The following is a 72,089-nucleotide window of genomic DNA, read 5'->3' on the forward strand; positions in this document are numbered from 1 at the left end:
CGTACTCGTGGGTCATACAAAACTTGTTCATAATGTATCACATCAGTGTTGGTAGTGCTAATCAATTTATGCCGAAAATTGTGTTCATCTTCGTATCAAGCAATGTACCAGGCAAACCTACATATGAAAGTGGCTTCTTGTTGCGAACCTAATGCAGATCTACTTCTCTTCAATGCTGATCGCAAATACACAAGTGCACAAAATATGTGTAAAGAGTAAATTATATTAAGCAACATCAATCCATTCTGAAAGGACCTGGTATGAATGTAGCAAAAAATAGGTCTGAACAGGGGCAAACAGGTCTGGGTTAGATAGGACGGGATTAAACGGGTCAGGATTAAACAGGATTTAAACGGGTCAGGATTAAACAGGATTTAAACGGGTCAGGTTTAAACAGGATTTAAACGGGTCAGGTTTAAACAGGAACAAACGGGATTTAAACAGGTCAGGACTGAACAGGATCAAACGGGGTCCCGTTCCATAACCCTATTTGATGAAACCCGTTTGAAAACAAATAGGATTTTCTAGTAGGGTAATTATATACAGAAAGAATAACATACGCGAGTAAGCACTCAACACATAAATAATCACACATTTAGGAAAACCTTCAACTTGTCAACAAAAACATGAGGGTTAATGGCAGTTACAATGTCCCTCGGTAGTTTATTCCAATGATATATTGTCAAAAGCAATGGTGAATGTCGGTACAGATTATTGAGAGCAAAAAGGGGTTGCACATTAAATGGGGGATCAAAACGCTGAAAATTGCTGTGAGCTGCATTGATCTAAGATACGCGGAACGGGGATCTACTATGATAAATGGCGTGAAAATGTGATAACAATGTTATTAGTATTAGTATTATCCCGCGATTTCGAGCTTATCAGCGCAACACCCTAACCATTAGGCAAACACCGTGGGTCTAGGTATTCTTATCTTAATTTTTTTCACTACCGGCTGTTTGTTATGCAAGTGTGGGATAATATTCGGCACAAAGAAAACTAAGATGCCACGGATAGGTGTACATGGTTAGGTGTACATGGTGATAATTACGTAAAGCACCCACAAATCATTCCCCCATCCCGCTCTTATGTGTAGGGTAGCAAACCGATTAAGCTAAACTGGGTAGGAATGTAATGTTTAATGTTTAATGGCACAAGGGCCCACGTATGACCAAAGAGCATCATGCTAGTGTTAATAAAGTCGCAGTGGCCTGATGGGTTCTGCGAAGGTAATCTGACGTGGCTGTAAAGGCGCCTTAAAGGGCTAACGTAAATTACATGAAATCTACGTGTATTAAAGTTATGGGGAACACTGTTGACGTGTGCTATGAATATTAAAATGCATTGAGAAAGAATGACGCAATATCTAAAATATGTGATCGTCTAGAGATATAAAATTGTCTAGAGCACTACTGCCTCACCGGGGCCCTTGAAACCCAAGGGTATAGAGGGATTGGCTATATAAGAAATTTATCGTCGCGGCACCCTTTGGAAGGAGGACGCGCTACGAAATGAACGGGCTTGTAACATTTAGCACAACTTCTTTCATGAAAGCGAGGACTGCTTTAGTCTTAAAGAGGGGTTGTTCACCAATGAACATAGACGAGTGCAGAGGGACGCAATGGCGGCATGCAAAAGGAAAATGTTTTCTCCTGTCTCTTTCGGCTTCCCGGTACTCCATGAAGACGTGGAGGACGGTCAGCCGGTCTCCACATCTACGACAGGTTGGAGGTTCATTACCGGTCAAGGGAAAGTTATGAGTGCTAAATGAGTGTCCTATTATTAGCCTATCAAATAGGACATCTGTTCTTCGTGTTTTCGTAGTTCGGTGCCAGAAACCTAACTTCGGCTTAATTAAGTGAAGCTTATTATTCGTTTCAGTGTCCCACAATCGTTGCCAGTGGCTTCGCAGTTTGTTTCTTAGGCTAAACTGGTTAACCTCCCTGTCTTCCCTTCTCCACTTTTTCCTTCCTTCCTTCACAAATCATGCAGGATTCTGAATACCACTGCCTGGACATGGAATGAAGGCGAAGCTCATACACTGATATTTTGTGCCCTCCAACATCTTCTGATGAATATGATTATTATACTGCATAGTTTTTGTCGGCGCAGTAACAGTATTCTAACAACGCAGCCAAGTCCTTGACGTCTGCCATATCGTCCTTTCTAATGACTTTTTCGGGCGTCAGTGACCCTGGAGCAGTACTGACGGAAACGTACTCTGACGAACTTCTCGAACAACGCTTTTATTTTATTAGGATTTGTTTTCTTGTGTGCTCCCATCAATCGTGTGCTCGCATGATTCTAGCATATGTCGACACTTTCTGTTTACAACTTGCGAAAAGCCCCGATGCGTCGCTCTCGCTACATGGCTTTCTTATGACGTTTCTGCTGGCATGTAAGGATGCGCTTGCGGTATAGCGGGCCACACGATGTTTAAACGTCATCCTTTTTTCTGCATAGTCGGGGCCGTCTTAGTTTGTAGGTGCGCTCACAGATGCCTGTGTTATGTTTGGTTGTTTTTGCACCCCAAGACCACCTGGAAGATATAATCAAGCCCGTTAGAAGTATTCAGATGCGAGGGGCTGTCATAATGGATGTTACCATGGCCAATGACCGAGCTCTACTTTATGTAGCAATAGTAAACATCATAACGGCTTCGCTGGCTACACATTGCTTGAAAACACGTATATTTATTCGAGTTTACTAATAGATTTAAATAATATGCTTAAAACGTTATTTAATCACCATTGCTCTGTACTATAATTCTGTAGAGTTTCTGTAAATTTATGCTCTATGTGGGGCCATCGAAGTTCCTCACCTAAAGTGATAAAACATTACAAAATCCTGAATAATCAGATAGCGTGCTGCTGTCAGCACAGTGACGCGTGGAAGAAGCACTTGGCAAATTCGTTCGAATTTACTGAGATACAGGGCAAGTTAAATCGCCGGAACTAAGACAAAATCTGATGCGGGCACGAAGGACCTATATTTAGCCAGAAAGGCTAGCAATTGCTTCTTTGTTTTACTGATGCCACCGTGTATATTGTGTGAATGCAGGGAGTCTACCTCTCATTTCCCGGTATAAACTCCGTCACCAGATTTTCCTGCATTTCCCCGTACATACGTCAGCCGCATTCTTGCTCTTCATTGACAGCATTTGATAGTGCAAGTGGCATAGAAACGAAAAAGAAGTTCAGATACCTTCACATCTCGCACTTATATCTCCCCGAACAATGTCCCCTCTTCGTCATTAGGAGAGGATCAAGAGCCTGCATTTTTACGTCAACATATTGTCACAAGCTGTCATGAACCACGCCTGCCGCGCAAACAACCAGATGAAAGAAAGAAGAGAACGACGTGAGCCAAGCTGCCGCGAGACCGGTCTTCAACAACCGCGCCTATCAACCAGATTCATCTGGTCCTGCATTAAAACACCTCGTGTGTAACAATATTTTAACTCAGCTGCTTTAAAGGATAACGTGTTCTCGTAAGCAAAGCTATGTTCTTTTCAAATGAAATGTAGACCAGTCATGCAGGAATATTTTTTCAGCGTGGTGCTATTTTATAAAATGAAAGACGTTTCCAGTATCGCATTGGAGCCTTGTCCTTCATTTTATAAACTTTCGGGGTCATCATCCGCTTTTAAATATTGTCATGTATATTCCCGACCAGACGGGTTTCCCTCTAATTCTTGATTTCACTTACGTTTCTCAAATTCACCTAGGTGTGCTCGGAGTGTACTGCTAAGTCTACGTTTCTCAACTGTTTTTATACATGCCGTGGAAACGTAATTTCCCACTTTGAACAGCGCATCGGTGACTATGATAGTGATTTTTGAGGTTTACAGAACTCGCTTCAGATGTGTAGTAGGAACCATATCTTAGCGGCAAAGTAAAATAAAGTTCCAAAATACCTGAGTTGAGGGTTGTGTACACATATTTACATACCGTCAATGTAATATCAAAATTAACCACACTGGTTTCAATAGCGGTTGGTACCACTGCTTTTGAGAGCCATATGTGTTCTGAGATGAAAACCATTGTGCTCCTGTGCGCCAGAGCGATAGAAGCCACCAGAAAACAACATCCTTTGACACTTTTTGTTTAAAATTTTCGGAAAGACTCGGTGCGTTGCTTTCACTCCGTGACGTTGTTATGACGTTTCTGCTGGCATGTAAGGATGCGTTTGCGGTATAGCAGCACACAAGATTTTTAAACGTTATCGTTTTTGCTGCGTAATCGGTGGCGTCATAGTGCGTAGGTTGCACGGAACGCTCGTGTTTCATGCAACGGGGCAAAGTTAAAGATCCTCTGGTAGTAAAAATAAATGCGGAGGGCCTCATTGTGTTGGGCCTCATAATGAAATCGTGGTATTGGCACGTCGAACCCCTGAACGTAATTGATATCGGTTTACCGCACGCAAAAAAAGGGATACCTCCTCAACTGAAACAAGAGACGTACGTTCCGAAATATTGTTGTGCCATTGTTGTGAAATAATGGCTGCCACTTCATTAAGATGTGCGCATTTTCCAGACATCTCAGTGCTCTTCCGATGAACCTTAGCACCAGTGGATATCCTACCATTATATGAAGGCGACCGTATATAGAGGAAGAAGAATTAGGCGGCACGATTTCTTGCAAAAATGGTTGAGGTTCGCCCACGCAAGTGTTGTTTCCCTGGACCACTAGAGATCATTTAACACTACCTTTCAGCATGCATTGATGTGAAGTCCACTTGGAATGATAGTGGAAGAAAGGCCGAAACAAGGGAGTGTAAGCAGAAACGGGTTAATAATGATTTTTGATTAAAACCTAGTTTTTATTACGAAAAAGATATGCACTCACAATATCAGCAAATTCTTGGCAGTTAGGTAATTGCTCCTAGAAGGGGTAAAGTTCGTAGCTAAGCACCAGGTCACTGGTGAATGGCGTCGCCACTGCGGCTGCATTTCGACGGAGTCTAAATGCGAAAACACCCGTGTACTAAAATTTATGTGCACACTAATCAACATCAGGTGGCCCAAAATATACCTGTCGTCTGCAAGTACGGTGCGCTTAGTAATGCAGCGTTTATGCAATTGCGCTCAATATATCGCTCCTGCAAGTAGGAGAAGGCAGAATTCTGGCCTCGCTCCACCGTCAAGCCGATTGGGCGGAGCATTGAAGGTGAATCCACTTTGCATTATCTCTCTTGTTTCCACAGCGATGCCATCAACTGCTAGATGTCATAGGTTAGGTTTTATAGCGACTTGAGTTCTTAGGGTATTCAGGCACTGCACGGCGATCTATCTATCTATCTATCTATCTATCTATCTATCTATCTATCTATCTATCTATCTATCTATCTATCTATCTATCTATCTATCTATCTATCTATCTATCTATCTATCTATCTATCTATCTATCTATTTATCTATCTATCTATCTATCTATCTATCTATCTATCTATCTATCTATCTATCTATCTATCTATCTATCTATCTATCTATCTATCTATCTATCTATCTATCTATCGGTGGTGTTTCTACTGCGATACACCTTGAAACTTTGAACCACAGCCGCAGCTGCAAAGTGTGGTCGCCCTCGGAAACACGCCTCAGAAGACGAAGCAAGGGAACACAAAAAGACGGCGACATGAGTCACAACAGACCTAGCATTGGGCATGAAATAAAATTTACCGTTCAGCATCGAAATGGCCGCATGTTTCTAGCGTGAGACAAACGTGTACGCAAACACACCCCCCGATTCAGCAGAAAGAACTTTAAGAGTGAAATTAAATAAATCATGGGCTTTGACATTCCAAAACCACGATTTAATAATGAGGCACGCCGTTGTGGGGGACTTCCAGAAATGTGGGCAACCTGGTTGTTACCGCATTTCGTCGCCATCGAAATGCGGCCATAGCCGTCGGGATTCGATCCCCCGACCTCGGGCTTAGGAGCGCAACACGATAACCGCTACGCAGCCATGGCACCTGACAAAGTACTTAAATGCACGTCGAAAACATGAATCGAAAACATTTCGCCTAAGCGTTAACATTCCCGGACGTACGCACTCATATGTGACTATGTTGATTTTTTTATTACTTGTTTCATTTTGACTAACATTCGCAACATTAATATATTTATGATGATCTTGCTATGTTGAGTGGCTAGGAAATGACGCACAATGTGTGTGTTCCAGAAGCTATGTGCCTATGCGTCTTGAATTATGTTTGCTTTGTGTGTTTTGCCACGTACACTGATGCTATAATCAGCCTATGGCATCCATCAAAGCCTGAAAAACAGCAAAAATAAGGGGTCGGCAGGAGATGAAATTCAAGTTGATGAGGAAAACGAGAAAAAGGTGAAAGCAGGAGTCAACGTTTCTATAAGCGGACTTCTCTTCTTCAAGGAGAGATATGCTTCCCTTGCCTTAGTATATGTAGGCGCGGTTCTTCTAAAGCGGAGAGGTCGTAAGGCGGGAGGGGGCGGGAACCAGCGAAGGTGTGTTAGGGGCGAGGGTGTAGGATTCAGAATAAAGAAGTGCTCTGCACGAGGCCGGTGACACGGCCGTCTATCAATCACGTGTTAACAGCCGCGCGTCAGGCTAGACGTCATGCCGCGGACACGCCATCTAGGCGTGTCCACGGCATGCACAGCACTCCTCTGTTACCTGTTTCACTGGTGGTCGTGGACTTTCGTGTTTCGGAAAGAGATAATAGGAAGAGCGGCAGAAACTGGTGCTCGTGAAAAAAAAATAAAGATTTTTTCTAATTGCTGCCAATGTTCAGTACGTAAACGTGAGAACAATAAAGGCGGCACCAACTGTAACATTCTATAGGGAAGCCTCTTTTTACCGTATTTAATGAATAGCGCATACATCTTTATGATTTATGAATTTGAAGCTGAATAGTGTTTCCGTGAAACATGTGTAGCGTGTAGCCAACGTGGCAATTTACCCACAAATAAACGAACAAACTAAGACATTTCACAGAGAGAGCCAGTTGAATAAACATTCAAGTGTGCTAGAAGAGTTTTGAAAGTTGCTTGAATACTTGGTGGTGTCGCGGTTGGGAAATCTGAGAACTATGGCCTATACAACTGCATACCTCAGCGTGAAATAGAGATATTTCTTTATCGCCACTTTCCTTTTGTGTTTGTTTCTCTTGTTCAGCAGACTGTTTGACGTACACAACGTCAGTTTACCGTTGACTTTCTTAAACAATGGCCGTCACACACTTTTCATCTATTTTCTCGTACAAGCGTAAGCAGCACTCGTTGAACGTCGGTGTCTATATTTGCTCATTCGAAAGGCGTAGACACGAATTAAAGTTTAACTGCTTTTACTTTCGTATTATTTTCTTCACACACCTGCTCACCTTTTTGACGCCAAGCCATGCTCACGCGTACACATTTTAAAAGCATTAACGTCAAAATACTTTGGCAAATGAACCAATGGAAATGGTACGCTGTAACTTCAAAAATTTTAAATGTTTTCTTATGAAATGCAAACCAATGAAGCTCAAGCAATTCTGCCACATGAACCTGTGCTCATCAGTTCTTCAAAATTTATGTTTCTCGATTTCTCCTCATTAGTTTGCGGTGTTTGGGGGATCCTTCTTTCTTCCGCCATTTTGTAATATCGAAGTCGAAACATTTGTCCACATATTCCGAGTAGGTCCTCGTTGATAGGTATTTGTGAGACTATAAAAAACTATAGAGACACTCTCCGATTTAACACAATACATTACAAACCATGTAAAATAAGAGCCACAGCCGCGTTTTATTTCTGTATATTTTGATAGCGTACTGTTGTGTAAAAAAGGCATAGCAGTTTCATCGCCGTCGGTTCCACTATTTTGGGCAGCATATGGGTTCCGAGAGGACAACAACCATTTTCCATTGCACGAGAATGAGGTGATGCACAGTAAACATAAAATATGAACGCACACTTTAAATCCCAAATTTCGCAATACGTCAAAGTAGCGTCATCTTCTTATCTCAAAGAAGTTGAAACCCAACAAAAAATTTTCCTTTGCCTTTTAACACAGCAAGACTACGCAAAAAATTATATCGCATCTAGGCCAATTGCCTTACATTTGTATAAACGACTTTATTTAATTCTACACTGATCCATTCGAAATGTCTGTCCGTTAGTCAACGTCTGCTTACAGGTTCGTAAATGTATGTGATGCCCTAGTCCGGACCTCACTAGCACAAATCTGTTTCCACTTAGATATAACTGCTGTTTCTGATGCTGCTTTCATAATACCTTAATTGTGTAGACGTTGAAAATGTTTACCGCTTGCCTTTGTTTCAGCTTTTAAAAGCAACAGCCTTGAGGAGTGTCAATATTTGTGTAAAAATTTATTCAAATTCAAAAAGTATAAAAGAACCGTGACGAAATTTTACAGTAGTTTCATGCACAGATGTAACTTATAGTTCCTATAAAATAATGCCTTCCGGTTAGTGTGACCATTAAAGGGGTCTCGAAATACTGAAGGCGGCCATCATTAAAACCCCAGGCAAGCGTCACGTGAGACGTGGCTGTTTTCTACTCACCATCTGCTGTGACAGCGAGTGGGTAGGCACGGTTTCCATTGGTCCGTGCTAACGCCACAGCAGGCTGAAATTCACGCGTATTCATCACGCGCATATGGAGAATGTTGGCCTTTCCGCCACCTCTCCATCACTCCGATAACGATGGTCTCGCTGTCATCAATTTCAGCAGAAGGATATCTCACTAATTCAACCTGCAAATGCAGAATTTTGATTGTATATAGGCTGCTCCCTAAGTTATTGTCACGATTTCTGTAGGTGTAACGCTCGTAATTTCTTCGTGAATTCGTACCGTGTGATTGCAGGCAGCAGCAAAACAAGGGCAGTACATCATTAGGTACGGAAGTCAGACATGCACGCCTTGTTGAGCCTTGTTTTGCATGAGCCGTGTTTTATATATGATCAAGTTGAACACACCATTATAATGTTGACAGCATGTGTGTCATGCAAACCTTTATTAGAAAACAGGCAGATGTTGAGCCATAGGTATCATTATAGAAATTCAGCGCCTCTGACTCGATAATGAAACAAGCTTCTTTTTTTGTATATTGCAATATTTGAATTCCGTCAACATTTCTAGAAATCCCATAAAAATTTTGAAACTACAATAAATTTGCCTTTGGTGAATCAAAATAACACCACTTTTTTAGCAAGCCTTGTTTCCTCTAGGTCTTTTAAGAGATACTGCACTATACGTATTGTACTTCTCATCTAACCGTATTCTTAGGTGAATCAGTAAATATTTTTTAGCGGACATTAGTTTCGTATTCTCATAACTTGCGCTGACTTTTGTGGGTAATCATTCTGGGGCACATTCTTATTTGTATTTTTGTTCTGGTTTGTTCCTTTTTATACCAGTAGAAATAAATACGCCTGCAGTGAAAAACCAGAAATGAAGTCCTCTAAACCATTCATCGAGGTCCCTCGCAGAAAAATCTTCCCAACTTTGAAATCGACGTGAATGCAGAAATATTTGAGCAAAATTCAAAAGGAATCCGCCATAGACTTCATTATCCATATTTACTTATTTATTTTTATTTACAGGTACTGCCAGTCCTTACACAGTGCTATAGCGGGAGGGGAATACGAACATTTAGCAATCAAATATTTTGTGCGTGAAAAATGTTACATTGAAACACAAAAAGGGACAATAAATTAGGATTATGAACACCAGGAGGTAACAGCATAAACCGTTGAAGATAACAAAGACAGAAAGTAAAGTACATTACTTACAAACTAGGATTTCTCCAATGTGTTTTGTGAAGAAATCAATTGATGAGGATGAAACGGCTTCTTCCGACGAGGAGTTCCATTTTTGATAGCTCTTGGAAAAAAGCTATACTTGAAACAATCGGTATGAATAACAGGGGGACGAATAAACATTGAATGACGATGTCTAGTGGTTTCACCGGAAAGAATTTCAAAACAGTCTGTGTACCAAATATAAACATGATGATGAATTATTAGCTAAATATCTTTAAGTCTTTCATAGATAGTTCTAGCCTGTAAGGTCAGTAGGTCAGCCTGTACACAAAGCTGAGAAGGGGAGTCCGTCCGCCGATATTTATTGAATATGAATCTGGCTGCCAGACGCTGTATTCTTTCGATTTTTGATATATTTATAGCAGTGCAAGGGTCCGAGACAACCTTCGAATATTCAATTATAGGTCTAATTAATGTTTTATAAGCTAGAAGTTTTGTTTCTTGAGTTGCGAATGGCAAATTACGCCTCAGACACCAGAGTGACTTGTTGGCCTTGGTACACTCAAAATATATATGGTGGTTACAGCGACGATCACTTGCGAAAATCATGCCAAGATGCTTATGCTGATCAACTCTTTTAAGTTCATGATTATCAATAAAATAAGAGTAGTTTAAGTAATTTAACTTTCTAGAGACTGTCATAAGTACAGTTTTTAACGGGTTTAGTACCATTTGCCATTCATCACACCGTTTCTTTATCTTCTGTAAATTTCCGGGTCATTTAGCTTGGTCTCCTCATGTATCAATTTTATTGTATATAATGCAGTCATCTGCAAAGAGCTTGATGGAAACGTCTATTTCATTCGGGGGATCATCTATAAATAAGAGGAATAAAAAGGGGCCCAAAGCACTTCCTTGGGGAACTCCCGACTTAACACATGAAATCTGAGACCTTGTACCACTAATTTCGACATATTGCTCGCGAGAAAGAAAATAGGATGAGAACCATTGTGTAAGAGCAGCATTTTTGAACATAACAACAATTTTTTAGTTGTTTATGGTTAGATACTTTATAAAATGCCTTCGCAAAGTCCATGAAGATCATATCCGTCTGTACCCGAGAGTTAATAGTTTCTGAAAGATCATGGGCTAATTCGATGAGCTGAGATGTTGTGGATAGGCCTTGACGAAAGCCTTGTTGGTGGATAGATAACAAGTTATATTCATTAACATACCTCCGAGCAATAACATAACGCATTAACATAATTTAGCATGTTTTTTGAGATAATATGTTCAAGCATCTTTGAACATGTACTAGTGTTTGATAAAGGATGATAATTTGCTAAATTGTCAGCTGCGCCGCTTTTGAGGACAGGAATCACTTTAGATTGCTTCGATACCTTAGGTAAAAAACCGCTATGTAGCGAAGACCGAAAAATAATTGCAAGATATTTATAATTCTATTTGCCGTATGGATAAAGAAACCCGTCAGAGATGCCATCGGGTCCGGGTTTTTTCTTGGTGTTCAAATGAGGCAAAAGGTTGAGCACATCTTGTTCAGAAATTACAACGTCAGCAATGGGCGGCCTGTCAGATGGAGTTTCAATACTCGGCATAATCCCGTTATCTTCTGTGAACACAGATGCAAAATATTCATTGAAACTCTAGGAAGACGGATGCTCCTCGGATTGTGTCATTGAGCGAGCATTTGATGATGGATTAATATATCCAAAATTTACCCCGTGCTTCTTTTTGGAAATTTTGGGATTGTGATGCCAAAGAACCTTTGCTTGGATTTTTTCACTAGTATCTTAATATTCCTTCCAAAACATTGAATGGTGGAACGAGTCTGAGTACTAGGATTCTTTTTATAATTCTTACGTTTTCGTTTTATTATTCTCTTTAAGTGTATTATTTCTCTAGTTAGCCTAAGGGCTTCTATTGCTAGTATTCTTTATACGCTTAGGTATATACAGTTTTATAGAAGACATGACCAAAGAAGAAAAGTACTCCCAGAGGTAATCAGAACCCTGATTATGCGTTTCGCCGCCTAACAAATGTCATCGCACAGCGCGGGACACGCCTGCATGTATCCGAAATTTCTGGAAAGTTATCGACGCTTCTATCCGGCTGTCTGTTGTCGCCGAACCTTTAGTTATCAGATTTCATCGTGTGACGCGAATGGTGTAGAACTTTGTGGAAGGCACGCGGGTCCCAACGATTAGTCTGGAACATTCGACGACTGCTGTATAAAAGCCGACGCGCTTGACCCGCTGATCAGATTTTCCACGAAAGCCGACTGTGTCCGCCGCTCTCGTTGTGCTTTAAGTGTAGCCTGTTTTGTGGGCACAGGTTCGCCCAATAATAGCTAGCTTTGCCTTTTACAGTATTGCTACTGTGTTCTTTGACGTCACGACCCCGTGACAATATAAAGTTCAGAGAATCTCTCATAAAAGTCCTCTAGCAATTCTAGAACCCCGATATCATCAGCTCTAGCAGAGTTTAACAATAACGTTACATTAACATTGTATTACATTAACAATCTTTACACTAACAAGACATCTCAAGAAACGTCCATCTATATCAATTGAAACATTTTAATTTTATTGGAGTTAGTGAAATTGAAATAAAGCTGCCCATAAATATAAGAGCAATAAGCAGCTAGCACATAAGGAGAACGAGTCGCTCAGCAGTGGCCTTGGAGGCTATAAGATAGAGAAACAAAGCTTTTTCGAACAACTGGAGCTAGACACATCACCTGCCCCCAAAAATGTTCAGGATAAAGTACGTAGCAGTCATAGCTTTGGTCAAAATTCAAAAAGGCGAGCTGAAAGTAAATGGGGCAACCACTAAAGTGTACGGTGTCCTGTAATGCCTGTGGGTCACAAGGCAACGCTAACTATCCTAAAATTTCTCGCATTGTCACCCTTCTACTGCGTGGTTGCAACACCTACACAGAGTTATGTTTTATTGATCCTAGTACCGGCCGCTCAAAGAAAAAAGTAATCGTAGCTCACTACTACTCATATTTCATGCATTATACTTGATCTTATTATATACAGAAAACTGGAAGACGTGGAACCTCTCCGCCGGACAACCAAACTCTTTACAAGTACAGTCGTTCCCGTTGGAGACTACGATACGATTAGAGCGCAAATGCCGCTTTCTCATAGCGGCATTGCCTATTGCTGGGATTATCGCACAAATCAGCAATGCCTTCCTCGTAAAGGGTCCTGAGCCCCTGGCATACGAATATGCCAACTTGGGCCGTCCGTCCGCCAGCCGGCGGCGTTCTCTTATATCTTAGCTAGGCCTTAACCACAATACCGACGCATACCTCCCACGACAGTGCTTCTTTACTAATAATCTTGAATGCACTGCTGGTGAGAATCCAGATGTGAAGATTGTTTATATAGGAGGCGTTAAGAGTAGGACATATCACCGGGGGCCTACTACAGGTAAACCGTGTGTCAAAAAGCACCACGTCGGATGACGACTGTTGGCGAGTACACAGGTTATGCAATGTCTTGTGGTGGCGCCTTCATCTTGCTATGTACATTAAAATAGGCAGTTGGTAAATTTATGTATACCTTGACAACAAATACAGAAGCACCAACAAATACAAAATAAAAATTAAAGAGAGAAGATTAAGAAAATTGATCACTCTCACTATTCTAGTAAAAGGTAATAATAATAATAGGAATCGTATAGGATAGCCTGGAACATCAAACCTGACAAATATAAACAGAAAACGAACGTAAACATTGTAGCATTTCCAGTATTGATGAGTAAGAAATCAGGCGGCTTGAAATCACAAAGAAGAATAAAGATGTATGCACTGAAATATAATCAGCGCAATGTCACTAGTGATACTAATGATATAGTGAATACAGCAGAGAAATTTTTTAACTATTGCCTGTGGCCGCTAGCTACATTTTAGTTGATGAGCTGGTCTACCAGAAGCGGCGGTCACTACTTGCACAAAAGAACTGAAATGCGAAATCGGCTGATTAACAAGAATTTAATAAATAACTTTTAGCTAATTATCGTTTGACCCATATTGCAATTCACAAATTCTAGCTATTCAGTTCGCAAGGCAAATCCACTTGCAACAAATTCTCAGGACGACACCAGTTTCGAGGCATAAATTCCCGAACTTTGTGGAGAAAGGCATTGGCGTTGCAATTACTTGTGTGCTTCAGTGCACGAAACAAAGTTTTGTTAACAAATGAAGTGGAACGCCTGTGCATTTCTCCGCAAAGTTCGAGAATTTGTGTCTCGAAACTGGCGTCATCTTGAAAATTCGTTACAAATGGATTCGCCTCGCGAACTGCACGGCTAGAATTTGTAAATTGCATTATGGGCCACAATGTAACTAGTTAAATGCTTTATTAGTGATTAATTGCGGGAAGTTTGAATAGCTTAACGTCACTATGCCACGTGGTGACACTCCACCAACTAATCCCTGATGTCCAGAAAAGCTGGATACATTGAAAAGGTGCGGTCATCGGCGCCACCAGTCCTCGCAATGGGAACAGCAGCTCAATTGACCTGATCTAGCCAAAATCAGGCGTTATGTACAGTCGCGGAAAGAATAAAATGGACCACGGGATCTCCGAAAACGTTCAAATCCCGAGCAGCCTGTAGCGGTAACCAGTAAAACTGCCCACGACAACATTGTTAGCATATTCTAGTCGAGGTCCAAAATGCAAATACCAGATTGCGTCTTGAGGTTGCGGAGATATTCAGCTTTTTCTTAGATTTCATGGTCCATAATATTCTGTCCGCGACTGTACTTGGCAAACCGCGGCTTTAGGACCGGATAAGTATCAATGTTCAAAACAGCAGCCATGCGCTTTTGTCGCCTTTATCGGCTGACGTCACATGCGTCCGCTGCAGCTGTGCACAGATTTCTGCTGCGAATGGGGCGTTCGCACATGTCGCCCGCCCCCATCACCTGCTAATTTTCTAGTGCATGACGTCACCAATGTGCACTGCTGATCTCGATAATGCTCTGCTAAGGAGAGGGCACTCGCAGCTGAAACGTCCACCTCATACGCTCCTCCGATAATGCGTGTAACCACTCGCGCGCGCACCAACCAATCCGGCGGGTAGCTGCGCATTGACCTTAACTATAGCCAAATGAAGAATAAAAACTTTAGCAAATTTTTCAAATTGTCGAATGCATCGAGATAACACATGCATATAGAATATTCTCAGTAGCGTTTGCAGTACATGCAGTGACACGTTTATTGTTGCACGTTCGTTGAAAGCTGTCGCACAATACCTTACAAATATTGCATTTCACAGGGCGCTGCTGCCTCTGGACTGTTCGTTTTCGGGAAGGCTGGCCTGCTGCAGAATTTTTAAAAAGAGAGAGTACATTTCATCTCAAAATATTATCAATCTGCAGGGTGTCCCAGCTAACATTAGCCAGACTTAACAGATATGCGAATGCCACGCATCTGGACAGAATAAAATAATGTCATTTGCCGGCGCGCGGAGATAATCAAACACATTTTTTTTCATTCCGACAAGTTCGATAATTATTCCTACTTATTCAATAAACTTCTTCAATAATAAAATTAGATGGCAGCTGTTCATGCAGAAATTGTTGCGCCCCATGAAAAATTTCAGACGTAGCTTTCTGTTGCTCACTGCGTGCTAGATAAAAGTATTTTTCCGAGCTTGAATAAGGCGGACGAATACACGCAAAGTGCCTCGAGCGACCAGTAGTGCGGTAAACTTTCCTGCATTTGCGGACTTCTTTCACGCTCGGAAAAGCACTTTTATGTAGCAAGAATTAGCAGCAGAAAACGCTGTATCGGGAAGTTTTCATGTCGCTATCCAATTTTCTCATTTAGACTTTTCGTTTAATTATATTATTTGAGAAGTAAATCTTTAGGGCAAATTTTCCAATCAGGCGAAATGAAAAAAAATAATCTGAGTATCTATATGCGACCGCAAACAGCATTCACTTGGTTGTGTCCAGTTCCGTGGAATTCGCATATTTTTAAATAATGGCTAAAGATAGCCGGGACACCTTGCATATGTCAGTACAGCATAAGAGCTAAACGACCGCTTAAAAGAGCAAGCACTGCAGCTTTAGAACAATGAGACACACATCAATTTTTTTTGGGGAACTTACTGTTTTCAAAGAGAGCTGGTAAAATAATGCCTCGCTTTATGAAAAACCACTGGAAAGGCTACATTTAATTTTCTCGACTACAAACGCCGAAGAAATAATTTAAGATATCTTTTATAAAAGAGGACGCGTCGCCATACCTTGCCAGCTTTAACTAATTCTATAGGATGGAAAAACGGATTTAGCATTTTTCATTTCCGGATAATGTGGCAAGAAGGACTCTCAGTTTAAATACGTCTAAACAATTTACCATGTAATGCATGCTCATGATGGAAACGAGCAAACGAACTGAAATCTCTCACACACAAGCACTTAGAATTTACGCTCTGAAAGAGCACGATGCAAATTGCAAATCACATTGTACTGCTGGAGCTCACTAGCGCCTTTTTGAATACGTACCTTAACCTCCAAAGCGCAGGACCACGCCTAGAAATAGCGAAGATATCATTTATATTAGGTTATGTCAATGGTGGCTCCCTTGATTGTGTCATTTTATGTCATCTGGTTGTAACATGTTATGTTTCAGAAGTAAATGCTCGCCTACCAAGCTTAGGTATTCTTGGTGCCGAAAAATACTACACCAGTGATTACATTTCGAGGCAGCTAATGGCACAAGTTTGGAATTTTGAAATGGATTTCACGTTAGGAAAGATGTACCAGAATGGATAGTTTCTTTGTGTTTCGCAATATTATAGGTATCCTAGCCCAAATGGAGCGCAATTTCGACTGCTAAGCCAAACATTCATCAGTTAACCGGTTAGCGGCCTGCGTATAAAAGCACAACACCATTTTTCAAAGAAATAAAAAGAAACAAGTTGTTTTTCTTAGTATGCCATTTTGTTAAGCATGGTTTGCCAAAACAGCAGTGCTGTTGCTTTATCACGGCTTTGTGATGCCATTGATCTATTCATCGTCAAAATTGGAAAAGTGTGGTACGTGCAAGTGTGGCTGTGTGAGCTTCCAAATGTTTTCTATCATGCCTAGTACTTGCTTCACGAAGCTAATTTTTTAATTAATTTTCCTAGACAACTGCCGTAGTTTATGCGTGACCGTCAATGCATATGCAATTCATATATATAGGGTCACATAACTATGGACCCAGGTGTGCTTTTATAGTACGCTGGGCCTATGCGGTTTGCCAGAATGGCACGCTTGTATTTAAAAAAGATATGATCCTTCTTTCTTCAAATATTTCGGAAAAGTATCATTGTCTGGAAAAAAATTACGGTTGGTTACAAGAACTGGGCGAATAGGACGATTTCGCCCTCATTGCCAGTTTCATTCACGCTTTTCTCGCATCATTTCGTTCAGTGTGACGTAGAGGTCGTAGACGTAGCAAGCTCGTGTGTGATCTGAGTTTGGTATAATAAACCGCGCCCATAAGTTTTGTACTCCATTAATGTAGGACATCAGGCGAAGTTTTTATAAGAATGGGTTAGTCATTTGAAACAGTTGATATGTTATAGAGATACAATCTATGCTTCCTTGGTAAATATTACTGAATAACTTTAAAGCATACCTGATTTGTCCTTTGTTGCCCGTGGCACTGAAAAAGAAAGAACCGAACAATTATCTCTTTTTAAAATCACATCATCAATATGTTCAGTGATATATCAAGAAGAAAAAACTTCCCTGTGATCCGTTGTAGCCTCAACGTGCAAGACGAGCATAGTAATATTATGAAGTAAGGCATTTTGTGTGTGCGTCTGCCTTTCTATTCATGTCCCGCCTTCTCAGCGCAGATTAATATTTTGCTGAATAATGTCAAATAGCTGTAAATTCACGACATAAGTTGAAGGAAGCCACTGTGCAGAGAAATGTCAAATAATAAATTTTCTAAGCAGTATAGATCAGCGTTTAGCATTCTCCGTTCTTGGTTTTTAACGTTTGGGACATTTTGTCAGCTGTGATTTATATTTGGGTGTAATCTGTATAAATACGATACTAAATGAAATTTCACTGTGTTTTTAAGGTGTACAATGTTGCGTGTCAACATTGCGCATTCATTTTTTGTGACTTTGCGGTTCGCTAATTTTGTTTATGTGGCAATACTCAGTACGATTAATGATACTTCTGTTCACTTCTTTAAAAGAGGCGGTGTAGCAAGGGCACAGCCCCATGAACGGCTTAACTATAGGCGACAATTCCGGCTAAGTGCTTTCATAATTTATCATCCACCGAAACTAAATGTCACTGTTTCGCCCGAAAGGAGAAGCGTCGATTGCGATAGCAAATAAGTGGATAGTTATACGAAGTAAGCACAGTAGTTTTATCCGCAGTGCAAACTTTTGAACATCCGTTTACTAACTACCGAGTACGGTGTCACGCGCGCACACGCAAACATAAGCACATCTTGCTCGATCACAGCGGAAACTCGCTGCCAATAAGCTGAAGTGAGGAACCGCCGCGGCAGCAGCACCGAGCGAATTGATCTTCGTGCATCTCCCGCTTAAAGGCGAGCGAAACGTCGAAAGCACAGCCCTTACGAAGTTACCAGCACTGCAAACAACGCCAATTGCAATGAATATGAGGCTTGCGCTGGCGCGTACTTCGGCCACGTCGCAGATCGCTTTGAAGATGCGGTGCCCACACGGCCGCGCCGTAAGCAGCAGCCGCCGGAGCAGAACGCAACACCTCCCTCGCCACAACCCCGTGCCTCACGAGCTATAGCAGAGGGTGCACTTCTGCCTCTCCTTCCCAGCCAACACCACCTAGATAGCACAAGGCCTTTTCACTCCGATCCATGACGTCATGCCACCTGGCCCGACTGCCATATAATCTAATGGGGATGCTCCCGAGTAGGCAACAGTGATTTTGACGTCACCGCTTTCATCACGCCAGCCTTGCCAATAGAAATGTCGGGCTAGGTAGCGTGACGTCATGGATCGGAGTAAACAGGCCTTGTGCTATCTAGGTGGTGTTGTCCCAGCTCGCGCCTACGAGATTAAGCCGCGTTCGCGGTATGCCCCTCGCGCGCTCTCCCTCGCACATACAGCATACGGCATGCGGCGACAATTTTTGTCGCTTTTGGACTTTAAACGCACCATCACGGCGACGGCGACGACACAGCTGTGCCTGGAGTATCTACACAATTGCTACCGCAACAAATGCTTTATTTTCCCTAATATGCCCGTACAGCACTTACACCAATAGTGCAGGCGAAGAATGAGTATTTACGTAAAACCTCACTATCCGGTGGTACTACACATCGGTGAATCTGTTCAGTCCATACACTACTGTATCCGCACCACGAAGAATGAAATTATCTATGGGAGACCACCAAGGCACCCTCTGCTTGCTCCTGCTACACAATCCGCATCGCCTTTTCGGCGCCGACGAACAGTAAAATAGACACACCTCTGGGAAAAGCAAACCTTTGTTTGGTAAGATGTTCAAATGTTATTGCGATGTCGCTATGTTCCTTGCATCTGGGCGAAAGTTGTCTGGCAGCGGCACCCTGAACGCTTTCTTCTTCCTCTACTCATAAGTTTTCAGTTAGGCTATTTCGCTCAAACCGAGTTCTGACAAGAAAAAAATTGCCGCACATTGTTCGGTCCTTCCTTTTTTTCTGGTTGATGTCGAAAACGTCGTACCTGTTTATAACCAAAACATTTGAAATGGTTATATTGAGTATAATTATGCCAATTGTAGAGGCGTCTATACGCCTTCTTTTTGTTGGGAATCAGTGGAGCCGGAATATACCTGTGTAATTAAATCAAGCATTTTTAACGCTGCCTATGCCACTTACACAGAGAGCAACGATACAGGACGACGCAAGTTTAATAAATTCGAGCATGAGGCGATCGCGCCACCCAAAGAATATTGAACTCGACCGACACGCGTATACTAATCGCACGGAAAAAGAGTTGGAAGTGAAGACCAATCACTTTTTGTAACAGTACGGAGGCAAAATGTCGATATGAGTAACGCTAGGTTGCTAGGCTGCTGAGCATGTGGTCACAGAATTGACTCCCGGCCAGGGCGGTCGCATTTCGATGGGGGCAAAATGCGAAAACACCCGCGTACTTAGATTTAGGTTCACCTTAAAGAACCTAGGAGGTTGAAATTTCCGGAGTCCTCCACTACGGCATGCCTCATAATCTGAAAGTGGCTTTGGCACGTAACAGCCCATATATAAAAAAAGAACGTTAGGTAGTTCGAAAGTTCACTGCTATTCAGAAAGCGAAAAAAGGTTAAGTGTGGAAGGTATTCCAAAATTTCAAACTTACATCTCACTTTAGCAAGTCCACGGCTTGCTGCAAATAACAGACAAGACAATGTGTTCATTTTTCTCGGAAAATTAGGTCACTCATTGTATCTTTCGTCGTTTCATAAGGAAACGCTGTACTACCAAACTAAATGAATTACGCTTTACCGGCCATTAAAAACTGCAAACACGTATAGAATTCAAGAAGACGGGAGCTTACAGAAACACAGAGGTTTCCAGTACTAACAGAGGTCGGAGAAAAAAAGCGTGGATGGAGCGAACATACGACAATGAGGCCTGCTTCTCAGTAGCCAGTACCTTCTACATAGCAGCGTATGTATGCACAGCTCAATCTCTCCAGTCTTAATAAAGAAAACAGTGTAAAATAAACGGGTACGCTGGTAACTCTTAAGGTGCCGGGTAGCTTGCTAATAGGGTGCTCGTGTACAACAATTTGAAATTTCTGCAAATAATTTATGGTGCAATGCACATAGCCGAATAAATGCTTTGTTTTTGTTTACCTAGTTCAATGCCCTAATTATCTCTCAAAGCAAAACAACTAACTATTGTATATTTTTGTTAGGTGATCATCTTGCCACGCTGAAACACATGATATTGCAGTGCAAAAGAGCTCGACAAAATAGATTCACAACTACAAACAGAGGTCAGAGAAAGACGGCGCTTCGCTCACAACTGTCTGTCTTTTAGGCGCAATGCTCACCACATATCTAGCCCGCACACACTCTGGATACCAAGGCACGGCAAAGAGCAAATGACAAGCCATCTTGTTTGAGACAAACCTAGCAATCTTCGCATCATATAATGAAATAGGTGTTTGACTCGCACAAGCTTGCCCTCTGAAATGTATATGATAAAGCGGTGGCGGCGTGGTTTTGTCTCTACTGCTACTCAAAATTGTCACCTCAGAAAAATGTGGATCACAGCAGCAAGACCCGCAATGCGCAGAAGGATGTGCGCTGATACCCTCTTTTTAATTATAGGCATGATCTATCATTCTATAGTTCACACTACGGCTGGAATGTCCGGCGCATTATTTGCCTCAATTAGCGGTACCTGGTAGAACACTGCCGCGGAAGATTGCACGCGGCGTTTTGCGTATTTGACGTTACACGTTTTCACGGCATATCCATTGATTCCAGGGCATAGGCTAGATTGTTTGTTCGGGGTGGAAAACGCAACAGCTAACCCACCTTTTCGCCGCCTTCCTGTGGTTGTGGTTCATCTTGTGGTAACGTAGTCCCACCTGCGACTTTTTTCGACTGTCGTGCTTGTATCTCTCGACTATTCTGACACTATGCTACGTTTCAGCTTCTGCAGCAAGGTTTCCACCAGAGGGGTGAAAGCCGAATGAGGTGTGAATCTTTCTTTTGGGCGTTTTTGCGCTACATAGTCTTGTCGTTGAGCAAGTACCGACTTGCCCATGAAAAGGTAATTGACCAGTATATTGACACATGTACCTGTTTTATGTTCACCGGTGACCGCTTTCCACCGGCTTACAAAGGTTTAATTTTATCGCTCAGCGCAAGACGCACCCGCATGATTTATAACTTACTCGAATGTTATCGTTGATTCTGTATGTTCTCTACGCTTTAGCCGAACACTGAATAATCAGATTCCATGTGCGACATCAATTGTACAGCAGTTTCTCGAAGGCATGGCACACCAGCAATTATCCTGCAACTTTCGACGAGTCATGCATAAAAGCTGATGCGCTTGATCCACAGATCATGTTTTCGACTATCGTTGACTATCGTTGACGCTCGCCGCAATCGAAGCGCTCGAGAGTTACCTGTCTTAAAGGCCGCAAGTACGCCAAATAAAGAGGTAGGCTTTCACCGCTGTTTTGCCCCTGCCTCAAGCATCACCGTCACTGGAGCGTGAGTACTACATCATGCAAACGTCAACCACGCTCACTTACTTATTTGGCTATTACAAAGAAATTAAAGTTGTATCCTAGCTATGTAAATCGTTCCCATGAAATGAATATCTGCGTTTAGAAAGTGCAAGTTTAGAAAAGGTGGTTATGCAGTAGAAATTGATTATACCTTGTATATGTGTCACTGACATTTATAATACACATACCTGGAATAAAAGAGCCCCACGCAGATCCTGAACATGAAAGACAAAAAACACTTTTAGATGGTCGTGTAGCGCCAACATGCGCCTAATGTTTTACAAAATATGTTTTTTTTTTACTAAAGCCTTCAGCGAGAACAGTGAAAACTTTTGATAAGTACTTTATTCAATAACTCTCTCTCAGAAATTCCTTGAGAAGTTGAGGAAAACAATTTTACAGATACAACAAATATCAGGGACTTGATGTACAACAAAAATTTAGAAAAATGATAAATACTACATGATTGCGACTTGCACAATTGCATTTGCTTTCATGCGGTGTCATGAGCAATGTTATGCAATAGGAATGCTTATCCTCTGGGTTATATTTTATTATGCTGCGATATTTATGCTTGCACCGCGCACAAGATATCTCAAACTGTTTTCCTTCATTTGGGGGTAGTTTTGGGGCGAAAAATTGCTACGTCATGTGCGGATTTAGAGAAATACGACACGCTTCTAGTAAAGTTTAGGGATGCAGGACTTGTGTCGCAGTGGCGTATAACTATTCATCACAATTTGACAAGAATGAGGGCATAGATTTCTTATGTTTTGTAATGGTGTGAACACAGGTGCGGGCAATGACACTATGCTACTGAGCTCGAGGCAGTGACTTCAATATTGGTGGTAGCGGCTACATTTTGATGAGGCAAAAAATACGAAAAAAAAGGTCGTGTACTTATATTTTATTTAATGGTGAACAACTGCGGCCATAAAAGTACTCTGGAGTCTCCCATTACGGAGTGCCTCATAATTCGATTGCAGTCTTGACACGACAAACATAAAAACATATTTTTCGCATCCCCTTTCGTGGAATTTTGGAGGGGTGGCTACAAGAGCTGATCTTGTACAGGTACACAAAAATGCACCAAAATGAAAGCCTAACCGCCGTGGTAACATAATTAGTAAAGCGTCACACACATGGTCCGTGTTAGATTTTTTGGCAGTACTCGTCATCGGTGCGCGTACAACTTTCGTATGTATCCATAAACATATGCGGCGACGCACCTCTAGGCATCGCCGCACACAGCAACCGACCTATCACGCTGAAGCTTCGCGTTAACGTACAGTCGTGATATGCCTGGCGGTCTTGTGCGATTATGCTGGAAGCACAAGATATGCTCGGGCGGAACAACTGCCGGAAGGTTTGCCAGACGACGCTGTTTGTTCAAACATTCCCTCACTTACTGCGTTAGGCAGTAAGAGTGGGATACTCGGATATTTCTGCAACATCGGGAGCTCTGGAAACTTCACGGTAGCTTTTACCATAAAGCTCGAAGCCTCGAAAATGCAAACAAACGGATACGAGAATTTCAGAGTTGCCGAGGGTGGGAACAAATACGACTTGGCTTTCAAGCAGATGCTCTACAACCCATTCATCTAAAATTTCCTTTATATCCACACTCCACTTTCTTCAATTTCCAAAAGTGGTTAACGTCATATAAAATATATGTCACCGGTAATTATAAAATTGTTTCTTTGGTGATTGTAATTAGGCCTGGTGTGTTCCAAGGAACCGTGCGACAAACAGAACTCTTCGTGGTCGTATTCTTCCACAGTGTACAGCGAACAATAGCTTTTTTTACCTTGGTGAGCTCTGCAGTGCATTATGAAATACAACAATAATTAGTATATAAAACAGGGCATTATTAACAAAGCAAAACCTTTTTAGCAACCAAACAAATAAGAAAATAATACTACAAAGTATTATTGCAACATGCCAAAACAGTGGTACTAGATAATTATCAAAATTCGTGTTCAGTCATGTATATATAGTTCAAAATGCACAAGAATAGCATAAAAATTGTGTAGTGCGCCTTGTCGTCCGTTTTTAAGGATATCTGGTTCAAAAATAGCGTGACCGCAAGGTTAGTCATGGTACCTCAAAAAGAAGTCCCAGTTACAGAATTGGGAGCATTAGGAGATAAGGTGAAATAAGTTAAGCTAGACACGCTTATAGCAGTCATTGACTTAAGGTAGGTGAACCTGGGGCATTAGGCATCGTTTCATACAGAATAAATGTGGTGAATAAGATTACACAGCTGGAAGTTTTTCCTGAAATTACTTAGTACCGCATATTAAGAATGTTCCGTAATTGCATGCGCAGTCCGACCACGGTAATAAAATAGTGATGCGCATATTTATCGCACCTGCGTATGTACAGACCAATATGTCGCTTTTGTCGGTGACACAAAAACGTTAACAAGTATCCGTGGAAATCCACCACACCACCAAAGCCTCATCCCACAGGCTAAAATTCCGCATCCCAGGGGGAGGCCGCTCTTGCATACGCTTCTTTCAGAGAAATTTGACTCAAGAAGTATATGGCAGTATGCATGTGCCTTTCTTCATTGACCACAATCATGACAACGTTAGCCACCAGGTGAGAGCCGCTCTTCAGCGGACCGCTCTCCTCGCGATTTGTTTCACTGTGTATGTTGCTATAAATGTGTGCCACGTTTCAATGAGCACCTTTGACGCTAAGGTGGGACATTGTGTAGATGGGGAACTTCATTGGCAAAACAGTCTTTATACTTTCCCCGGAAATGGGCGCAAACGAACCGACGTCATGCGTTATCCGACAGTCCTGTCGAAATATGCGGTAGAGCCCACCAACGCGGCCACCCCGGGGACGCTATGGGCGCCGCTTTCAGCCGGCGCCTTGGTGCCGCCTGAAAGGTGGGCGGTCCTTGCTCGATGCCCAAGCGCGGCACGCGTAGTTCGGTTCTAGAAGACTGCTACGCTGGCCTTCTTGTTCAGGCGCTCCGCCGCGACGTCTCAGGTTTCCGGGAATGCATTCGGACACCCGCCACATGAACACTTCGCTAGATTGCGCAACGTGCCCAGAGAAAATCTCCACAGAGGAGCCCCTCTGGCGTACGCGCCATACATGACGAGCTTCCGCAGTGGCAATGCTGTTTGTCGCTGCATTTATTCGATACCCTTAGGATTAACGTGGAAAGAATACTGCGGTGGGTTCAGCAGAATTTTCTGGTTTCCTATAAATATTCTGTACTTCGTAAATAGAATATTTGAATTTTTCTGATGTAGCAAATGCAGTTTTCAGTCTTTCCAGAAAATTCTTTTTCAACAATACAAATTACACCGCAAGCAAGTTCTACTTACGTTCAGCAGCATCGCTTCCTGGGATGCAGGACACCGAGAGCAGCAGCAAACAAAGCATTGATATTTGAACGATGATCGCCATGGCTGAAGTGACATTCACTTGTTGCTGCATTTTTATATACGCTGTGCCATTTCTCAATGTATTTACACGTTGTCAGATCAGAGAGCGGGGGACATGTTTGTTTGAGGCTTGAAATGCTCCATAAATTCTTGTTAAATGAGTGGCTTTGACTTCACCACGAAATTGACGACAATAGTGGGATGCCTGTATATTTTCGTCACACGCCATACACTTGCAACAATAAAAAAATCTCATTGTTCTCTACAGAGCAAAAAACGCGCAAATAAAAGGAAAGTGATGCAACCTGCGATGACATCAGCGACCTATTATTAAATGTACATTCAGATGAGCGCTGTAAAGAACACCATTGTGCTCCTTCTGGCTTAAAAAAAATAGGAATAAAACGCAAGTATTATGTGTGTGCTAATAGCAGAACATCTGATCCTGCCAGCTTGACGGTGTGTTTAGAGGGACAATTTTATTATTTCACGACCTTTGCAATCTTTCGGGAGTTGTGCGAGCTGGCGTTATGTTGAAAATCATATACGAGGTTCTGCACAGGTGCTTCAGTAAGTGTAGCAGGATTTCGTTTTTTTTTTTGTTCACACCTCTGCAGTCCAATGAAATATTCTACTGAATTTGCTATTTCACTAAAAGAAATGCATCTATTTCAGGAAAGAATCGACGTATACGAACGGGCCTCTATTGTTTGTTGCTTGCAGTCAATTTAAACACAAGCACTTTGTGTTATTTTCTCCTTATTAGGACCCGTACTGAAAACATCAGTAACGTTCCAACATGGGTATGATAATTATACATACGACCGTTTTACGTCACTAAAACACTTCCCGCTCAAGAGGTGCATTGGTACACATAGCCGTTTAAGGCGTTCGAAATCACCTGAAAATGAGCCATCAAGAAACTTTTCAGTTGGCACACGGTTCGTGTTTTGTTACACCACTCTATCGGGAATGGCAATGCAGAGGCAGTGTTGTACTACATGCCGTACACAAAGTTGTGCAATTGCAACTCACTCATACTAGCAGCGGTGTTAAATGTGCGGGCAATATTATCAAAATTGGTCATCAGAAAAATTACCATAGATGTTTTTGAGCGTCCTAGAAATTTATTGTTATATTTCGTAAATGATACGTACGATGAGGATAACGTGCTCGAATCACGGTACAGTTTTTTACGCGAGTTTTTCCTTGGGGACTTTTATTTACCTGGTGTCAAGTGGAGTAAGGAGCCGTCTATATGTACTATGCATCCCCACTTGCTTCCCATTTCTTGGTTGCAAGCGTTTTTTTTTTACAGCGAAGCTATATATCTCTACCGTCCAAAAAAATTTTAAAAGTGTCATTGGCTTGGTAAACAACAAACTCCCCTTACGTGGGCCGATTCTGGAGACAGTCCAATGCGTGGCCCACCCACGGTGGAGGTGAAGCATGTGTTAAAGGGATAGTGAATAAAAAAATTTGCCGCCTAGATTTCTGTCTCCAGTAATAGCTGTCGCAGCGAAAGCGACCAAAACAACACTCTTTCTGAGGAGAAATGAGCGAAAAGTAATTATTTTAGTGAATATTTCTCAAATCGCAGCACCTACGGGCCTCCTCCTAAAGCTCCGGCAAAACGGGAGATCAAGTCACGCTTACCCACCCAGAGGCCCATTGCGAGCGATCGCCCACACTGAGCGCGCGAAGGGGCGAGTTGACGTTTGCAGCAACGCGCTTTGTTTGTTCGAGCGTCCTATTCGCACCGCTTCCTCGTGTGAGCCGTACAAAAACGTCGTCTTTCATCTCGTGGATCTGTGGTTTGATGTGTGGAGCAGCCGTGTCAACGCCGCAGAACGGCGAGGGTCTGCTGTGCGCATGTGGAAGCGGCAGGCAGCGGTAGTCTTTTTCTCGCTTATCTCTCATAAATGCTTCTCCCGTGAACCGCTGCCTTGTTCACGATGTAGTTTTGCGCACAGGTGCAGTTTCACCGTAATTTCTCGTTTGTACGACGTTCTGAGCCAGATGTTTAGCCAATATTGCCAGAATGAATCGAAATCCGCATCGTCTGAAGCGACGGCCGACGAAAAAAAATTCGCCGACATGAGACTGGTGGCGCCATCTCGTTTGCATCAAGGGAAGGAGTGCTCGGCTGCGATGAAACAACGGGATGCTGAAACCGCTGCGAATGTACTCGCTCACTCCGTGAATAACAAGACGCTCCCTGCTTACAGAGGCGCATTTCACTCACTGCACATGCCTGGCTTCAATCCCCACCCGTTGCTTTATCGCATCTATTCTCAATAACAGCAACTTGCCCACATCAAGCACCTGCTGCGCGAGAGTCGGCAGCCGACTGTTATGCTCACGCCGCCGGCGACACGTGCGCCGATGGCGTAGGTATAGGGAGGTGTACACGCGTCAACGATTTCTACGATTTTTTTTTGTACAGTGTGTACTCACGGCACCTGTATTGTGCATTGGTAGCTTTTATGTTTTACGCGCTAGTAGCTACCCATAACATATATGGGTAGCGGAGTAAGCCGCTTGGCGCAGAACGCAGAGTAATTTCCTTACGTCGCCTGACATTGCATAGCCTGATGCATAAGTGTGCCCGCTCTGTTGAAACCAAACATGGCAAAGCGTTTGCGTGAGTGCATCACGCTGGGCGTACCGCCACGGATGCAACACTGCCAATGAGGCGTGCGCCTCTCGTCTCGCTAACTCATTCGTGACAGCTGCGAGCTTGCGATCCGAGCCGCAGGAACCGCGTTTATATCTGGTTTCCACTTATGATGACGCCCCTGATCTCTCGAGGCGAACGCGTGTACATGGAATGCACAGTGTAAACACCACTTTGCTGGTCCAGACTCCCTCGGCACCACGGAGAGGTGACTGCTGCGGGGGGTCGTCGTCAATTTCGCTTGACGACGTGGACGGATCGTAGGCATGCGCCTTTATCGTTCGTGCTCGTTCAGTAGGCCACGCATCCAAGTCGGAGTCATAACCTCCGCTCCATGCTATCACACTCACTACTACAACTTTGCATTCTGCACTGCGCAGCGCGAGGAAAACTAAACTGCGCAGCCGGTCAGTTCGCTCCGCGGCTGCTGAGGGTAGGTGTGACGTCAAATCCGCCGGCTTGTTGTCGGGAGCGCGTTGCGAGTGACGCGGTGGCCGCTCATTGAGTGTCAACATTAAAGCCATCCGCTCAAAAGTAACCCGAATGATGTCTATATACTCTAGCAATTGTGTCTTAGGAATGCCGTTGTGGGGCTTTCTCTATATTCTTCGATTTTTATTCTTTATCCCTTTAAACACTCCCCATACCTGGGCCGATCCCGAAGATAGTGAAATGCCGCGCCAACCCACGCCGCATGTACCGTTCACCATAAGGGGTCCACATATACTGCTTCGCTGGTCATCCTTCTTCACAGAATGGAAGGGCACTCAGCTTGCGTTGGAGAAGGTGACGAATATACACACTACTTTTCTCAACACCACTGATAACGTGTTTACAGGGCAAGGCGACATTTTTTTTCATGCGAAAGTATTTCTTCGCTCATTGTGCGATGCCGCCGTCATCGCGACGCCGTGGCATAAAGCTGTGACAGAGGAATGGCACACAAATAATGCGACTTCATCCAACTTAAAAAAAACGAAGGGGCCATCGTGAGTGCTCCATCCTCTGCCCCACCAATAGTGATACTGCACCGTAGCTAAACGCACTGACTACTGCACAACCGCTGCGATGCGCCGCTGTTTGCAACAAGCGGCAGCGGTGAATATCCTTCAACCTGTGCACGTAGCTGAGTTCTGCCTGGCGGGCGATTCACTAGATGGCAGAGCGAGAGAATAAAGAATGACTAGAGATGTGTCGAGCGACCAAATGATGATCTCCGGCGGTCAAGAAGGAAACGAAACAATCACTATCAAGGAAAAAATGAAACTTAGCTCGCAGAAAAGCGGGAAAATACACTTGTGCAGAGCGCACCTATCGCCCAAGCGATATCGGTTAGGTTATCGCCCAAGCGATAACCTAACCTCCTTCCTTTTTATACTTCGTAACTTTCTTTCCTGGATATTTATTGAGAAATATTGCAGTTGAGCGTCAGGTGACTTCTCCGCAACCTCGAGCACGTTAGAACTATTGGTATACCACACATACCAAGCCAGTGGAGACAAGCATCGTCAAGTGATATGCACTGTTTCCCAAAAACTTAGCTGTCTTATCATTGTTATGTATTTGTGTATTTATCACACTCATAATTACATAGCAATATATTACGAACGGCCTTGTACGCGTTATCTCATAATAGCTATTCCACTAATTGTTATGCTATTGGAACTTGCCATTACACGAAGTAAATAAATAAATAAAAGAAGAATAATATCCATAAAGGTGCGTGCAAAAAAGGAACTCTTGCGCAAAAAGAACTCTTGGAACAAAGAGGAACTCTTGCACAATACAACATATACTTGACCAAGGTGGAAACAAGATGGAAGGGGACGGGGCATTAAATTACATCCAAACATTACCAGCCTAATATTTCCGAGGCAATAACGAGGTGGCATATGAGGAAAAAAGTGCATAAGAAGAACTAGGTTCAAAATCAGCTGCTGTCGACAACTTTAAGGAGGAAGAAAGCCGAAGAGAAAATTTCTAAGCGCCCAGCCACATGCTATATGAGGTTTCCGTTAGGCTCAATAATGAACTGTGACCAAATGTAAGGAAGGTCTGCTGAAAGCAGTAGAAAAAGAAAAACCTTAAGGGGTAGATGAATACCAAACAGTTGGTGACAAGGTTGAATGAATAAATTAATCAAGCTCAGTTGTAAAAGGTAGAATTCGCTCACATAGACCGCTGACCATGACATCGGTACCATAGAGGTTAGGAATGCAGGTGAATAAATAAAGATGCAATGATGCGTAGATAATTATGGCATATTAGGAGAACTTGGGAATGTCTTCAGAATAAGTAGGCCCCTGGAGGATAACTTATTTGTCCTTAGTCAATGTTTTGAAATATTCCCAGTAGAAAACAGACTAAATCCGCCTTTTTTAGGTATTACCAGAGCGCATGACAACGTAAACTGCTACATGTTGCGGAATATTCAGGAAGGGGAAGAGACAGGGAACGACTGCATAGAGCTTTTCAGGGAGATTTTTTTTGCAAGCGCATGTTACTTGAATGAGAAGAGATGAGGAGCGAGGGCCATTTTTATATCATCATACAACTGAGAGAGGGGTGCCCTCAAAACCCGCTGGTGTTTATGATGTACATGGTAAGTATGAAAAGGCACAAGAAGGAAGGATTATAGGTTTTATTCTCTCATACGAACAGGCGGGTACAATAGTGGAGCAGTAGCTTCCAGGTTGGCTTTATGGGGACGACGCTGTGTGGCTCGCTAACAAGCAGAGTGATATGCAACATCTGGCTAATATCTGTAAACAGGAAGGCGGAAATTTAAGTCTAAAATTTAGCGTTTAGAAACAGGTGGTGTGGAACTCAATGAAAACAGTGAACAGACAGTATCAATCAGGGCCGGTAAATACCTCGGGAAAAAGAATATAAATAGTTTTGTACAAGGAGAAACGAAGGCCATAGATAGGTGAAAACACAGGTAAAAACAATAACAACAAAGTGGAAGAGAAGCACGGCAATATTGAACAACAGAGGATTGAGGGGATAAAATAGCTACGAGGTGCTCTGGGGTATGTGGAAGGGGGTAATTTTTCAGAGTTTATATTGTAAAATGCGGTGCTTTGCATGAATGTCGATGTCAAGCAAAGTTCAGTGCGATGCCTCGCATTGGGCGCTCAAGGAAAGACTACAAGCTATGCTGCGCAGGGTGATATGGGTTGGACAAGAATTAAAGCGAGGGAAGCTCAGAGTACACCCTGAGTGGCTGGGTGTGGTTTGCTGGGCATGATGGATGAAGGGGGGGGGGGGACATGGTGGGTATGATGGAATTCATTGTGCATATATTGGGTTGATGGTGGGTGCAGTGGTAGATGGTGGGATACATACTTGGTGACTTGTCTCATTGGTGGGTGAATAATGAATATGCAGGTTGAACGATGGCTGTGCTGGGTGGATGGTGGGATACCTACTGGATTATTTGTGTTAGTGATCCATGAATATTGTGCATGCTGAGTGAATGGTAGGATACATAGTGGAAGGACAATGAGTGAACGTGTGCGAAAGCGAGAACATATTAGGTGGCTTATCAAATAGCAGCGACGGTAATGATGGTCGGTTCGTGATGTGATGTGATTCATTTACTTCCCTAATACAATCACTGTAGTGCCATTTTTTACTGATAGAAACGTACTTGCACATGCACATTTAGAACAGTTATTCAAGTATTTCGTGATGCCTAATTATTCGCTATTGTACCCTGCTAAATTTTTGTCTAGAGATGATTTTTATTGTAATGATTTGGGTATTTCATGTTCTTTGTTGTTCACAATTAAATGTCTCTGCTCTGTTACCCTATGTGGGCAGTGGGAGCTGGTCAAACTGCTTCACGTGAGCTTTTGATGCCGCCATTTCTGGAACGCAGCATATGCATATATATATATATATATATATATATATATATATATATATATATATATATATATATATATATATATATATATATATATAGTTCCCATCTGTGAGTCGGCTTTCTGACAACTGTATCAGTGTGTGAGTGAGTGCACTTGGGAGACAAGAACAACTTTATATAAGCATTAACCTACAGAATTCTTCCTACATAAACTAAAGTGCGGCTGTTGGCGATCATACTATCCAATGACAGCCCCTCGCATGTGGCAACTTGTAACGGGCTTCTTCGAATCGTCTAGGTTGTCTTACAGCGGCGAAAGTAAATAGAAAAACAAAGCATAGACATCTGTAAGCCAGCCTGTAAACTAAGACCTCGCCTACCATTCAGAAAGGACGATGATGGGTAAAATTCGCGTTCCACGCTATACCCTACGCGCATCCTTACATGCCAGCAGAAACGTCAGAGGAACGTCACGCAGCGACAGCGAAGCATCGAGGCTTTCCGAAAGCTGTAAATAAAGTTTCACCGGATGATAGAATGACGCGAGCACACAAGAACACAAAAAACTAAAGTACAAGTGCTGTAGGAGAAGTTCAGCTGAGTCTCTTTCAGTCACTGCTGCTCTAGAGTTCCCTGACGTGCGAAAAATTGCTTAGGAAGGACGATGTGGCAGAGTGAGTGAGTGAGTGTCAACTTTATTATTAGAAGGGGTAAGGGATAAGGGAGGCTAAGCTACGTAGGCTTCCAGGTTGTGCTTCACGATGGAGTCTTCAGCTCGTGCCAGGACCCGTCTTTGGATGTCTCGGTCGGTGCTGGAGAGAAGAGCCTCCCATTGTTCGTCGGTGGGGGGTGGCGAGACGAGGTCGGCGGGCGGGGGATACGTCAAGGAGTGTGCGGCATTCTAAGAATATTGTTACTGCTGCGAGAATAGCTTTGCAGTAGCATAATGAGATTCGTCAGAAGACATTGTATGGCACAACATAGCAGTGTATGAGCTACGCCTTCATTCCATGTCCAGGCTGTGGTGTTCAGAATTATGCATGCTTTGTGGGTGCTTTACGTAATTACCCGATTTCTATGTTCGGGCGTTTGTGACTTATTTTAGAGCGCAGCTTCTATTGCCCCACAAGTAGCGTTGCAGTTGCCACGCAAAAACCCTGTTGCTTCCAGAGTAGAGAAGCGGCGAGAAAGGGCGCTTCGATGAGGTGACCGCGTGCCGGAGCCTGACTCATTAGCAAGCATTCCGCAACCAATCAGATCTGCTGTTTCGCTTTTATCTGGGAGAGAAAGGGTAGCAAAGCGTATCTCGCGCGCTGCGCCGTCTTCGTTTCTGCTCAGCTTATGCTCTGTAAGCGGATTGGACGGCCACGCGTTGTGTGTTCCCCCAAGGAAATGGCAGCGTTCGACGAGCGGCGGCGAGAACTCGCACGTGATAGCCTCGCCGTCGGTGCGCCGATCCAGCCGTTGAAGCCTCACTACAGTCCTATGTGCCATGAACGCGCGCGCCCAAGTAACGTTGGCAAGATCAACCTGCGGTTTGACTGATGGTTCGATGCACAGGGGTCACCAACGTGACCGGACGCGGCCAATGAGCTCCGATGCACCCGGCGTCCGCCGACACTTGCCGGGCCAAGGCAATCTGACAGCAACCAGAAGAAGATCCTGAGCTGAGGGAGTGGGAGGTCAAAGCAATTCGGTACCGCTACCATGGGTTACTTAAGCTTGACGAAGCTCTAATTCACGCGCGATAAACTTCGCTTTCCGCCCATTTTCTGGTAGTGGAGGGGTTCATTTTTCTTTTTTCTTTTTTTTGGATGAGCAATCAGTTTATCTCGCGAGCGTTCTCGACAGCCACACGAAAATTGGCAGACAGTTGTTCATCCAAATATTGAAAGTCTTTTTGAATGAGCAGTCCATATCCGCAGAATGGTACACCGGAAGTTATAAGTCTCAAAGTATCTCAAATAGTCCGCATCAACGTTAACAGTAGAACGGTCGTAAAAGGGGCAGGAATGTAACATTTCGTGGATACATTCGCACATTCTGGCAACCCTACCACACCCCTTTTCACACGCACTTTTCAACACAGGCACACACCTCGAAGATCCTCAGAAATGAGACGGGCAAATTAAGAAGGCTCTGCATGTTCACGCCAACCAGATATATACGCATAAATGTATATATGGATGCTATATATTTGTACGAGTGTCTTTACTACTGCACTGTAATGATAAATACAGATGTGGATGTCTCAAGAAAGGCCTTGTGTTACTTCTTTTCGTTCTAATTATTAATTTCTCATTCACCGCCCTTCCTGACCTTAATAATAGAAGTAAAGATGCATTCAATGTATGGTAATATATTCTGCATTTTGTGTTGGTTTTGCCATAATAGCTTGTACAAAAGTAAACTAAATTCCTGTTATCAATGCCCGATGACGCCGTGGCGGCTCAAGTTAGAACTTGTGTGTGGGCGAGCGTACGATGACCCCGGAGCTGTAATAAAGCACTTTAGCCAGATTCGGTGCCAGATGTACCCCTCACTCCAGGTGTCCTCCATGATTCTGCTTGCACTTGGCAGCTCCTGATACCTCGCGTGCTTGCTATTGTTGTGACTGCATGGCCCTTCGACGAAACTGTATTTAATAAAATAGGCTCATGCATGGACTAGTAATTGTGAATGTCCAACAAAGCTGCCGATGGTTCGAATAATGCACGTTCCGGTTGCGTGTTATGATGAATTGCTTCGAAAAGAAGATGAATCCAAGCTTTTCAAAATTATTTTATTCGGCGCCCTAATGTACTATTCGCAAACGACAGTGTTGGAAAATAGCATATAGGTATGCTATGTGATAACCGAAGATACCTGATATCAAAATTAACTGTGAATATTTCACCGTAATCAGCATAATATGGAGCGTGCAAGGTATTATTACCATGCAGGCACGTAAATAACGCGAGGAAGGACATTCACGCACCTTAAAAGATAAAAAATACAATATTTTTGTTAGAGTAATGGCTCTGAATATTAGGCTGGCTGCATCTGGGGCAGGAAATTTCAAAAAACGAAAGAAAAGCTCACGCTATGTCAGTAGAATATTGTTACTGCGCCGAGAATAGCTTTGCAGTAGCATAAGGAGATTCGTCGGAAGACATTGTATGGCACAAAATAGCAGTGTATGAGCTTCGCCTTCATTCCATGTCCAAGCAGTGGTGTTCAGAATTATGCATGGTTTGTTGGTGCTTCACGTAATTACCCGATTTCTAAGTTCGGTCACTTGTGACTTGTTTTCAAGCGAAACTTCTATTGCCCCACAAGTAGCGTTGCTGTTGTCACGCAAACACCCTGTTTCTCCCAGAGTAGAGAAGCGGCGAGAAAGGGCGCTTCAATGAGGTGACCGCGTGCCGGAGCATGACTCATTAGCAAGCATTCCGTACCCAATCAGAGCTGCTGATTCGCTTTCATAGGGAGGGAAAGGGCAGCAAAGACTATCTCGCACGCTGCACCGTCTTCGTTTCTGCTCAGCTTATGCTCTGAAAGCGGATTGGACGGCCACCCGTTGTGTGTTCCCCCAAGGAAATGGCAGCGTTCGACGAGCGGCGGCGAGGACTCGCACGTGATAGGCCTCGCCGTCGGTGCGCCGATCCAGCCTTTGAGGCCTCACTACAGTCCTATGTGCCATGAACGCGCGCGCACAAGTAACGTTGGCAAGACCAACCTCCGGTTTGACTGATGGTTCGATGCACTGGGGCCGCCAACGTAACCGGACGCGGCCAATGAGCTCCGACACGCCCGGCGTCTGCCGACGCTTACTGAGCCAAGGCATTCTGAAAGCAACAAGAAGTAGATCCAGAGCTAAGGGAGTGGGAGGTCAAAGCAATTCGGTACCGCTACCATGGCTTATTTAACCGTGACGAAGCTCTAATTCACGCGCGATAAACTTCGCTTTCCCCCCATTTTCCGGTAGTGGAGGGGTTCATTTTTCTTTTTTCTTTTTTCTTTGGACGACCAATCAGTTTACCTCGCTAGCGTTCTCTAAGGCCACAGGAAAACTGGCAGACAGTTGTTCATCCGCATATTCAAATCTTTTTGAATGAGCAGTCCATATCCGCAGAATGGTACACCGGAAATTATAGGTCTCAAAGTCTCTCAAATAGTCCGCATCAACGTTAACAGTAGAACGGTCGTAAAAGGGCCAGGAATGTAACATTTCGTGGATACATTCGCACATTCTGACAACCCTAGGACGCCCCTTTCCACAGGCACTTTTCAACATAGGTACACACATTGAAGATCCTCAGAAATAAGACGGGCAAATTAAGAAGGCTCTGCAAGTTCACGCCAACCAGATATATACGCATAAATGAATATATGGATGCTATATATTTGTATGAGTGTCTTTACGACTGCAGTGTAGCGATAAAGACAGATGTGGCAGTCTCAAGGAAGGCCTTGTGTTACTTCTTTTTGTTCTAATTAATAATTTCTCGTTCTCCGTCCTCCCTGCGCATAATATTAGAAGTAAAGATGCATTCAATGCATGGTAATATTATTTAGGATCTTGTGGTAGTTTTGCCATAATAGCCTCTAGCAAAGTAAATAAAATTCCTATTATCAACGCTCGATGACGCCGTGGCGGCTCAAGTTGGAACTTGTGTGTGGGCTGAGCATACGATGACACCGGAGCTGTAATAAAGCCCTCTCGCCACATTCGGACCAGCAGTCATGTCGGATGTACTCCACACTCTTGTTGCCCTCCATGATTCTGCTTGGACTTCGCAGCTGCACAGGCCTCGCGTGCTTCCTATTGCTGTGACTGCAAGGCCCTTTGACGGAAGCTGTATTTAATAACATACGGCTCATGCATGTAGGCTAAAATACGGCTCATGCTCATGCATGCACTAGTAACAGTGAATGTCCAACAAAGCTGCCGATGGTTCTAGTAATACACGCTAAGGTTGCGTGTTATGACGAATTGCTTCGAAAAAATGATGAACCGAAGCTGTTCAAAAGTGTTTTATTCGGCACCCTAATGTACTATCTTTAAAGAACGACAGTATTGGAAAATAGCATAAAGTTATGTAATGTTAGAACAGAAGATACCTGGTCTCAAAATGAACTGCGAAAATTTTATTGTAGTGTGCATAATATGGGGCGTGCAAGGTAGTATTACCTTACGAGCATGTAAACAACCCGAGGAAGGACATTCATTCAGTCCAAAAGATAAAATAACTAGATTATGTTTGTTGGAGTAACGACTCTGAGTATTAGGCGGGCTTCATCTGGGGCTGGAAATTTCAAAAAAAAAGAGAAAAAGCTCGCGCTACGTCACTCCAAACACGGAGTATTCCTTGTGGTAGTGCTGCTTCCTTACTGTGGTCGAAACAGCTTAGGAGAATGGTCCATATCTTTGCGGCATGAATTCGAGTTTACGATGCTGAAATTGACATCCACAGGCACAACTTGGCTCTTATGTTTTCGCTATCTGGCCGGAGATGGGGCACATTCTGCACAACATAATAAACCAAAAAATATATAATGCGAAGGTTAGGTAGCCTAATTATTGTATTTTCATAAGTTTTGTTTTTGGCATCCCTTCGTGGTCATTGTAATCTCGCTGACACTTCCAGTCCGCACATTAAGCATTGATCCTTTGTGCATATTGACACGTGTACTTCTATTTCGTTCCCCGATGACTAATTTTCATCCAGTAAGAAATGGTAAGTGGCCATTTGTTAACAAGTGGCCGGTGTGTTAAGGTGAGTATAATCAGGCTGCTGTAGGTGGCACTAAACTATGGTCGAGCGTGATAGTACGCGCAGATTCTCAAAAAGCAGCGCACTGCTCAGTTGTCACTGGTTACCACATTGTCGTTGCGCAGCCATCTTGACAACGTGCGACGGAACACCCTCGTCGCTCACGACATGGCCAAGAAATTTCAGCTCTTTCTAACTAAAGTGGCACTTTCCGAGTTTTAGCGCAAACTTAATCGAGCGAAGTGCTTCCATCAGTCTGCAGTTGCGTCAAATGTTCTTGAAATGTCGCGGAAACCCCATGACGTCATGCAGACAAAGAGACTACCGTCCAACTTCAGCGCGAAAGGAACAGTGCATATCATTCTCTGTGACCGAGCTGCTGCAGGAAATAGGGAAAAAGGGAGCACTTAGTGAATTACAGGTTTTTATGTGGCAAAATCACGAATATATTATCAGATATGCCGTATCGGGGAACTTCGGAATAGTTTGGACAACCTGAGGTTCTTTATCATAGACCAAAGTCTCAGCTCCCGGCTGTTTTCTTATTTCGCCGCCAGAATAAAGCAGCCGCCGAGGCAAAGGGAGCACTTCCAATTAACACATGTTGTAAGGGATTACCAAACTAGTTTTCTCACGATCCGTTTCATCAAATCGAAGTTACCAATACCCACTTTTCAAATCTACAGACGGAAAATACTTGGCGCTGTGGAGTTTGTGTAGTAGATCATCGATGTGGAGAAGGAGAAGAATAGCTCTTCTGTTTGAAACAAAAGAACTCGCTGCTGTTAGCGCAGAAGGCCAGCGTCACGGCCGCCGACCAATACCGACAATTGGTAGGTTTTATCTGTTTGCGTTGCACATGTATAAGGTAGCGTTAATTGGCATAAATCTTCTAAGGCTGATGTTTTATGGGCAGGGTGGCGTGATTCGTGATTATGCATTGTTTAAGAATGGGCGTTTTGGGGAACCTTCGATGACGACACGAAGCACCCCTCGAATCGTAGCAGCATTTCGTGCAGCGCCGTCCACTGTTGCTCCGCGGGGATTATATTCTACGTTGCTGAGTGATGAAGCTGCGTCGAAACGCATCGCTAGGGGTTTATTGTATATTACTAAAGACGCGAAGCATTCAGCAACATATTCTACGGTGTCGACGATGGCAAATGTGAGAGCTGTAAAAACATCTCTTCCTGCTCACTGGAAATGTTCGTCACAAGGAGTTAAGAACAACCCTCACGAAAAAGTGGCATTATGTTGCCCGCAGAATCACTAAGCGCGCTGCGATGCATTCGTTTATGCTGTCTGCAGGTCTCCATCCCGATGAGGTGACGGTGCGTTATCGGAGGTCTATAATGGTACTGCACTTCTAGGAGGAAGTATCGGGAGCATTTGCGAATCAAAAGGTAGCTGATGAGAGATATACATTCAGGAATGTACGCCTAATCAATCGGCTCGCCCCCGGAGGTTACGAGTTTTAGTTTTCCTGGCCAAAGCTTCTGGAAAGCTCCGAGGAGTTGCTGAAAACCACATTAACTACCGTCGCAGGGACAGAGACATGCCCTGCACCGATAAGCATTATTCTATCACTCGTTGTCTTTCACCAGAACTCGGCCTTCGGGACTGAATGACCAAACCGTGCAGTTCGAACTGGCGGTGTGAACATTAGCAATTTACATGTGTGGCTTAACGGCAGTTATAGAAGAGGGGCCACCTGTCGCGTGTATGCCAGGCGTCTACGAGCGCTCGTCGCTTAGTGGTTTTGGCGTTGCGTCAGAAAGCACGAAGCCCCGGAATGAGATCCCAGTGGCAGTGACCGCATTTTTACGTGGGCGAAACGCAAAAACACCCGTGCAAAAAGCATCGTGTACCGTGCATTGGATGCATGGTAAAGAATCCGCAAGTCAGCACAATTAGTCTGTGTTCTCTCACTACAGCGTGCCTCATAACCAATATGTCGCTTTTTCCATGTAAAACCCCAAAATTTCATACTATTGCCAGACATCCCATTTCTTCAACAGCGGGCGCCAAACCTCTTTCTGCTGGATTGGCTGCAATGATAAAAGCGTGGCACGAAGCGTAGTGTGAGCTACTTCCGTTGTAGCGGAAGCGGAATGTAGTACAGGTTCCACACAAGATACCAGCTCCAGCTGTGGCGGCCGGGTAGGGTTCGCGTCACTGGAAAGCGTGACTTGCAGAGCTCGCTGTATTTTGTTCCAGGTGAGGCTGAGGATGGCCGCAAAGCCATCACAGCTCGTTGCGCACCACTGAGCAGATGTGGTCACTGAGGGAGTCGATATTGCTTCCGGCAGCTCCGATGGGGTCCATCATTGCAGCGATACTGAATGCCCGGTCGTGCGAAACCGGTGATGTTGCAGGCTCTTTCTTTTTTGCAACATCCAGTATCGCCATACTCGGCCACATTCTTTAGGGGGACTTCGGACGAAGCTTGGAAATCGATGTTTCTTAACCCCTCGCATGAGGTGGCGGAGGTTCAACCAGGAGCTCGAAGAAATAGGGGCGCCATGCTCTAAAGGTACGATGTAACACTTTCTTTCGCCATTCAGATCCGTGAATGAATGGTCCACTCGCTTCGTTCGTGGCTAGCAGCTTTGGTGTAGCTTTCCCTCAGGTAACCCCAGAACTCGCTTAATGATACAGACAGCTCTTCGAGTTCTCGTACAAGGTGCGTAGGCCATCCTTTAGGGCGAATTACACATTCTTCTGCTTGGTTACGTCGTTCCATTTGTTAAGCGTGGCAACGCATTCGAACTGAGCCACACAGTTCTTTATGTCCTGGAACGTGGAACCGTGCAGCACTTTCGAAATTCGTGGATTCTGCAACGTGTAATGTGTTCATACGGCACCTTACAGGGCACATTGTGTAGTAGCCAACGCAGCCTGGGAAGCTGTAGGCTCGAAAGCAATCCTCGACTATTTCTACTGGCTCGGTGAACAGTGGTCAGTGGTATTACGCGTCTGTTTCTACCACTACGAGTTGTTTGAAACCTCAGGTGGAACTAGCCAACACCTGAAGCACTTTATTACGTACTACAAATAGTACCACAAGAAGCGCCCCATCATCCGATAGCGATCACTAGATTTAGGTGGTTGAAAAGCACCCAACGTCATCGTACGCTGATTTCAAGAAGTATTCAAAAAAATTTGTGGCATTAAAATTGTGGAATGCATTCCATTTATAGTGACACCATTGTCTCATTATTCAGAGAATAATGAGACAATAATATATATATATATATATCAAGAGGCAAGAAACTTAATAGGTCCTATTTTTTGCTCATTTCATTTTGTCTCTGTAACCTTTCTCAATTACCCAGCTATTTCGCGCTCGGAGAGCGGTATTGAAAAAGCAGGAACATTCTTCTAGTCTATACGGGCCGTCCAGAGGCCTCATGAAAGGGCGGAGGCTCACGGGCTTCCCGTCCCAACGTGGGTGCGGCCCGCGACCCCTGCCGACCACTAAACCAAGAGTGGGTGGGAAGGGGTTCCTCAGGACCCAATAAAGTTCTTTCCTCCTCCTCCTCTTCTAGTCTATAGATAATAACCAGAGATTATCTTAGCTAGGGTGCTTTTAAAATCAGCGAGAAAACTCGCACACGTACCGTGCATATTTAACAAAATATTGCACGTTTTCAGAAAAAGAAATTTCAGAACATATCATAACTGCATACCTGCGTTACCGTCGTTTGCATAAGGCACGTAGAACACATCGCACGTTTTTCCATCAGAAAAGATGAGTGTGTCTGTTAGGTTTTTGTCGCCTGAAAAAATACGAAACAAAAATATAACTGTAAGTAAAGTGATATATAATTTAAAAGCTTGCCAAATAAATACAAAATGCTTTAGCTTGATTCATTTTCATGGGGACAATACTATTTGAGTTTTCTGTGCAAGAAAACGTTAAAAGCAAAAAGAGCGGTATATAGGAGTAATTTTGTGTCCTTGCTTGTGGAAGTCTCATTTCTCTTCCTGAAATATTCAATACTGATACATTCACAGACACGGAAGAGCATCTAGTACTGGGAGTATCAATTTTAATAGGTTTTGAGAAAAAACAATGTTCTTCTTGTGCAAATTATACATATACAGCGTGTTACCCATAAGTTCATTAAAAAAAGAGTCAAGAGCTAGCACACCCAATTCATTTTTCATGGATGATAGTTAAGGGATAGTTCTGCTGCTGTGTTAAGGAAAAGTTGGATGTACTTACCATAATCTGTGTAGTTAATTGTGTTTTATTTCGTGTTGTAGCCATAGGTGAATACGGCCTGCACTGTTTCTGTTGCAGTGTAACTGCGAATAACAAAAATTACCGACGATTACGTTACTTCCTAATGCGAAATTTGAGCGCAGCAAATAAGCTGTTTCACCTTTTCGATAGATTGAGGCAAAGAAATCGAGCAACACATGTATGCGCTATCACAGATTTTTTTTTATTTTGGAGGAGGAGCGAAGAAAGGAATTAAGTTCGAGCCGGCGCTTTGACAACCGGAGACTCGCAGGAAGAGGGGGGAGGGGGCGGCGTGTACACCCAGCGGCAAACGATGGGGGCAGAAGCGCGCGCAGCAAGTGGACAACACGATAAAGGGAGGAGGGAAGAGATAGCAGCGACTGACTGATGCCGCTGACGCCGATAGTGAGTCAACCCCAGCTGCGGAGTTGGTTTCAGGGACAACGCCGCCGATGCCGACACAAACAATATGATACCCTCGCTTCCGCAGTGCTAAGAACCAGGTCTAGCCGTGGGAAGGTGGTCACGTATTCGTCGACGTGCCGGGGCCTACGTGAAATAACCGGCGCGTCGGCAACTGAAGAGCACCCTATCCGCCACACAAGAACAGGGGGGGGGGGGACCCTTTCCTCCTCTTTCTGCATGGCGGCGACGGTGTTCTATGCAGTCACGTTATCTTGACTCTCTAGCGGCGTCAGCGGCATCCAGCGGTATCAGTCGGTCGCTGCTAGCGCTGGGGGGATGAAAGGGGGGCAGAGCTGGTTACGAGGCCGAAGACAACGCCGACGACGACGCGAAACCCAGGAACGGACGCCAAAGAGCTGCGCTCTAAAAATGCAGAACTTTGTGTGACGGAACAAGAGCGGCTCAATAGTGCATGGTGTAAAATAGTCAAAAGGTACTATATTGCAATAGCAAATATATGGACACCCCAAGTGAAATTTATTCAGTTGTCTGCGGCATCGGCTCGAGGTTTCGCACATATTTAAGTACGTGTATGTTATATGCCCCTGCCTGCTATAATAAATGCGCTGTGTGCGTGTTACATTGCCCCACCATTCTATCGCTAAGCTCCTCATACCAGGTGTTACAGTCTTCTCAACACCATTCCACAAAATTTGAGAATGGTAGCCCGGAAACAAATATCATGAAACAATACGCCGACAGTGCATGCCTTTGATCTAATATCTTCCCAGAGTTTAATATATAAAGTGCACAACAATAACTGAGCTCAAGGAATCAAATGATGTATGTTCATTTCCGTGGCCATACAATACCTGGGGGTCAATTTTCGACCAAGGTTTGAAACTTATCTGATAGAGAAAGTGATTATCAATTTACTAAGAAAGATGTAGGCTTATTAATGAACGTGAATGAATTTGTCGGAAGTGTTTATTCAAACAAAAGGCCCCTAGCACAACTGCACGTTCTTACTTAGCTGACGTTTAATTGACACTGCCAACACAGTTACGAATTTTACGCTTATGTTCCTACACGATACTATCGCAATCATTGCTTCGCCCGTATAGGGAAACGGTGATATTCAGTGAAAGCAACTGCGAACTCGCATGAAACTGCGTTGTATAAAACAATGTCAAATATCATATGCTAACTGTAGGCTTTTCATCACGTTAACAGGGTCACAGATATCCAATTTTACAAGATCGCCATTCTAGCACTGGGGTGTTCGACAAACAAATGGCACACTCCTAGTGTAAGGGTTTTATAGAAGATAGGTAGTTGAACAGGCCAAATTTACGCAAAGCGTGTTCCTTTTCAGTTTCACATTCACCACGTGGCAAATCAGAATTTTTATTGCAGGGGTGGTTTTTTCCGAGGGCCCTGCTTAAGTTGTTTTCCCAAAATTTAGTCCCAAGCCAGGTTTCACTCAACACACCCCAGCCCGCATGCAATCTATCGGTGTATACGTATTCTCATATGTACTCGTAACACTCATGCATTTGTGAATGTCGCCGGCTCTGTTACCTAAGCGATTCCGCGACGATACAAGAAACGCCTACTCAACGCCTGCATTGCGAGAAATATGCGTATTTTATTGCGATATTTATTAGATAAAGAGTATGTATGTAACTTGTCTTATTCAAAGTGGCGCGCTCATCACAATGCTCCCATTAAACACTTGATTTGCATGTGTTGTCACATGACAGCTTTGCCTTCTCCGCAGGTATACATGCTGAAGTCAGTTGAGTGCTTGTGTCGCGTGTCTCCACCGAAAAATAGTTTATTGCCATGCGATTCATGCTGTCGATGTGTACTCTGCTTCCAAGGGTAATACACATGCCTACTGTATGTTGGCTTCTTATATTTGACTCATTGATAGCGTAATCTTCCATAACAAAGCGTGCTTCATAAATGGAGTAGTTTAAATAGTTTTTTCTCTAAGTATTTTTTACCATTTTCTTCATTTCTTCACTATGACTGTCTATGTGTTTGTGTTTTGTTCAAATACAAAGTAATATGTCAGAAGTGGGCCAATTGCTTTCTAACGACACTGTTAGGCTTGTATGAGTGGCATCGTTAAGGATAAACTAATCCGGCAATTGAAAACCAAACAGGCCTTGCTCATTAAAATTGAAATTTTGCTGAAAAAAAACTGAAATTGAGGATGAAAATTCTGCATTGAATAACATCCCTATTTATTGCTGATTACGCACACTATATTAAAATGTGGAGCTGTGCATAGCTAAGTGCTGTTTTTCGACGAAATAGGACAAAGGACGTTCATCTTTTTTTCTACACGTTCCCGAACCACAAAGCTTATGCGGGAAACTGGCCGAGATTAGGATGGCAGTAATAAGGGCCGCCTGCTGAAGACAATGCTCGCCATAGCATGTATCGCATGTATTGCTTCCGTCGATTTAGGAATCATTGGCCTCCTTGAACCCCTGCGCTCAGTGAGAGCAATGGGAAAGTAAACATGTGCGCAAAAGAGCTTAGTAAGAGGCTATTGGAAGATTTATGGAATAAAAGAACGGAAATGACCAAAAGTATAGGCGCTCAAAAACAAAGTTCACAATAGGGATTCAGATAATTTGTTTGTGGGAATCCATCTTGGTTATTTTTTCTTTTTTTTCTTCTTTAACATAAGTAGCACATTACGCAATAAAATAGCAAAATCTCGGTGGCGCAACACACCACCCCGTTCCAACGGGGATGCTCATAACGTCCATCCACCCTTCTATCCGACTCTCTGAGACCGTAAGCAGCGTTCTTTAGATTTCGGAGGGACACTGCGGGATATAGTTTACTTAATTGTCCGAAACTACTTTAGCTTGCAAATTTATTACGGGCGGAAATTCAATATTCCCATGTATAATATTGCGTTCTCTAATGGTTTGCTTCAGGTGTTGGCAGCCAGGGGGCACTCGTAACTGCTGTTTAAAGCAAATGAGTGAGACGAATTCAATATTAATTGGGATTTGCGCTTGATATTTAAAACGTCCAGCCTTATCAACCGCTGGCTTTTGAAAACATGTTATTTGAAAGTTATTACCATATGCAAGACAATATAGTTTCGCTCGTTCAGGGTTTGTGCTGAATATTTCGCTCTTATAATATTTTTCTAGCTTTAGGTGCACCTTTTTTTTGTATGTGTTTACTTCTTACTGTTTACTGCACGCGCTTCATATACCTTGCAATGGTTCAATTGCGTGTCGCAATTCGATCTTGTAACCTTTTTTCACGCATGACACATTAAAAAATGTCTCTTTCAGTTTCGAAAGCCACGTTATACCTGAGGCCATCCCAAGACATATGGAATAACGCCTTACAAAGTGCAGAGGAAGTAAGTAACATCTTTTGAAATGCAAAATAATTGTAACGGGAAATAATTGTGCAGAAGTTACTGCCAGGTTGATGCATAAGCTACTTTCTCAACAAGACAAATGCGGTACTTCACCATTGAAGCTACTGTGGCGTCATCCTACTGTGGACTTTTTTATGTATTGCTATGTGCAGAAAATCATCTCAGACATTTGAAATAGCGCCACTCACGGAGAAGGGTAGGGTGTGAAACAGCACCTCAGCTGCAATTGTGACGCTGTACGATAGCTTTGGAACAAACATTCTCTCATGCACTTTTAGGGTTAAAAGAATATATCCGAGGCCCGTTATATGATATGAGCAGGAATAACCAGAGGATCTGAGATGCTAATTTTTTTTGTAGTCAGAACAGTTAGCGCATTTATAATGCGAGAATGTATAATATGTTGGAGATAATGATGGCACCGTGGTTGCCTAAATGGTTATTGGTTTCTTTTAGTTTTAGCTCATTCCTCGATCTTTGAAATATAAACAGAGAAATCTTTATTGGAGTGTTTTTTATTCTTTGCATTGCCGGTTTTGTGGCGTAGCTGTTACTATCAGGAACACAAGCACCTCAACTCCGCGCAGAACACAGCACATAATTTGCTGCTGTAAGAGTATTTCAGTGTGAATTCAATAAAACTGTCTCTCTTCAAAGGGAGAAATCTTATCTCTCATTACGGCCCTACTCTGATACAATACTTACTATGCCTGAATTACTAGATTATTTCTTTCACTTTTAAGACATAAGATATAAAGATCTTTAGGCATGCCGGAGTTTTCCAGAGCATTTCTTCTCCTCCATCATCATTGAAAGTAGCACCTGTTAAGAACCTTGGCTTTCATCGTAACTTTACAACATCTGTAAAGCTTTCGCCACGTTACAAGCCATAGCTGCAATGCGGTCAGTTCAACGACATTTGAAGAATTTTTAGTGGTACCTATCGTTGACAGACTTTGCAATGGGGCCTTGTTTTTTTTTAACCTGAAGTCCATGAGTGCCATATCGTAAAAGAAAAATAAATCTTTGAGATAAGCTTTCGTTGCTGCACTGTAAGATAAGTAATATTCTGAATATTCCCAAAGTAGTCTACAAGAAGGAAACACGTCAGCTGTTTTGATAACTTGCGACGAGCATATGAAATGAAGTGTTTTAAGCTAAGGAATGCTGACTTTGAAGACACAGATTAGGACATGGCTCGATTTAAAACAATTTGTGGAATGACGCCTTGCTAAGCATCCTTTAGCCATACACTTTGCTAAAGGGTTCTTGCCAAGAAAATAACCATTGTAAACATCTTTAGCAAGGTATATAGATAGGAGGGACGATGACGCCAAAGACCCTTTTAATTAACCTTTAGAACTACATAAGTTTCGACCAATTGAGTGAAACGTTCAGATACTCACAGTGTGCTATCCGTGCTAGACGCATTTCTGAACATGAAAACAGATTTAACTGTTTTATCTTCCTTCTTTATGTGTGTTCCATTCACGCTCAGGCACTTGAATTGTTCACCCCAGAATCCTGTGTCATTTTCATATGTGGTCCTCGCGAGTACATAAGTCACGTTGCTTTCTTGTCCAACGCTCTGAAAATCGTAGTAACAGAACAAAAGGGTAATTGAAATGACAGTCTTGTATCTTGCTTAATATTTCTAAAAAATATTGACTGCCGACTGCTGAATCGTTTTGCATAACTTACAAACTAATTCATGCTCTAGTCTCTCTCCGCATATCCATATAGTCTTCTGGGAGATGTTAAATAATTCATAGGCCCCGATACTTTGTTGCTGCTTTACCACATTTATTTCACTTTGTGCATTTGGAACACCGATTACTCAGCGACGAAGGAGACGCTCCATAAAAAATATGCCCTTCTCGGCATTCTCGCATAGAGAGCTGAAACAGGGCCAATTTCCAAATAAAAAAATTTACTTGATACTCAAATCCATACTATGTAAATGCCTTGGTAAAAGAGTTTTGATACCATCTCACTTATCAGCAGGCTCTAGCTAAGCGAAAAATTTTAGCGTTCAAACGTGTTCACGAATCTCAAATAAAATGCACGTAATTTTTGCTGAGAAGAGTTCACAATGGAGTTACAGCATCAGGGGCGCTATAACGTAAACCTATTTCAAACTTTTCTATTCCAATATTGCAATCAGCCCTGCGGGAATGGTGAAAAACGTTTGGGACCATGGATAGAAGGGCACGTCTCAGGTTCGGGGAGATAAAGTCGGAAGTCTTTAAGTTGAGTTGCTGTCGTACTCCGCAGGCATCTGTACTCTCACCTATGTTATTCAATCTCGCGATGTCGAAGTTGGCTGATACATTGGACACTGTCCAGGATATTCGCTATTCTATCTTCCCGGATGACATTACTATATGGAGTGTCGGTGGTAGCGATGGAGACTTCGGGCTAGGATGCAGAAGGTGGTAACGCTTACGGAAGAGTATATGGGTCTCATGGGGCTCAAGTGCTCCACTAAAAAGTCGGAGTTGTTGATCTTCAAATCTAAGAAGCTACGTCTTAGGCCGAAGGGTGGGGTACCGGAAGTTGAGCCTTGCATTAGAATTCATACTAGGGAAGGGTCGGTGATACCGAAAGCTGAAGCAATCAGGGTGCTGGGGTTTGTACTTGAAGCGAACGGATCGAACATTAGAACGATTCAGCGTATTACTAAGACGGAGGAGGCCATAAGTCTTATAAGAAGGATCTCTAATAGACATAGGGGTTTAGGAGAAGAAGGTGCGATGCGCTTAGTTGACGCATTTATTATGTGTCATTTCTCGTATGTGGCAGCTATGGCAAATCGGAACAGGGTGGAGAAAAATAAATTGGATACATTAATCAGAAAAGCCGTCAAGGTTGTCCTTGGTCTGCCTATGACTACGTGAAACGATATGTTGTTACGACAGGGTTTGCATAATACTTTAGATGAAATTGCCGAGGCTCAGCATACTGCACAGAGGGAGCGGTTGCTAGGTACACCAGCGGGTAGGTATATTTTAGAGCCAATTGAAGAATGTGTGGCTGTGTCGCACGTTGGCGCCCCTACACGAGTTGAACGTGAACCTTAGGTCAAATATCATGATTCGTCCGTTTAGGCGGAATTTACACCCCGTGCACAATGTAGGGAGGCGGGTCGCGAGAGCTAGGGCTTTGTTGCGAGAGGCAATGGATCAGGAGGAGGAGTCTGCGTTTGTTGACGCCGCATAGATTAATGGTAAAAATGCTTATTCGGTGGTGGTGATAGATGGCAAAGGGAGTGTTAGAAATGCCGCTTCCATTTATACCAAAGATCCGGGGGTTGCCAAACAGGTGACTATTGCTCTAGCACTTATTGATTCAAGAAGAGTTTTGGTGATTAGCGACTCGCGATTTGTGATTAAAGCCTTCTCGAGAGGACTTGTTGCGGAACTGGCTAACCGACTGCTGCAGGGTAGGGATATCACTTCGCATACAGTTACTTGGTTCCCGGAGCACATGGGGACAGTGGAGGGAGCCCCGCGTAACCTCAACGAGGTGGCGCACAGGGAGGCACGAGGACGAGGATTAGTGTGCCGTGTACTCCGTGAAGCGGCGGGATCTCTCTCTCCTGAGTGCAGGGACCAACTGTTAACCTACAACGAAATCACCAAGCGCTATTACTTAGGGCACAGGGCGTTCCCTTAGCCACATTCTAAATTAAATAGGCCACAGGCGGTTACATTAGGGCTTCTGCAGACACGAACGTACCCTAACCCGGTCGTCATGAATAAAATTAATCCTGACTGCAGGGTTTCAGTCTATTGTAGTAAGTGTGGGGGTTTGCTCGACTTAGAACACATGCTTTGGCGCTGCTTTGCGTCGGCCGGTGATGGTTCTCGACGTGAACAGTGGTGGCAGTGGATGCTGCACAGTGAAGTGCTGGCGAACCAACTCAGGGCGGTCCAGAGAGCCCGTATGATGGCAAAGGGGCTGGGCTTCCCTGTACCAATGTGGGGGTGGCCCCCATCAGTCCCAGACTCATCCCTCAGGACCTAAATAAATTTCTTCATACCATACCATACCGCCACTGTCACCCGACGTCACGAAGACAGCGATAGTTCCCCATCCAATATGAGGCGTGCACAACAGACTGATTATGCATGACTGGACCGAACAAAAGGAATATAGTTATTCGTGATTCGACGGTCTTCCACCATTAGGTCACGGCTATTGGTCAAATGATTTTGGGCTGCACCCACTTCACCTGCCTGTCCCGCGTCGTTACGAAACTGGGAAAAGTCACTGCGTAAAGTGACGTGTACGCGTTAAAGGTACATTAATATGCCGAAAAGTCTGAATATTCTCCTGAATAGCCGCAAGCGACCCCGTTCCGAAAGGAATAAAAGATGGCTGCCGTCGATCGCTGAGGCACTCGCTACGCGCATCTGCAGATATTGAGTTTATGTGCGTACAATAAACCTATTGGCGTGGAAGTGTAACATTTTCGAGCACTCTCAGCACGTTGACGACCTCGCTATGTCAAGTCTCCATTGCTAAGGATCCGTTTTAGCGGAATTCTTAACCTTCCGTTGCATGCCGCCGCTATTTTCGACCAACCACCTCAAGCTAAGCAAAGAAAAGCGGACCAATCGCAGACGCCGGCCCCAGCCTAGGCTAGGCCCTATCGAATCCCCCTCGATTTCAGCGTGCTCCGCGCCTCTTTTCAGCCAATTAGTTAAGACAGTTCGCTCAGTGTAGACAATGTTATTCCTTTCAAAGCTAGTAAAGTGACCGCCTATAAACTAGGAGAGCGCGTGATTGGTCTGTTCGGACAACCCTGCGGGTGACTGCCGGATGATTGCGTTGGCGGTTACGCAAATTTGAGGTAAGGATGTTAGAAGAAAAACATATTGGAATAGTTTTACGTTACAGGGCCCCAATATTTAAACTCATAGCACTGTGACAGCGTTTGCGTAATGTTTTCAACACAGTTTGAAAGCATCATTTATCACTTTGCTAGTGACATAGCAAACGCGCTCTGACAACCCAGAAGGACGCTGAAAAAAAGTGTTCACATATGGAAATAGGAAGAACTAGGGTATTTTATCTGGAATGTATTTTTCATATCCGATTGCTCATGCTATTAATGTAGTCGCCTTTAGCATACCAAATGCACCATTAGACAATATTTTTTTATGTTTTCGGGAATAAAGTGAAACCACTTACTTTCCAGGCGTCTTGATAGTTTCCAAGCGCTGATTCATTCGCCCAAAGAGGGTTACTGTTCGCTGATGCGACAGTGACCTTTGCAGCGACGGCTGCGCAAAAGAGAGAAATCGAGAGCGCTACCTGCATCGTCAACTCGCTGCGAAGGCAGATCTAGCGAACCAGGCAATCCTGCCTCCAATTTATAGGTGGAGGTGCTTGAGTGACACAAAGCTTCACGAGCATGAACGACGTCACCACGTGCGTCAACGAAGATCTCCCGATAATTCATAAGTTCATACCAGCTGTAACCTTAGAACAAAAGTTCAGTGATCTAGGAAGTTTCAAGCGGCGAAGTTGATATTTAGAAATCGTTCTCAATGACGCACCTGTAGCTCTCCTTTTGTTCGGCGCACATTACTGGGAAAACAAGTGACGTAGGGCACAGCGGTGCATTTTTACCTTGGCACATTCCATCAAGTTTAAAGCAAAAGATATCTTCGTTTTCATAACTTACCGTGTTTTTCTACATCTAGACGTTTTGCCCACCCTAGTGGCTCACTGGCTGTGGCGCCTACGCGTTGAGAATGAAATCCTGATGCCAGCTCCCAGTGCAGAGAGCGCATTGCGATGTTGGCGAAAGAGAAAGACACACACGCGAGAGCAGTCATGCATGTCGATCGAGATGCAGGCTTAGAAACTGAAGTGGCCGAAAATATCTGAAAACCTACGCTGCAACATTTACCAAAAGGCATGGGTGGCATTACAACCAGAGTCCGAGCAACATGATTTTCTCAGACTTGCCAACAATTAAAGATATTGATCTTTTTTTTATAAGTATGGAGGATCTGCCTTGTCTAGATGGGGCCATGATCAAATAATCGGAGTGCATTTTGAGTCCATAGTCGTTCGCCTTTCCTATTTAAAAGAATAGAAACATTTGTTGCTTGTCCGAGCCATATAATTAAATTCATGGTTCACATATATAAAGCGTGTGTGGCTAACGCGGGTCAAGCAGCTTAAGAATGGCTACGAGAAATAACGATTACACCAACGGTGCTTTGTTAAGGCTCACTGACACTAGCCTGAATTGACACCGATTTCGGTCTGACAGTATCGGCGACAGCGTTTTTCTGCTTCGTATCGACGCCTCTGTCACACTGTACCGACGCCGACAATCTGCCGATGGCCGGTGGAGAGTTCGGCGTTGGTGCAGTGCCACAGAGGTGCCGACCCAAAGGTAAAAAACGCTGTCGCCGATAGTCGGTAGACCGAAATCGGTGTCGGGTCGGCCTAGTGTCAGTGAGCCTTTAGGAGGCGCGTTGTGCTTACTGGTCGACTTTTCTTTCAATAGTGATTGACTAGCTAGCTGTTCAGAACTAATTTCATCCATTTATAATTATTTGCATAAATTTTTCAGTTTCACTGCAAAATTTTTCATCTCATTTCAAAACAATATACTTAACAATTTCCAGCTCACTACATTTTCCTCACTTATTTGTTCAACGTGTGAACGCTATGGAGCAAATGTCTAAAGCATAAATGCCAACTGAACACGTAACCACAAGTTTTGAGGACGCGGGTGTAGAGCTCAAATCGTGCTCTAAAAGGTCTTAGTTTTGCCCGAAAGGCGAAGCACCAATTGCAATAGCAAATTGGTAGATAGGTTTGCGAAGGAACGCTATTTGTTTTATTGGCCGTACGCATTTGCAAACACTCACCTACTAACTAAATTAACCAACACACTGTCACGCACGCACAAGTGAACATAAGCACATCTCACTCGATGACCGCGGAAACTCGATGTCAAAACTCTGAGTGAGGAACCGTGGCAGCAGCAGCCAGCGAGCTAAGTTCGTACATTTGTCCCTTCGATGCGAACATTACGTCGAAAACACAGCGCATTCCAAGGTACCGTCACTATGTGCACTGTCCAAACATTGCAGATCGCTTTCAAGATAAGGCCACCACGGGCGGGCACTTTGGCCACGCTGCAGATCGGTTTCGAAATACGGTGCTTTCACGGCCTCGCCGTAACCAATAGCCACCTGAAAAAAAAAGCCCCCCCCCCCCCCCGCTTCCTAATGTCACCCCGTGTACTGTTCGCGAAAGTGGAAAGTGCGTTCCTCCACGTCTTTCTTACTCGCACACGCAAGATTGAGCCACGTTAGCCAGCTCACCCTAGCACACTTTCCCTCACACATACAGCATAGGGAACGCGGTGACGATATTACAGACCCTGGACTTTATACGGACCCTTACGGCGACGCCGACGGCGATGGAAGAAATGCGCCTGGAGTGTCCATATAGTTGCTATCACAATAAAGTTGAAGATACTCAATGTCTAAAGTGGTCACCACGAAGAGTACCAAAATGGCGGCCTACCTTTTGGCTACTGCTTGCTACTGGCCAACAGCTGCGTGACAGCGGTTATTCGTTTTTTTATTGCTATCGCAATTATACGGATACTCCAGGCGCATTTCTGCAGTCGCATTGACGTTGCCTCGAGGTTTCGTATTAATTCCCACGGCGGTAAAATCGTCACCACGTGGCGTATGCTCTACGAGCGAGTGGAGGCGTGCAAGGTTGATCCGGCGATGCGGTTCAATCCCGTTTACGCAAGAAAGCGAAGTGCGGGGACGAAGCTCGCCGTCTTTCACTGCGTGACGCTTTCACTGCTTAGTTCGCGTTGATGCGAGACGCAGCACGAGGGTCAATTCGCTCGCTGCTGCTACCGCGTTTCCTCACTCCAGCATTTTGACTGCGAAGTTCCCCGGTCACACAGTGAGATGTGTTGATGTTTGCTTGTGGGCACCTTGCAGCATTGATGCTGACTTAGTAAACGTGCCTTTATTCACAAGTTTATACGGTCAATGAAGCTAGTACACTTCGTTTGTTTGCTGTTCAAGAATTGCTATCGCAATCCGATGTTTCACCTTTTGGGCGAATGCGCGTTTTTCTATTTTCGCTTAACTTGAGTCCCATTCATTGTCAACATCCAAAGCCATTGACATATGTTCTAGCGAACAGCATGACGTGGCTGCTTGTTCTCTGCACGGCAGCCAACAGCTGCGCCATTGCCTTGAGGTTTTTTGCGCTCTTCATGTCGGGAATTAGTGATAATTTTTTTGAAAATCCTTTTGGTGAGCACTGCAACGACATGCGCGAGACATGCTTGTCTGTCTTCCCTTCGCATTTATTTTTGCGTTTTGCACCGCAATACTCAGACGCGGAAAAAATAACTGAAAAACGTAGCGACCTGGAAGTAGCTGAATATGATGTTTCAAATGTGTTACACAACTCGACATTCTATCTTACACAATAATGAAATCATTTATTTATTTTGTAAATATTTATGACTATTGCGCACACTGGTGACGTTTTTCTGTTATCAGGGATCAAGTAATGTGTGCGCAAGGTGGCGGAAAACAAAACGCGCTTGGTCTCAACGTCGTATCTGGTAGTTAGGACACACATCACTGGGGGGACACACCCTATTTGTTCACATTAAAAGGCCATACCGACGGAGCTACCAAGCTGGGTAAAAGATATTAGTGTGCTCTTAAATACCACCTCACATACAGGAATGACGTATATCAGCTCACCGTTCGTAATATTTCGTTATATTAAAATGATAGATTTGTAATCAATAAAGGCAGGACATTTAACCAGTTTGTTTGAGAGTAAACCTAGATATTGCGACAAAAGAAGTTTCTCACTGTGAAGATTATCCCGGGACCGCAAGGTAACCTAACCGTAATTAGAAACAGAAAACGAATAAGATTTTAAACAGAATATAAGTAAGGTATTTTGAAATACTGAAGCAGAATCATGTCTAACAAAAGCCGAAGTTAGCGCATTTAATTGACCGAATTGCTGAGAATACATGGTGACATAAATGTATACATTTGCTTTAAATTATTCTTTCCTACTCAAACGTTGCAAGTGAGAGTGTTAAATTTGCTCCGCGTACTTATTATTTAGTAAAATGAATTGCTGTATTTACAGAAGCAAGTCTAAATAATGAATGAAGTAAAGTAAGGACTTAATTATCTAAACCACAGTGTGCCTGTTTTACATAAAGAATACAAGATATCCTAATGTCGTAAGAGGTATCTCGTTTTCTTGCAAATTCTCACCTAAATGGTTTATGTTCCCCCCTAATTGTTTCTTCACAACCAATTAAGCACTGTCTGCACATAATATATTTTACATATACGCCATCTACGCATTTAGAGAAATAGATTATTCAAAGAAACAAGAGTGAGTGAGACGTATTTTCCAGCGCCACGTACACTGCTGGCAGTACCATCCCGCTCTATACCTTTCACCGTAAATCGCCTCAGTTCGGGGCCCGCAAGCAACCAGAAGGCTACGTAATTCCATAAAAAACAGCTAAGTGAAATGTCTAGCCATTCCTCACGTGCATGTTCAAAATGCACGCCAACGCCGCTCCAAGACCTTATTTATCATCGTTCGTAATGTCAAATTAGCCTGATATAAGTCGTCAAGAAATGACGCAATTTAAGTGATTTCAAGTCTTTATTGACCAAGGAGACCTCAAAACACTTGTCGCGTTCAAGGTAAACGTCGCATAATAATCTGTTCAAAAGGAAACAAGAAATTAGTTCCCAGCTTCGGGCTGCGTTCTTCAGTCATTTGTATAGCTGTACTGTTTAAGGTCTTCAAAACGTCTTTGCTTCTCGTGAAGCCAACGCCTTCACCGTACTGTTCAGACAACGACCTCAAAGTCAGCATTGACGTCACTATAACCTGAGAGCTAACAACCTGCTAAAGTTCACACAGGCGTTAGGAACGCTTGGAACGCTTGGCACGCTTGCGTTTTAATTCCTTGCTACAGGAAAATGCTAAAGTGTATTGCTCAAGCAAATAACCCGTACAAATCTATCGTTTATTGAACAAGTAAGACAATGCGAATAGGTGCTAGAACCCTCTATATATGGTTAAAGTGTAGTTGTCTAATGCGGAAGAAAAACGGTGACGTCAAATCCATACCAGACTGATGCAGTTGTCAGGTAGTTAAAATATTTAGTGCCAGACCACGTTTGTTTCTGCCCCAGGAAGTTTTTGTTGCAAATAATTGAATTACTCTTTCAAATCTCGATGATGGCACGTTTTATACCAATAGCATTCTTTTCTTCTTAAATCACGTCAGACAGTTGTTTTCAAAATACCGCTTGCAGGAGAGAGCCAATTGACCTTCGTGCTGCCTTTCTCTTTAACGTGCAGCAAGCGGTGAGAAGCAGCTCACATTACGCTATATGCTCTGCCCCCATCGATTATTGTGATTGTGACCACGGCGCCCCCTTGGAAATGCGGCCGCCGTGGCCGGGTCTTTATCCCACGACGTCGAGCTTAACAGTGAAACACAGTAACCACTAGGCGACCACGCTGGGTCTAGGTATTCTTATCTTAATTGTTTTAAGCACTAGCTGTTTGTTATGTAAGTGTGGAATATTATACGGCACACAGAAAACAGATGCCAAGGATACGTGTACATTTCAAGCCATATTCTTTATCTGCCTTTAAGTACCCAACACAGGCCGCGCGAGTTGATTTAAATCCGAAATATTTTTGAAACACACTAATATGAGTCGCATAGTTTAATGAATAAGAATTCTTAAAAATTTAATTATGTCGGTGCAATCTATTTGAAAGGTGTGTCTGCTCTACCGTGAAGATTTTGTCGCTAGACCATGGCGAAAAATGAGGGTTATGAAGGTGTTTACTTGAGGACGGCACAAGTTTTGAACTTACCTTGTTGCGTCCAACAACCTTCTTCGAGTGACGTTGTACAGTCCATGACGTGAAATGGGCTCGCTCTGTGGTTCCCTCACTTTGACCCAGATGGTGATAATGTAGTTGTTGAAATAGCAATGAAGACAAAACAAATGGGAAGAAAGGTACTTTATGGATAACAAGTACCATCATTTATTGAACAATTAGCACTTCGGGGAATGAGCACTTCTTGGCAATGAAGTAATACAAAATGACTGTTCTGCTGAGCATATTGTTAAAGAAATACGCAAAGATAGTGTTTGCAAAGACATTTCGCTAAACTGCTGCATCACAAAGGACTGAACTTTTCCGACCAGCCAGCTTCCCAGCGTTGGATCAAGGAATACTTAAAGCGGCAGAAATTCTCTTGGGCTTATTTCATTGCTTCTGGCGCCTACCTGACGTGAACGAATCCATTTTACAGCGAAGCTGTATACCTCTATCGCCCAAAGAAATTTTCGTGCCGTTGTTGTAAGCAAAAAAGCTAATCATACCTGGGCCGATCCCGGAGATAGTGCAATGCCAGGCCGACCCACGGCAGAGGTGAAGCAGGCGTTAGGCACTCCCCATACGTGGGCCGATGCCGAAGTTAGTGCAATGCCGGGCCGGCCCGCGGCGGATGGGCGGTTCGCCATTAAGGGGCCCACATACACAGCTTCGCTGGTCATCATTCTTCACAGAGTGGAAGGGCATTGAAATTTTCCTTTTTTTTTTTGCTTGCAGCTGTAACTGGCGTGGGTAACAGTGGCAATATCCCCGTAGGAAGCGTTTGTGCTCCCCAGATTTCTTTTCATTGAGGTGAACACTCCAGGTGGATTTTAGCCTTCGAAGTAGCCATGGTGTTCCCTATAAACTTCAAGTGCGACAAGGTCTTAGCTCTCCTCCGTGCATTGCAGATGTCGTCCAGATTGCGTTGGCACGGGATCCGGACGCAGTTACTTGATAAAGCTAATAAGTTGGAAATTGCTGAAAGTCTGAAAACACTTTAAAGTTATTAGCACGTCTAGTATTATTACATTTTTCTCTGAAGGTGCGTTTGTCCCTGTAGTATTGTGAGGGAACTTGCTCAGGGCTTCTACGCATGTCGTGTCTAATTTCATCCCTTAGAGTAACGGTGCAAGGCCGATTAACTCGTGGCTGCGGCGAATTGCTAGCAATGTTGAGCTTCCACCGCTGAGCGTTGTTGTCAGTTTTTATTAAAGATATTCAAATTGGTATCAACTCCAAAATTCGTCTATTTGCTGACGATTGCGTAATTTACCGTTCTGTTACTAACCATAGCCATTGCGAGGAACTAGATAATGACTTGCGGAAATTAAACGAGTGGTGGCCCGATTTCCAGATGAATAATAATTTAAAACAAGTTTATTGCGGTTCACCACTTGTAATATTTTTGTGCTGCACACCTATACAGTATATAATGAGGTAATTGAACCAGCTCAGTGAGTTAAATATTTATGTGTTCATTTAACTTCTAATCTGAGTTGGAACACACATATTGACTGGAGATTGGGAAACAAATCGACCCATTGGCTTCCTCCGACGCACACTTCGCCAAACAGATGAAGACGCAAAACTTCTTGCATACAACTAAATAGTTCGATCTAAACTTGACTACTGTTCTGGTATTTGAAACCCGCATCCCGCATACTTTATCAAGCGGCTTGAAACACTAGAAAAGAAAATTGCTAGGCTCATCAAATCGGATCACTCTCCCTATTCAAGTGTATCTAAAATCAAAGAGGTGCAGCGGTTGCGTAGTGGTAGAACGCCCGCCCCGCGGGCAAGAGGTCCATTATCTTCATGTCCAGATTACTGCATTGCTCTCTGTAAATTTATTTTCATTTTTCGTATTCCCCTTTTGGGGATGAATTGTATGCATACTTCTTTATGCAAGAGTCTTTATGCAAGTGTTATTATAATGTACCGCGATATTCTTTGCTGAGTGCAGGTAACATTTAGTGTTTATTGTACTTAAAATGTTCCCCCCTCCCTATCTAATGCCCACTTGACCTTTCGGATAAAAAAATGCAAAATAAAAAAATGCAGCATGCTTTATATCAAATTACTTGGTAAAGGCTTACCCAGGACTCCACCATGATAGCGTTTACCTACAAGCAAGAAGCGATGGTTCTATGAAGGACCCTCAGGGAGACTCTTGCAGGGCAGTCAAATTTGTTTTACGTATATTGCTATGTTCAAAGCAGTTCTTGTGTGTTACAAAACTAACAACTTTCTGTAGCGATTTCACTTGTTTTCGTGACCGCTGGTGGTCGGACTGTTACTAACGATACGATGTTGCCGATGCAACAGCCGCATGCTCTTGCGGCCTCCAGTTTTGGATGCATATGGCGCTTAGCGCCAACCCTGTAAGAGCAGATATTCGGAGCATTTGAATATAATTTATATGGCTGTGTGTGACTCTGGAGTCACTACCCTCCTTATCCCCGCCACGCTTCCCCCTGTGACAACCGCGAAATAGGAGATTGTAAAACATCTTCCAGACCAGCGCGCACCCACTTGAAGACAAAACAAAACATATATATAACAAAACTGCTGATATATACAAGGAAGCTACAGTTTACCTTCGAATTTGCAGGTTAATCAGTTGGCTTTGCGCAAAATTACCTAATAAAACGACGAATGCAACCTCTATGTTCTGATTGCTGCAAATATAAACTTTAAAGAGCATCATATATTTAATGAAGCGAATAGCTAAGAAGCATTTCGCTATTGAGTTACTTTCATAATCATCCTTTTTGGCTTCTGCGCCATGTTTAAGAGCGTTAGCTCTTATCACGCTTCTCAATTTCTTGGGGTCTGTTACCGCTTCCCTTTGGCGTGAAAGTTTCAGTCCGAGTAATTCAAGATAGCGGCGCCCATAGTAAATCTATATAGCAACCCAATTGATGATCGATTGGTGCCGTCATTATTATATCTAACTGGTGATTGATTGGTGACGTCACTAATATAACAAGGATTGCCGCCAATCGATGACGTCACCCATAAATCCACGATGGTGGAACCCACAGTAAATCAATAGCAACCCAACTGGTGATTGGTGACATCATGCGACTGTGACATCGTAGTCTAAGATGGCCGCCAAATTCTTGTGCCAATGATGACGTCGTAATGGAACATGCCCGATAGAAGTGAATCCACATGATTATCACGCCATAATCAAAGATGGCGGCATAGTTTGGGAATCTCAACTTCAAGATGGCGGCCAAATTCGTATGCCAATGATGACGTTATAATACAATATGGCAGCTAGAAGTCAGATCACGTAATTAGGATGTCATAATGAAATATTGTGCCATAGTTTCAGAATTTGAAATCAAAATCAGGGGCCAAATTCGGGTGCGAATGATGATGTAACATTTCAATATGGCGGATTGAGGTGAAACCACACGATTATGATGTCAGGGGACGAAACGGTGCCATAGTTTTGGATTCCAAAATCGAAGATGGCGACTTTCGGTGGGACCTCATATCCGAGCTGGCGGCCACTAAAATTAGTTGTGCCCGTACACCCCCCTTGTTGTCATATCGAAAGTGAGCGTACAAACTCGTATTTCAAATATTGCGGTGAGATTCAGGTGTGAGATTACGCACTTGATAATAGAAGCTAGACACATATCAACATTCGGCGATGCATGCGTCGGCAAACCCTCAATTTCATTGTTCTCAAAAGAGCTCAATTATCTTCGTTCGCGCTGAACGTGTACATGTCTGTGAATATGTGTAAAAAAACTGCTTACGTGTGGTTCCCAGTTAACATTTTTTTGTTCATTTTTACCGAAATTTTACACGTGCTGTATGACGTTTCAAGGCTGTATATATAGCGACGAGAACGGGAAATAAATCTGTCCTCGGAAAGTTAGCGCTGCGTGTGTTTAATGTTCATTCCTGTTGTCCTTGTTCAGCACGCGCTACAACAAAATGAGAGAGAGGAAAAACTTTATTTTCATGTTGGATGGTATGGTAGAAAGGCCGTCAGTCTAGAGCCTCGCTTGCGACATTCTTCAGTGCGGCACTGATAAACGCCTCAAGGTACCGTTGGTCGTCGGCGCTGGCTGCTTCTGTCAGCCACCCTGCATGGTGTTTAGGGGAAGGATTTGTGGGGGCAGGAAGGGGAGGTGAGGGTGGTCCACAAGACCAGAGGATATGGGATGTGTTCGGGTGTTCGACACAGTATCGGCAGGGTGGGGGATATTCAGGTAAGAGGCCACGGAGGAGGTGCATTCGCGCTGGTGTAGGGAGTGTTTCAGTCTGGGCCTGACGAATCAGTACACCCTGTTCACGGGTGAGCACCTTGCTGAGCTTGGGGAACTTGCGTCTTGCCTCTTGATGTGGCCGCAGAAGCAGTGGAGCGCACCTTTTCTTCTGGGCTGGTCGCGGAATGCAGGGTGCCTGGTTCAAGGTCTCGCAGGCGAGCTGATTAGCTCTTTCTTTCCCCGAAAGCACGTTATGACCAGGTATCCAGATGATTTCCAGAGAACCCTGAAGGTGCTCTTGAATAAATGTCGCAATGTGGGCGGGGAGATCATTGTGCAACGATTTCCTGCAAGCCGTCATGGAGTTAGTAAATATGATTCTTCGGTAGGCCGAGTTACTAAGGGGCATGTGTTTGATCGCGGTTGCGATGGCTGTCAGTTCCCCTGAGGTCGGATCTCTCTCTGGGATAACTCAGTATGTACAGTTTGGAGGTCGTTATTCACCACTGCTATAGCGGAGCCCGTGCACCAACGCTAGCATCAGCGTAGAAGTATACGCCGTCAGGGTGTCTTGCCATGTACCTCTAGAAGTAGGCAACTCGCTGTCGTCGCCTCACCTTGCCTCGTTCTGGATTCATGTGGCGTGGCAGTGGAGCTATGGTTAGGAGTTCGCGTTGTTTCGGGGGTAGTGGGCGCGTGTTGAAAAGGGGCGCAGCTTATGGATGATGACCGATGCTATGGAGGATGTGCGTGCTTTGACACGTGCGCTGCAAACGCAGTTCTTGGCGACGACGATGAATGCTGACTAGTTCCGCCCCCGTGTTATGGCAACCGATGTCAAGGAGGAGCTGAGCGATGGCACTAAACGGGATGCCGATGGCCAGCTTTGTCGCCTTCCGGATGAGTGCATCAAAGCGATTGATATCTTGCTTACGGAGACTGATATGGGGCAGGTGATAGCGCAGGCGCGACATAATTAGTGCGTTTCTTAGTTGAAGCATTTCCGCCTCTTTCACTCCATTAGCTCGGTTGGAGACCCTACGCATCATGTGCAGCACCTGTTCTCCTTGCCTGAGCAGGTGATGCACCATCGAAGCGGGACCTCCGTCTTTCTGGATATAGAGACCGGGTATTTTAATACAGTTTGGTCGAGACATCGGCACGCCTTCGTTAACAACTTGCATGGTGCACAACAAAATGAGATATGCCGACCATCAAGCCCCTATAGCTATCCTCATACACTGATTGCTCATCAACAAAAATTTGCGAACCATTCCCCTACCGGCAAATTGGTAAACGAAGCTTATCGCGCGTGCACCTGACCTTCGTCATAGTTAGGCAACCCACCGGTAACAGTACCCGACTGCTTCGACCTCCCGCTCCCTCAGCTCCCTCAGCTCGTGATCATCTCGTTTCTGTAGGATTGCCTGGGCTCGGCCGACTCTAAAAACGCGTTTATAGTCCGAAGTGTTCCGCGCACTGGCGAGCGTCGTCATACGCCGCGCACGCCGGAGCGCGTTGGCTGCGTCCGGTTACGCTGGCGGCCCCAGTGCGTCGAACCATCGGTGAATCCCTAGGTGGTTCACGATACGTCGGTGTCTATTTAGGACTCAAGGGTTGGATCGGTGCGCCGACGTTGAGTCCTATCATGAGCGAGTTCTCACCGCCACTCGTCGAACGCTGCCCGTTCTTTGGGGGAATGCGCAACTCGTGGTCGCCCCATCCGTTTTCGGAGCATGAGTTGAGCGGAAACGAAGCCGGCGCACTGCGTGCGGTACCGTTTACTGTCCTTTCCCTCCCCGATTGGAGTGAAATAGCAACTCTGATTGGCTGCGGAGTCTTTGCTAATAACTCATGCTTCAGCGCAGCGGTCACCTCATTAAAGGTACCTTCATCGCAGCTGCTCTACTCTGGCAGGAACTGTGTATATGTGTTACCACTGCAACGCTACTTGTTAGGCAATACAAGCTTTGTTTAAAAAGAAATGACAAACGCACGAAGTTAGAAATCAGGTGATGGCGAAAGCACCCAAAAACAATGCATGAGTCTGAAAACCACTGCCTGAACATGAAATGAAGGCGAAGCTCATACACGGCTATTTGGTTCCATACATATTGTGGCGAATTTGATTATTAAACGGTACAGCCATCGTCGGCGCAGTAACAGTATTCTAAGAACGTAGCACCTTCCTTGACGTCAGCCATATCGTCCTTCGTAAGCACTTTTTCGCACGTCAGGGAACACTAAAGCAGTAGTGATGGATAGAGACTCTGCTGAAATTCTCGAACAACACTTTTATTGCACTATTTTTGCTTCCTTCTGTGCTCGCATGATTCTAGCATCTGTTCACGCTTTTTGTTTACAGCTTTTGGAAAGCCTCGATGCGTTGATGTCGCTGCGTGACGTTCGTCTGACGTTTCTGCTGCCGTGTGAGGATGCGCTTGCGGTACAGCGGTGCGTATGATTTTTAAACGTCATCGTTTTTTCTGCACAGTTGGTGCCGTTTTAGTTTGCAAGCTGGCTCTCACATGTCTGTGCTATGTTTTGTTGTTTACTGTCGCACCCCAATGCCACCTCAAAAACTCTGTGAATCCCGTTACAAGTAGCCAGACACGAGGGGCTCTCATTGGATCTTGTAATCGCCAAAAGCCGAGCTTTATTTCATATAGCAAAAACTCTCAGTGCAATTGTAATATAAACTTATGTTGTTCTTCCACGTGAATTCGCCCACATACTGACAAAGTTGCCAGATATATATATATATATATATATATATATATATATATATATATATATATATATATATATATATATATATATATATATATATATATATATATATATATATATATATATGTTTGCGTTCGTGTGCTTTGATGGTGATGCCATAAAGTAACGGGAACATTAAAGAAAAACCATAATGATGTACTTTTTTTTTACTTTTCATTACCTATCTTGTGATATTAGAAACGTGAACACAAGTGTGTCAAAAACAACCTAATTTCCTGTGGCAGTTCCGAAACGCTTACGTTCCAAAATATTCGAAAAAGCGTTGACGCTCAAAAAAACTAAACCTTTTATTGAGATTTGCCACTAATCAAGGCACTCCTGCGTCACTCCTGTCAGATATAGGTTAGCTGCTTTCTGTAGCACGTCACTCTAGAAGACAGACATTGGTTATAACATTGGCACTCCTGCACTTGGCTTGCCAGAAATACAAAGCTACCCTTCTTTCCCCCCACAATCAGTTACGACACAAGGTAGTTTCGCCATTACTTTGAAACTATCGTCCTTGAAAGCAAAACCATGTAATTACCATAAAATTAGGTGATGATTATCTAGATATACAAGCGCTTCAGAAGTACCAAGAAAAATGGGGATGATTTCGAAGCGCTTGCCTCGACTTGTCTTATATCAACATATGTCATCATCCATGTGCCGACACATATCATATCCTAAAACATATAACAAAAAAGGTCATTTTTTAAAAAATCTTTTTTTTTCGTTAGGCATTCGTCGATTTTACATGGTCGCACATCCTCGCACAGCAGCCTTTGCATTGATAGAATATTTTTTATAAAAGCACCCCAATAATTTATTCGATAACTACATAATCTAGTAGGCGTGTGGTGTCGTAGATGCTTTCTTCATTCATTTGAGCCTTTGATCCAGGCTTGTTTATTCAATACAAATTTCAATTGAGAAATTCGACGTGATTTCTTGGCGAAGCATCTTAGTGAAGAGTATTCGTGATCGTGCATTTTCAGGGTGCTGCATCGGTCTCGCTGTGTTAGGCCGCGGCGATGACTAACAATCGCAACGCGAAGAAACGCCGCCGGCAATATATTCCTTCACTCCCAGCGTCTTCGAGTGCTACTGGGATTCAAAAGCCGCAAAGTAAGCAGCTTACAAAAGCCTCATATATAGCAAGGTGCACCGCAGTCTTCTCTAATAACCTTTGGATATGCAGGCACGATGTCGCAACAAATTGCGTTTCATTCAATATTTATGTTGTAAAGTTTCGAATATATCAATAAAATGGGGCTGTGAGCTGCCTATTGTACTTTTCATCAATTTTATTTTGTCCACGCCCATTGGGCACAAGAGTGAATCGTCTTTCCACACCACTGTGGCAGTCATTCATTTACATCACATTCACCTAGCTTCTTCAAGGAAAGAACATAGTCAAATGCCATCTCTAACAGTGTAGTTATGGTCACATTAAGACAGAGGACACTGGTATAGACTAATGACATGCTGGCGAAGGTATCAGTGGAGCCGAATTCCGAGCTACCAAAAAGAAAAGGAAAAAAATGGTGACATTGCTGTCCAAAAATTGGAGCGTGGTTGGACCATAAAAAAGGGGAGATGAAACATTCGCGCTAAAACAGCACTAAATATCGACACCCCTCTCACTTCCTGGTTTGGCGTCTTACTTTCTCTATTATGTTATTGAAGAGAAGTTGTCTCCAGGTCACGCAGATGGGGACGGTCGCAAGAAGCCACCACATATTAGGCATGTCTATTTCCAGTTCACATACACATTGCTAGCGATACCAGCGTGTTCTTACCGCATTGCCAGCTACAATATTTTAAACGTACACAGTCAAACGTAAAATTTACGTGCCCTTTTACACCTAAGCAGCAACGATGCCGTTATCTAAGCAACTGCTAGATGGCATGGTGCTTGTAAATTTTATCGCTTGTCCCTTTCTTTGTGCCACCAACATATTACTTCATCAGCGGCCGCCGCAATTGCGGGCAATGCGCGTAGAGCTAGCAGGTGCCAGACAGCCATCATCGTGAGGAGTCAACGCAACACGCCGTGTTCTACTAACGTGACCGCCGCATCTTTTTGCTGCATCGGAGAAGCGCTGGTGCATCAAAAGGAACTCACACTCCGGTGCCTTAGGACCTGGCAAATGCTTAATATAAAATATTTTGTTGACTTAAAGGAAGTCATTCACAGACCATACCTTTAGAAAGGAATCTCTTTGGTATATACTTGGACTTCAATAGTGACGTGTAGCATGAATGCCGTCAGAAGGAATTTTTTATTGAAGAGTGTCACCAACATAAGGGTGTTTGAACACGACACATCTTGAAAGCATTTTTTTTGTTTTTGTAAACGCATATTCCAATTCAAAACTACTCCTTCGTCAACATCACTAACATTTGACTAATTTTCACCAACAATCAAAAGCAAGCAGTGAAGATGTGATGGCTATGTGAAGAGCAATAATTGTGCAAAAATAAAGTCAAATTTCCCACACAGTGGTTCACACCCCCGTTCATCGTGATGCACACTAGCTACAGCCAATGACCACAAATAATCACCGCGTAAGCGCAATCATTTTCGTAGCAACTAGAACATTTGGAAGGCACACGTGAAATATGGTTTATTTTGATTTCTTTAGCAACATAGTTTACACCCCTGGCATTCTTGAAATGACTAAGGTTTAAAAAAAGTTACCTCACCTCAAGAATGCTACAGGGGAGTAATCGTGTATCAAAACGGCTCATCCAGTTTTTTTAGAATCTAAACAGAATCAATTGAGCCCTGTGTCAGAGAAATGTTGTGTGTAATCGTCTGTTGGCCATGTGACCTTTATTAGAAAGAATAAAAAATTAAATTTGGGCGTCTGAAGCGTATGCCCTTAAGTATTGCCATAAGTAAATCAAATCGAATCACCATATCGCTCTATTTAAAAGCTTATTTTTCCTGTGTTCAATGTTCTGCCATTCCATGGTACATTTTCTCAAAGAATCTTGGCTCAATTATTGATACAGTGGTTATAAGTAATTTACACTATGGCCGTGAACACGCTACAAGCACAGCGCATACAAGGCTACCAGCAAACTACGCACTTCGTGCAGGTCGCATGTATATCGCACGGAAGACGAAGCTTCGATTACGATAATAAATTAGTAGACAGCTGAAAGAAGTGGGATAGTAGAGTTATCGGCGGAATAAACTTGTAAACATTCGATTACTAACTAGACAAACAAGGACAGTGTCACTCGCTCTCAAAACGCTGGAGTGGAGAAGTGCGGTAACAGCAGCGAGGGAACTACCACGTGTTTTGAGCAAGCGCTGCTTTATGCATAAACAAGCAAAAGTAACTGTAACGTGAGCACATCAAGTTGGACACTAACAATTATTTGTTTGACTTGTGAAGTCCCGAGAATCGGTTTCGTTTCTTGCAATCTCGCAGGCTGCAATTCAAATGCTGCAATACGTGCTGTCAAGTAAATACTGAAAGGCGTAATTACTGTCATTCTGTTATGATTCAGTTAAACACACTGACTTCTTGTGGAAAAGATGGCGGCCTGATCAGGTTATATATCTCAAAAGTAAGAACTTTGTTATCTGCCACGTGCAAAACTATTACAATGTGGTGGAGCTAAAATCACACACCGTATACATCTGATTGAGTTAATAGCAGCAGGATGGTCGCTCATACGGTACTCGACAACAGTCGACATGGCAACATCGCGCATGTTAGAGGAAAGTATTTAAATAGAGCAATACTATTTACCTATACTATACTATACTATACTATACTATACTATACTATATATACTATACTACCTCCCCCGAAAATTGCGAAGATAACATGATGCGAGTGACAAGTAAACAGCCGCAAATGTGCTCCAGCTTGCGCTTTAATATTAGAGCAAAGCTGTGACGGGCTCACTTCTGTGGATGCGGAGGTGAATTACAGTACAAGCAAACATTGGTGCACGCATTTTGTCCGTCCAATTCCTGCCACTATTTTCCCTCACGAAGCTTTTGCGAACCGCCATGTGGTTGCCACATCAATAGCTCGAATGTGTACAACGTGGAACACTGGTCAAATGCAGCGCTTAAAAATGCGGACAATAATGGCTTCTCTGGCTATGAATTGCTTGAAAACACGTATATTGATTCTAGTTTATGGCGAGAGTTCTTAACTCATATTCTTAAAAAGGTTATTTTATCTCCATTGCTCTGTATTTGAATTCTGTACAGTTCCCACAAAAATACGCTCTACGTGGGGCCGTCGTAGTCCCTCACCTGAAGTGATAAAACATTAAAAAATTTAAATAATTTAAAACACGCAGTTGTCAGCACAGTGACGTGTGGAAAAAGCGCTTGGCAAAGTCGCTCGAATGTTGAGAAATACAGCGCGTGTTAACCCTAATGCAAAGAAGCGGTAAGGCGTGCTGACACGGACACAAGAGAAGTGGACAACACGAACGCGGTGTTGTCCGTGTCTTGTGTCCGTGTCTGCACGTTTTAACCCTTCTTTGCATTATGAATCCTTGCTAACCAGCTCGGCTTTCTGTTATTCTCAGCTTGATTTGTAGAACTGTGAGCGCTTTTCCTCTTTGCATTACTCATGTGCACAATCCAGCTTCTATAGCCTCCTTAATGGCATTCGCGTTCACTTCTCTAGTGTGCGTGTCTGCACACCTTACCCCTTCCTTGCATTATGAATCCTTACCAACTAGCTCGATTTCTGTCGTCCTAAGCGGTTTAATCCACAGAACTAAGATAAAAACTGTTGTGAGCACTAAGGACAGACATTTCGCCAGAAAGACTAGCTATGGTTTCTTTTGTTTCTTTCATGCCACCGTGTATATAGTGTGATTGTGAGGAGTTTACCTCTCATCTCTCGCTGTAAGCTTCACCACCAGCTTTTCTTGTATTTTCACGTACATACGTCAGCCGCATTCTGGCCTCTCGTCGACGGCATTTTTTTTAGTGCGAGGATAAATGCCTCAGGGCATACAAGGGTATGGGATGGGGGTGAATAAGAATGACTAAATGAATGAAAATAGATTTGCTGACCTAATGAAGCCCAAGAGGGATCGATAATGCGGTCCCTGTGTCCAAGCAGTGTAATGGCTCAGATTATGCGGCGAGAGTCCCGCTGCTGCGAGGTGCCGGAGCCTCGTCGGTTTCCGTGCAGGGCAAACCCACAGCAGGTGGTGGATGTCGGCTTCAACATTTCGCGGCATTTGGCAGTGCAAGTGGTATAGAAAAGAAGAAGAAGTTCAATAGCTTTCACGTCTCGGACATCATCTTCCACGAACAATGTCCCCTCTTCGTCATTGGGGGAGGCAAATGAGCCTCCATTTTGATAGCGTTTACGTCAACATATTTTGACTCAGATACTTTAAAGGACAAAGTATTCTCGCAAACAAAGCTACAATCTTTTTTAAGGAAATGTAGACCAGTTTATAAAAGTTTAGTTAAAAAAAGTAAAGATTAATCGGCGCCCGCGCGGTGCCCTTGTCTTTTCTTTTGTACGCTTTCGTGCTTGGCATGCGCTTTTAACTCTTATCATGTATATTCCCGACCAGAAGTGAACTTCTTAGCGAACATCAGCTCACATGCTTGCGGGGATATGTCGTGCTCTGGTCAGGACCTCAGGTACCCTAAGTATGTTTGCGTCAAAATAAAACCGCCGCTTCCGAAAATGCGTGCCTAATACTTTATAAATGAGGCATTGAGAAAGTTCAATCATAATCTTCGTTTTATGGTTTGCACGAAAAAAGCTTTGAAAATGACTAGTGCCTCCGTTTCACGCTCACATATAAGTGACAGGACACTAGAACTTTTCCAAAGTATAAGATACTTAAACAAGGGTCTGAATCGTATACGTAATGATAAAATCCACTCTAGGACGAGAGCAACACCTTTTCGTGGGGTTTGTTAAACGTTATCCCTACTGGCTCCACTGATATGTGAATATATGTATATATATATATATGTGTGATATGTGAATAGGTACGTGAATCATCTTGGGATAATACATTCTTATGAGAATGAACGTCTCCATTTTGTCCTGCTTTGATCCAATCGTCTGTGTGTTAGTCAGCGTCACATTATGTGCTTGCGGCTATATGTGAGGCTCTTGTCACGACCTCAGCTAGCGCCTAAATGTTTGCGTAAAAATTAACCACCAGTTACGAAAACGCGTGCGTAATACCTTAAAAATGATCGATCGAGAACTTTCAGTTATAACTTTTCTTTTCCGATTTGCACGACAAAAGCTTTGGAAATGCCTTGTGACAACATTCCAAGCTCATAATAACGTCGCAGGACTCCAGAACCCTTCCGGAGTGGAAGATACTTGGACAATGGCCCGAATCGTAGGGGATGCGTAAATCAATTCGAGGACCACAGCAAAACGTTTCCTCGACGTTTGTTAGACGGCATCTTTTCTGGCCCAGCTGAGGTACTGCAAGCACTGATAACATGCCTCAAGATCATTTTTATTGATTAGATAGACGCTCATTGCAAAACATTCCAAAAACCCCAGTGACAGTGTTGCATTGTGAATTGGTGGAGCGAAGATTTTTAGCAAAAGAAAAACAATAAATTCACGAGATGCTAAGAATCACATATTCGGGCAAACACTACTGCGTCTATGGTTGTAGCACTGAAGTAGGCAAGGGAATCGCTCGCGTTTTGTTAAGTTATATTCTTGGTTGCGGTGTAGCACTGCTAAGCACGATGTCGCGGGATAACATCCCGTCCTATTCGGTCCCATTTCGTTAGGGAGGAAATGCGAGAGAGTGCGTGTTCCGTGGATCGGAAGAAAGCAAAGATCCACTGTAATTAAAAGTTTATGCAGAGTGCCCCAATGCGTTGGGCCTTATAGTGAAATCGTGGTTTTGGCACATCGAACCCTGAATTCAATTGATTTCCGTTTACCACACCAACGAAAACCGCCTTAAATGTCAGTTGAAAATGCGTACGTTCCGAAATATTCCTGTGCTATTGTTGGGAAATGGGGGACCCCTCATCAATTAGGATGTGCGCATTTTGCAGACATTTCAGTGCGCCTCCGATCTACTCAAGCACCACTGCATCTCCTACCATTAATAGATGGCAAACATATACATAGGATGAAAACTTGAGCCGTGCAATTTCTTGCGAATATGATCGATTTTCGACCTCCGCAAGTGTCGTTGCGGTGCTCCGTTAGAGTTCATTTAGCGCTACTTTTCAGAATGCATTAATGTGAAGCCCACTTGGAATGGTACTGGAAGAAAGGTCAAACAGAGGAGTGGAAGCAGAAACGGGTTGACCGTGCTTTCTGAACAATACCTAGTTTTTTTACTAAAGTAATAATAATATTTGGGGTTTTAGGTGCCAAAACCACTTTCTGATTATGAGGCACGCCGTAGTGGAGGACTCCGGAAATTTTGACCACCTGGGGTTCTTTAACGTGCACCTAAATCTAAGCACACGGTTGTTTTCGCATTTCGCCCCCATCGAAATGCGGCCGCCGTGGCCGGGATTCGATCCCGCGACCTCGTGCTCAGCAGCCCAACACCATAGCCACTGAGCAACCACGGCGGGTTTTTTTTTCTTTTTTTTTACTAAAGTGTTATGCACCAAATATTGGCTAACTATTGGCAGTAAGGTAATCGTTTCTAGAACGGTTAAAGTTAGTAGCTAAGCACGAAGTCACTGGAGAAAGGCCAAGCCACCACGGCGACATGTGGATGAAGGGTTAACGCGGAAACACCTGTGTACTAAGGATTACGTACACTGTAAGAAACATCAGGTGGTCCAAAAAATTCCGAAGACCTCCAGTGTGGCGCGCTCATTAATGCAGTGCTATTAATGCAGTGTGCCTAGTGTGTGCGTCATTTCACACGTCACCTCGCTGCCTCCCGCTCACCCCTTGCACTTAGGATTTCATCGGTGCTCTGTCTGCAGCGACGCATTCCTAAGTTTCTAGCTCAGCTGCAGCTGCGAAAGGGGCTCGCCCTAGGAATCACGCCTGAGAGGACGTAGCAAGGTCGCAGCAAGCCTACCTTTAGGCGTGAAATAAAATTGATCGTCGGGGAGCAAAATGGTCGCATGTTTCTAGCATGAGACAAACGCGTACGCAAACACACCCACTGATTCCGCGAAAATAGCTTCAACACGAGAATAAATAAATCGTGGGTTTCGACTCGCCAAAACCGCGATTTCATTCTGACGCACCCCGTAGCGGAGGACTCAAGAAATATGTACAACAAGGGTGTTACCACATTTCGTCTCCATCGAAATGCGGCCGCCGTAGCAGGGATTCGATCCCGCGAGCTCGCGCTCGC

General features: G+C 43.6%; 1 long non-coding RNA gene across 1 annotated transcript; it reads right to left on the reverse strand.

The window, feature by feature from the left end:
• Positions 1 to 14,962: 14,962 nt before the first annotated feature.
• Positions 14,963 to 25,440, reverse strand: LOC135914844 (uncharacterized). The gene is made up of 6 exons (XR_010568436.2): positions 25,360 to 25,440; positions 22,201 to 22,227; positions 20,120 to 20,146; positions 17,410 to 17,436; positions 16,290 to 16,316; positions 14,963 to 15,100 (listed from the first exon to the last, which is right to left on the reverse strand). It is a non-coding gene; the product is annotated as an uncharacterized lncRNA (long non-coding RNA).
• Between the last annotated feature and the right edge of the window lie 46,649 nt (positions 25,441 to 72,089).

The sequence above is a fragment of the Dermacentor albipictus genome, chromosome 10 (assembly GCF_038994185.2).
Source record: "Dermacentor albipictus isolate Rhodes 1998 colony chromosome 10, USDA_Dalb.pri_finalv2, whole genome shotgun sequence".
Classification (NCBI taxonomy): domain Eukaryota; kingdom Metazoa; phylum Arthropoda; class Arachnida; order Ixodida; family Ixodidae; genus Dermacentor; species Dermacentor albipictus.